This window comes from Esox lucius, chromosome 22 (assembly GCF_011004845.1).
Source record: "Esox lucius isolate fEsoLuc1 chromosome 22, fEsoLuc1.pri, whole genome shotgun sequence".
Lineage (NCBI taxonomy): Eukaryota > Metazoa > Chordata > Actinopteri > Esociformes > Esocidae > Esox > Esox lucius.
The window spans coordinates 9,292,789-9,353,736 of record NC_047590.1 but is presented as its reverse complement, the minus strand read 5'-3'; the positions used below and the strand labels follow the sequence as shown (position 1 = coordinate 9,353,736).

General features: G+C 47.0%; 1 protein-coding gene across 4 annotated transcripts; it reads right to left on the bottom strand.

The window, feature by feature from the left end:
• Nucleotides 1-670: 670 nt before the first annotated feature.
• Nucleotides 671-28,008, bottom strand: LOC105022549 (activin receptor type-2A). Of its 4 annotated transcripts, none has more exons than XM_020042295.3 (12): nt 26,881-28,008; nt 13,690-13,897; nt 12,685-12,806; nt 11,530-11,684; nt 8,880-8,903; nt 4,913-5,062; nt 4,449-4,592; nt 3,731-3,876; nt 3,389-3,503; nt 3,115-3,253; nt 2,645-2,775; nt 671-1,639 (listed from the first exon to the last, which is right to left on the bottom strand). In XM_020042295.3, exons 1-12 carry the CDS (start codon nt 26,933-26,935, stop codon nt 1,445-1,447), a joined length of 1,584 nt encoding a protein of 527 aa, XP_019897854.1. In that variant the 5' UTR covers nt 26,936-28,008; the 3' UTR covers nt 671-1,444. The 4 variants fall into 4 exon arrangements, with proteins under 4 accessions (XP_019897854.1, XP_019897856.1, XP_010889377.1 ...); XM_020042297.3 differs by having other exon boundaries at nt 12,697-12,806; XM_010891075.4 differs by lacking the exon at nt 8,880-8,903.
• Nucleotides 28,009-60,948: the final 32,940 nt, after the last annotated feature.

Genomic DNA, 60,948 nt, shown 5'->3' with positions numbered 1-60,948 from the left:
GGTTTAAAAAAAAATTACTCCGGGTTATTGAAATTCATAGCTCCTAACATTTAGGATTTAAAAGATTTCAATAAAAAAAAAAAAAAGCAAAGAGAAAATAATGCACAGAAAAAAGGAGAAGTAAAAAGGCAGAAACACGTGAGTGTATATATATATATATATATATATATATATATATATATGGCCATACTTCTCTTGGCGGACTAGTTTTAAAAATGCTAGTTATGATTCTTTTTCTCACCTGCCACAGCTGTACAGTACACAGTTCAATAATACCAGTGATGTCATGTGAACATTTGAGAGATTGTTGTAGTCATAGAAATACAAAAAATTAAACTTGAACCAATACTGACTCTACGGTTGTAGTGTGGTTATAAAATATAGCATGTTATTCACATAGAACCAGAAGAAATAGAACAGGCTTAGAACCGTTAACCCTGGCAATTTTACTTCCTCTTCGGCTCCTGTGTGCACCAGACACAGCCGCCAGTTCGCCCAGTTTGCCATTAATTGACTTCATTGTGGACGCCTGTTCTATGTTTTCTACTTCTATGGTTATTCGTCAGATGAGGCTGGAACTGAGGTATACCTTGTTGACTTGAGGGAGGTCTATGGTTTTGCTTTCAAAGTAGTAATGCTTGGAAATGGCCGCCCCCCACCCCCCCCACCCCCCCCCACCCCCTTAAATAAACCTTGATCATCATTGTTTTCTATCCATTGATATTATGTACAGCAGCAGCACACATGACATTCAGAAGCTGTTTCTTATTGGCATTACAATAGTCATTATCATATAAACACAGAAGGAAACAGCAAATGCATTCTTGAAACAAATTGCCCTTTTTTATGCTGACGTTACGGAGCAGAGCTTTGAGAAGTTTCCTCTTCCAGTCCTTCCTCTTCGTTTTCTTAGAAAATACAACTGAAGTCTGTTGAGAGGTCCTAGTGTTTTCCGTGTGTGTGTTTGTGTGTGTGTATAATATATATATGGTGTTTTTTATATATATAAAAGAAAATACCTGACAAATGACCATATCCTTTCCCTCAGCTCACAGCATTTGTTATAACCTAGTGTTGTCCTTTTGAAGGATCTTGTTTTCCCCAGCTTAAAGAGGCTGTTTGCTCAACAGTTAAAACATGGTATTGTCCTTTTGAAGGATCCAGCTTAAAAATGTCAAGCTCGCTAAGCGAGTCCATCTGTAGGTGTTAGTTCAGGCCTACAGCATGTAGCTATGAAGTGGGCACTGCAGTGAGCAGTCTAGTGCCCTGTACTAAAACACTAGCCCACTGGTCTGAGGGGTCAGAGGTTAACCCAGGATGAGCCAGAGTTCATGAACCTGACGGGCCAGTCTGACTAGTTAATGGACCCCTGACATCTGACGAGGACCAATCAAAATCTCTTCACGGTCGCCACCTGACGTGTCAGCTGACTCTCTCCGTCCAGTCAGAGGCTGGACTCCTTGGGCGGGAAGTCCACGTTGGTCACCATAGTGACGACGGTGACGATCTCCTCCGGGGCGACGACGTTGGTCTGGCGTTGCATCTGGATGACGCGCTCCTCCACGCAGCCGGCCGAGAGGCGCGCCTCCGCCTCGTGATCCCAGCACTCCTCGATGGTCTCACACAGCATGAATAGGCCCTGGGAAACACAAAGGGGACCTCCTTTAAGGGCGTTGTGTTCCTACTGAGGTAACAGATCCGCACCCTAAGCCGTGCGTGTGCCACTAATGCAACATGCACATCTCTTGCGAGCTGTCGCTGAGCCTTCCCTAGCGTGCACACTGGCCGCTCGGGCGGGGTGTATCGTCCCGAATTTATGCCAGCGACAACCGGTTAACCAGTATAGGAGAAACATCCGTCTCTGCAAACAATAAGTATTTAGTATTTGCGTGACTCCACTTAAAAGAAATAAACGTGTTACGACGATGCCAAATCAATGATTTGTCGATGTTTAAATAGGACTTTCCCTCATTTCAGGTTATGCATGTATCACCCACTCGTGATCCCGACGATCTCTGAAACCTTCCATGCATCCATTTTTAGAATGATTTCTCTGTATGAAGCCAGAGACGCATCCAGAATAATGGGGAAACCGGACACCGCAAGTTGCTCGTCAATTATTTTAGCTAGCAAGTGAGTTTTTAGCTTGCGGGTAGAAAAGAGGAGGGACTTGAAGACGCAGAGAACCGCTGCCCTGCCATTGGTAGTCGCCCAACTCCGTCACTGCCCGCTCGCTGGAAATTAGCATAAAGTTGAACATTTCTCAACTGTCGCTGGGAGATTTTGTCTCAGAAAACAGCTCCACCCACAGTCGCCATGATTCGCTGGCTCTGGTTGGAAATGAATGGGAGCGTGCCTCTTTGTAGCTCCAGCGAGTGGACAGTGTACACGCAGGGTAAGGCTGATACTGCTGGACCACGCTTTTCAAAACAGAACAGACATCACAACGCTTGTCCAAATCGCCTCAGAACCGTCGCCATTCACAGAAACATCCCATCCAATCCGCGGCCGACCCAAGCCACAGTGTCAGTGGAATGCAGCCCATCAAGCCCGTCTTAACGGCTGGGCGGTTAGACGAGCAGGCGCCCCGGCCTACAACCCAGAAGACCAAGCTACGTCAGAGGGCAACGCCCTCCTCCCTTACCGCGTGTTTCTGCCAGCACTCCCGGAGGCAGGGCCGGAGCTTCTTATGCACCACCACCTCCTGCATGTCCTCAAGAGACGGGTGCTGGCCTACCTCCTCCTCGAACGGCAGAGCGTATTCATCCACTGGCCCTGCAACATCACACACACACACACACACACGCACACAGTGTGAGATACAGACCACAAACAAACACACCAGCAAGACCTAATTTCACACGTGCACTCCGTGACATTAAGGGGATTCAATATTTTTTTTAACACCCGTATCAACACGCGGACATGTGGTCAGGCTTTCAGGATCACATTCAGCTGTGTAAGTGTTTCCGGCCATTTCCATTAGTCAGCAGGGTGCCTCGTCTCAGAGTCATTGATCCTCACTGAGACACAAGGTCAACATGCCCAACACACACACACACAGAGTGGGGACATGGCCCGTACAGACAGACACAGAGGAGCTTCTTTTCTGACCGTCCGCGGCGGTGCATCGAGCGGCCAGCTCCCAGAGCACCAGGCCCAGGGCGTACATGTCTATCCTCAGGAAGGAGTCCCGCTGGAAGTTGATGGCCCCCTCCAGCACCTCAGGGGCCATGTAGCGCCTGGTGCCCACCTGGGGGGGGACGGGGGGACGGGGGGGGGGGGGGGGGGGGATGTGTGAGGCAGACGGTCAGCGGTGTGTGCTGGGTGCTGAATGTCTCCACGGCTTCGGCGCTGTGGTTACCGCGGTGCTAATGTGTGGTTCTACCTGTCCGTGGATATCTCCGGCCGACTTCCCCGCTTCAAACTTCAGGGCCAGACCGAAGTCCGCTATGCAAGCGGTCAGGTCGCTTTTCAGAAGCACATTCTTACTCTTCATGTCCCTGTTCCAGCCCAGGGGGAGAGAGACGGAGACAGAACGAGAGAAACACACAGAGTGGTAAACAGCGGGACGGACAGAAACAATCATTCAGGGAGTGGCCCCGACCCTACTGATGTCACAAACGCCCCCCCCAGCAGCCGTCAGCGCCCCCCCGTCCCCGTCCCCCCCGTCAACGCGTTTGGTTTTTCCTCCACGTGTAGTCTGCTTGTGGAGGGATCCCCCACCCACCTGTGAGCGATGGCAGGCTTGTGTCCGTCCTTCAGGCCTGGGATGTCCTCGTGGAGATAGGCGAGTCCCCGGGCCAAGGACTGGGAGATGTGGCACAGCTCGTTCCACGACACCACGTTGGCCTTCAGGTAATCAGTCAGAGAGCCCTGTGAGAGGAACACGCTTAGAGGCACTCCGCAATGTCGGGACCACTGGTTGTACAACTGGCGCTGTTGAGCCCAAACGGGTCCCTGTCATGTATCAGCCGCTGTGCCCCACTCGCTTTCAAACCTGGAAATCCATGGCTAACCGAGGTATGCCAGTTAATCCACTTCTACATTATGCCCACAGCAACGACATATTACAAATCTGTCTCAAAACGCAAGGTTTAAAACATATATTTTGCCCGTGGCGAAAGTCCCAGCCAGCACCTCTAAGGGCTGTTACCTCTGCATCCTCTTAGCCCATGAGCTTAAGAGGCTGTTAGCCCCTGGCTGTGTCCAGTGTGAATGCAGCATTAGTGTCTGTTTCTGTATTCAGCCTGCAAGATGCTAATCTGGAAACATATATAGGTCAGTCTTCCATCACTGATCCTACTACGGGTGTAGGTGTAAAAAGAGTGTGTTAGTAACACAGGCCGACCACTTGGGGGCAGACAACCTGCAGTTATTGGAAACTTGCTATGGAGTCCGACCGTGTGTGTGTGTGTGTGTGTGTGTGTGTGTGTGTGTACACGTACGTGGTCATGGTAGGCTGTGATGAGCCAGAGGTCTATATCCATGTTGTTACCCCTCTTCTCTATACCGATGAAGTGAAGCAGGTTCTCGTGTTTCATCCCACTTAGACTGTAGATCTCGTACTCATTCTGCCACGACAGCTTGTCCTGCGAGGGACACACAACATGAGCTTGGTCAGCTGGCAGAGCGCAACCCTTGCAAAGCAAACACAGCGGGTTTGATTCCTGGGTCTACCCACGCGCAGCGTGTATCACAGGTAAGCGTCTGCTAATGGAATGTCGCCATTGATGAAAACATTCATTTAGATATTTCTCGGCTGTGTGATGTACAATTACAAATGAAATGAATGATTGTAATAAATGAACCCATAACACGGAGCAGAGGTCATTCACAAACATTTGAAACACAACAAACGTTATAACCACAAACTTAACTGTGTGATCGCTCCATCGACATCAGCACCTACCTGAATGGGAAAGACTTTGACAGCTACGTATTCGTTGAGCAGCTGAGCCTTCCAGACACAACCAAAGCGCCCCCTAGCTTTGACCTCGATCAGCTGCAGCGGTTTCTGTCCCATGACTGGAGAGGGAGGCGTGTGTGGCCCAAGCGGGTCCTACAGGACAGACAGACGGTTGCTAATGGGATCAATACAAACACTCTACATCAGTCCAGTGCCACGAGCCCTACAAAACTCAGGTTGGGCTCAATTCCATTTCAATTCAGTTAATTGATTCGGGTACATTAAAATGCCAATTCTGTTTTTCGTGATCGCTTTTTAGGTGAGCGTTCGCACAGAAAGAACAGGTTTGCCTCCTCGCGGTATCCAGTGCCTAAATAGGGGATATTGATTTATTTATATTTGCTCAACAATTTATCTCATTTGCTTCATAACTGTTATAGCAAGAGCTCTGTTGTTTTTAACTTTATTCAAGATGTGCCAACAACTGGGCACCAACCGCAGATGGTTTATTAGTTACATCTAGACCCCAGTGTCCCTCTGACAAGCTTCTCTTTCAGGATACAGAAACGCACTCAGATCACTGGTTGTGCCCAGTGTAACAGGGACCTGAGGAGATTCATCACTTCCTTGTGTCATTGATAGGTTTTGTCTCATAAAGGAAGCCTGTGTTAGCGGAGGGTTATATGGTGCAGAAATGCGAGTGGACGCCCAGGATACAGCGGTGGTCTGCGGCGGTTGAAAACAACGAAGGTGAGGCAGTGCGCCGAAGTGCCGCTGTGTCACCTTCTCTAGGCTGGGGCAGGATACGGCTCAACAACAACACGTCTGTGTGCGTGCGCGCGCGCACGTTTGAGCGTTCCAAATATAAAGTGGGTCAAGTCAGCCGGTCTTCTGGATTAAACTAATCACTTCCACGTGTTACTGTCAAGAAAGGGAAGAGGGAGCGAGGGAAAACAAAGAGACGGAGGGAAGGAGGTTAAGAAAAAGCCAGCAATGAGGAAGATGAGTGTATAGAGATGAAGATCTCTATAAAGAAAAAACAAGGTGGCTCGTTGAACGTCCTCAAGGACAGAACGGCCAGTAAAGGAAAGGTGGATGAGTGGGGGGGGGGGGGCTTCCGGGAAGGTTGGGACAGGCTGTCTCCATCGACGGCGGTTGCTCTGACATTGGCCATGGTCGAAGTAAACACATCATACACGTTTGCTGGCGCTACCTGCTTACGCTTCACTTCTCCTCCCCAACGTTTCAATAATTAATCAGATGCCTGAACGTGGAATCGTTAAAAGCAGGACTGAAAACCATATTGTGTTTAATGGACAGTCGCCCCTGGGCGCTAATAAAAGACTGAACGCTGGGGTCCTCAACACTTGCCCAGTTTATCATGTCATTTTTTTTTGTTGTTGCAACGAACAAACTACAACGTGTTCCATCCTTGGAGGTGTCTTGGGGGGGAGGGGGTAAAGACAGCCGGGGGCTTTTTAAATGCCACCTCATTCCCAACACTCGAAATGACTGTCCTACGCGCCACTGAAAAGCCTCCTTGGTTAGCCACGTTGCTATAGAGGAGCGAGACACAAGGAGCGATTCCAATGAAGCACTCACGTCTCCAAAAGCCAGAGTCCCGTGGAATCGTAACACACGCTGGATGTCCGGCGGGGTAACTTGAAGAGGGAGGCTTGGGGGAGCTGACAGTAATTCTATAAAATCCAGACCGAGGCTGGCTCTGAATGACATACTAATCCCTATCAAGTGTACTACACGACACCAAAGTTTGGACACTTGGTTTTTCACTTGAACTTTTGACCTGGTACTATATATCATTTATATTTAACAATAATAAAAAAAATTAAAAAACGGACGTATGCCAAAGAACGTGTGGTCATTTCACTGCCCGAACCATAACCGCGAAAAGAGAGGGTGAGGCGTCGGACCTCTTCCCCATCCACTTGGTCAGAGACGGGAGATACAGCTTCTTCGGTAGGTCTGCTCTGATGTGGGCTCTGACCTGCCCAGGGTCACCAGAACCGGGCTCTGATCACAAGAGAAATCGGGGTACATTACACTTTGTCAGCACACCAAGCTGCACCGCAGGAAACTGAAACATATCTGCCAGCTCCCACCATCTAAACCCCCCTACGCGCCCCTCCACCCGCCCCTCCACCCGCCCCTCCACCCGCCCCTCCACCCGCCGAGGCCATCAAACATCAAACATCTCAGCTACTTCAATTACAACAAATGACACTGAAAGCAACACGTGTTGCAAATAGTTAACAATAGTCCTTTGTGTAGAAATGCTGGTATAATGTGGATCAGTGCCACATCAAAGGGCATGTTTCTAGACTTCCTGTATTTAAATTGGTCTAATGCCTCTTTCATCCATGTGCTGGCACAAGACCTGAGCTACGGCCCACACAGCGTATAATCTACAAGCAGAGAGCTTTGGGCCAACGTGCCATTTCAGAGGCAGCCTTTCTATACATTACAACAGACAATGAAAAGTGCAAAAATATTAATCAGATGTTGACATCCATGCTTAGGGATTGTGAACTGTTAAATACATGCACTTTATTTGGTCACTGATCGTTTCCAAAGTGCATCTACAGTGGGGAGAACAAGTATTTGATACACTGCCAATTTTGCAGATTTTCCTACTTACAAAGCATCTAGAGGTCTGTAATTTCATATCATAGGTACACTTCAACTGTGAGAGACAGAATCTAAAACAAAAATCCCCCAAATCACATTGTATTACTTTTAAATTATTAATTTGCATTTTATTGCATGACATAAGTATTTGATCACCTACCAACCAGTAAGAATTCCGGCTCTCACAGACCTGTTAGTTTTTCTTTAAGAAGCCCTCCTGTTCTCCACTCATTACCTGTATTAACTGCACCTGTTTGAACTCGTTACCTGTATAAAAGACACCTATCCACACACTCAATCAAACAGACTCCAACATCTCCACAATGGCCAAGACCAGAGAGCTGTGTAAGGACATCAGGGATAAAATTGTAGACCTGCACAAGGCTGGGATGGGCTACAGGACAATAGGCAAGCAGCTTGGTGAGAGAGCAACAACTGTTGCCGCAATTATTCGAAAATTGAAGAAGTTCAAGATGACGGTCAATCTCCCTCTGTCTGGGGCTCCATGCAAGATCTCACCTTGTGAGGCATCAATGATCATGAGGAAGGTGAGGGATCAGCCCAGAACTACACAGCAGGACCTGGTCAATGACCTGAGAGCTGGGACCACAGTCTCAAAGAAAACCATTAGTAACACACTACGCCGTCATGGATTAAAATACTGCAGCGCCTAGCCTGCCTAGCCAGTCTCCAGACCTGAACCCAATAGAAAATCTTTGGAGGGAGCTGAAAGTCTGTATTGCCCAGTGACAGCCCCGAAACCTGAAGGATCTGGAGAAGGTCTGTATGGAGGAGTGGGCCAAAATCCCTGCTGCAGTGTGTGCAAACCTGGTCAAGAACTACAGGAAACATATGATCTCTGTAATTGCAAACAAAGGTTTCTGTACCAAATACTAAGTTCTGCTTTTCTGATGTATCAAATACTTATGTCATGCAATAAAATGCAAATTACTTAAAAATCATGCAATGTGATTTTCTGGATTTTTGTTTTAGATTCCGTCACTCACAGTCGTAGAGTACCTATGATAAAAATGACAGACTTCTACATGCTTTGTAAGTGGGAAAACCTGCAGAATCGGCAGTGTATCAAATACTTGTTCTCCCCACTGTAGCCCAGTGACAGGAACATGACACCCATGCAAACAGAAATAACTGCATGTAAGATGAGATGATCCACAGAAAGAAGACATTCTCAACAATGGACCCATTCCAAAGAAAGACAGATAAAATGGAGATGCGGTGTGAAATGAACGTGGTCAAGTTTCCCCCCTACCAGGACCCAGTGGAGTAGAAAAGCTTTGAAGTTCAATTAAACTCATCTTACCTCTATCATTATATGAAAGGCGTGCTAGTTAAAGGATAGAAAAAGAAGCAAAAAAGAAATCGTATTCAGTGAGGATGGAAGAGGAGGGTGGATTGGAGGCAGATGAAGAAGCAGTGTCCTGGATGATAGATGCTTCAGGTAAAAGAGGGATCTGCCTGTCTCTCACCCTCTGTCCCTCCCTCTCCCTCCCTCCCTCCCTGTATCCGTCTCTCCCTCCCACCCTCTGTCTGACTCACTCTTCGTGCCTCTCCCCCTGTCAGAGAGTAACAGCAAGGCGCTGGAGGAGCTGGGGTGGAGGGTGGGCATCTCACCTATTTGTTAACGACACGTCATACCCTGACGGCTGGCCTGGATTAAGTGGTCCCTGTTGGAGGGTTTTACATGGGACTATAGCCACCAATAACCATCCAGTACACCTGGTCGTAGTGTTCAGGTTGACTGTCCGTTCTGTGCCGAGTCTTAAATTCTCCCACGTCTGTTTATGTGGTGCCCCAGATCGGTCTCCGGTTGGTTTTTTCCGCTTCGGGGTGAATTTCTTTCTTCCCGACCGTTTATGTTTGGACCTAGGTATAGTTTAAGTCAACGAGGTGTAGTTGTTCGGTTTCGTGTTTTTTGTCAGGGGGAGACGCGGGGGAACTGTATTCTGGGCCATGGGTCTGTGGACGTGGTGGCCATGTGTGAGAGGATGCTGGCAGCTGGACTGAGGGTTTAGTATGTCCACTACAAACAGGTTAGGGACCTTGAGCTGTTCAGGGCCATCTGGGGTATTCAGGGATTGTTGTGTTGTGTTACTGTGGAGGATGATTTGGTGTAAACTGTGCTTGTTTGTTTAAGTATGTGTTGTGTTGTGGGCTCTTAGACCCAATAAAGAGGTTTTAAAACACAGCGATCTCCTCCTCTCTCCTCATCCCGCTCTCCCTGTCACTCCATCTGCACCTCCATCTGTCTCTAGGGCCTATGATGTGAAAAGTGTGGGCATTGCGCCTCTTTCCTATCTTTCGCCGCTCACACTCTCTTCTTTCGTTTCTTTCGATCGGTTTCTGTCCTCTCTTCAGGGTCTGGAGTGTGAAAGTTGTGTTTCTGTGTGTATGTGTGTGTCTGTAGTCAGCAGCTGTACCACCTCCAGCCTCCCTGTCTCATGGTGGTATAAAAAAAACAGAGCCTTGATGACAAACGTGGGCAGTTTGGACTGGTCCCACTGCCTCATGTCAATGTGCCGGGGGCTGTGAGAAACAGAATACACTGGAGGCTAATAGAACAGAATGAGCAACCGTCTCCTTTCCTGCGAATCCTGAAGTGATTTGGTGAAGGTGGGTCACAAACACCAACACTAACGTGACTCTGCTACACTACAACCACTGCAGTCAGGCACAGAGTTAGCGTCTCCCTTGAAAATCAACCACGCGTGCTTCACTGTCGCGTTGTGTCCAATAGCAGTGACCAAGCTCGAAAACCAACGTGGCTCGATTCTTTACGGCTGACGCAACTCATCATGCGAGTTGGTATTAACGGAGACCGGCTTGTCTATGGTTGGATACTGCGAACAGGTAGAATGTCACATGGACAATTACGATTGGAAATGCGCTGTGCTGTGACCCTCTTCTGCCTGTCAAGAGTTTAATCGATGTTTCAAATATTTTTTAAAGGCACTTTAAGAATGCAGCCAACTCCGGCTCTGCCTAATAAACGCAAGGAGATACTGACTGAATGTGTGACGGCGGCTTCTCTTTAAAAGGTTGACGAGGCGGCTGGCCGCTGGTGTTTATCTTTAAAAGTCTGAATTCATCAGGCCATCCTCGGCGTGCGCTCGACGGAGGCACACAGCAGGCTTTAACGTCAGTCTAGCATTTCCTGCATGTCATCACTGTTGACACTACTTAACAGAAGCTCCTGCTGTTCCTTCTCAAGGCTGCGGTGCCACCGGGCCCCTGATCTAGTGGCTCTTAATGAGAACCACACGGGGCAGGTTTAAACGGGCGGCCGCCTGCTGTAACCAATCAGATGGGACAGGGACAACACGGCGGAGCGGGTGAGTCCAGTGTCGGGGGACCAGCTGCTTACAAGATGAGGATATCGGCCGGGTCAGAAACAGCCTGCCTTTTTACAGCATTGAAGCTTAAACAGTAGTTGAGGGGAGGGGATGGACGGGGGCGGTGAGAAAATACTTGCTTTCTCGTCATTTTCTCTGTCAGACCTAAACGGCATCATGGGTGCTCCGCCACATCATCTAAGAGGACGAGGTTCCCCCGCTTGACCCAGCCTGCCTGCTCTACCAAACCCGGGCCAATCAGCAGTGAGCGTTCTGAGGCGGGGCTAGGCTGTCAGCCTTCAGCCAAATAGCAGTGAGTGTTCCGAGGCGGGGCTAGCCATTCGGCCTTCAGGTCGTTGCGCGTGTGTGGCGCTGAGTAGCGCTGCGTGCGCGTCCTTTGTTTTGCGCCGTGTTCTTTTTGAAACTGTGAGTGAGCCACTTCTACGTCAGGAGTGATTAAAACACCGGGCCACAGGGAGTAGATTGTCAGTTTATTCTGAACACTGGAGAGAAACATGACGCATCTGCGCACGCACACGCAAGCACGCACACGCAAGCACGCACACGCAAGCACGCACACGCAAGCACGCACACGCAAGCACGCACAGCATTTCTTCTTACCTGCGTTGGCACCAGGACAGGCGGGTACGCCAACTTGTGATGTCGGTACATCCAGAAGGAGAAGAGCACAATGGCGGCGATACTCATGATGGGCACTAGAGAGTACAGCAAGGTGTTGAACAGCTGAGGCTTCTGGGTGAACGGGTTGGAGGTCGCTGTGATGGGGGAGAGGAAAGGAGGAGGAGAGAAACCATGTAGGTACAGGTTGTACAGAAAACGCATTTCAACTGGCTTCATTTGTTTTCACAAACCGGGTGAGTTCAATCCTGAATGCTGATTGGCTGATAGCAACTAGACCAGGAAAAAGTGTTGTAATGTCACATACCACGTGGGTGACATCACATCAGTGTTAACTGCGCTAATTACGTTGGTAACTGGTTTATGTAGTTATGGGGGGGGGGGGGGGGATCAATGTGTCAAGCCTAAGAATAGCTCTTAGCTGTAGTATATTGCCCGTATACCACACCCATTCGTGGCTAATTCCTTACATAAGCGTAAGTGTTTTGCAGTGCAACCTGCAAGTGTAATGTAGTTATATTGAGGATTCTACCTTTACAACCTCAAAAAACCCATCCTTGTGCTCGGGAACTGTATGTGTATGCTTTCGTTCCTCAAATTGCTTCCCTCACACTTATTTTTATCATGTCAAATTTCATTAGCTCAGAAAAGTAGCAATGCAATACACCAAACATTCCAACGCAGCACAACAAATCTGGGTCGCTTTGACAAAATCCTCGAAGTAGTGAGACTCGTTGTCAAATGCATTTTGTGATGTAACTTGATACAGCCGGCAGCCAAAAATAACTGGCTAAAGAACAAGCGACCCTGAAAAAAAATGACAGCTAAGCCTTACCGTACAGTGTGGTACACTCTTATGTTTGATTGGATCAGACAACGCTATGTAATCACACTTCTCTCTAGCACAGGAAAGGACATGATTGGATAGCACCACTATACCATTGCTGTGATTTACCACACTTCCTGATACGAAGAGTTCCTCCAAATCAAGGCCCCTCGGTCCCCTGGCCCCTCACAGAGACAGAAAGGGGTGGGGGGGCATCTCTGATGAAGTACAAGACCTTGTGTCCGTAGTGGCTGTTCGGGGACTAGGCTGGGTTATGGTTACCGACGTCACAGGAGCTTGTGTGAACTTACAAGAGGACTTACTTTGGACGGCCTGTGGGTCTGGGCTGTACAGGAACTTCTCGTTACACATGTTGCCTTCGCAGCAACAGAAGAAGACATCCGGACTCTCTTTCCTCTCCACGCATTCACTACTACAGGAGAGGAAGAAACAAAGAACATTCACTACTACAGGAGAGGAAGAAACAGAAAGAACATTCACTACTACAGGAGAGGAAGAAACAGAAAGAACATTCACTACTACAGGAGAGGAAGAAACAAAGAACATTCACTACTACAGGAGAGGAAGAAACAAAGAACATTCACTACTACAGGAGAGGAAGAAACAAAGAACATTCACTACTACAGGAGAGGAAGAAACAAAGAACATTCACTACTACAGGAGAGGAAGAAACAAAGAACATTCACTACTACAGGAGAGGAAGAAACAAAGAACATTCACTACTACAGGAGAACATTCACTACTACAGGAGAGGAAAAAACAGGAAGAACACCACCTTTGTAAAAAAGGTAGTGAGCTGTGTGCTGGCACTTCTCTATCGAACCTCACCCACTCACTCACACTTTGACTCTCGGTCTCACCCACACTGTCTGTCTGTCTGTCTGTCCCCCCACCAACACCCTCTCTCTCTTACCCACATCCTTTCTCTCGCTGGCTCTATGAAATGTTAAACAGTGTATACTTGTTTCAGGAGGTTTGGGGACTTGGTGGGGCTGTCTGTGTGGTTGGGGAATAGTTTTTAGACGTATGGTTTTTGTAAGTGTTGCTCAAGTGAGACGGAAGTATAACACCTAAGAGCACCGAGTCATCAGCTCAAACCTACACCTTCAGAAGAAATACACAACAGGTAGCATTTGCTTGCTCATACCATAAGCCCCAAGTGTAATTCTTCACATTAATTTACATAATTCGTCAGAAATGTTATTTAGATATCCAAAGCAACTTCATCCAATACACTTCTTAAGTCGCGAAGAGCCCCGTTATTGAAGCCACTACTCTGGCCTCAGGCAACCCACCTGTCGTAGCAGTTGTAATCGTCCAGCCAACAGCCCTGCTTGACAATCTCCACGGTTCCTGAGAAGTTCTTCCAGGTGGCGAAGCAATGGAGCCGCTTGTCCTTGTCCCCGTAGCACGGCTCGATGCCACTGCGATTGGTTCTCTCCTTCTCCCAGCTGGAGTTGTAATAAACACACTCCTGTGTTTCCGAGCCTCCCAGGATGGCACCTGCACCAAAGACCACGACAGAGGCGTTCACAGCCGGGAACGGAAAACATCTTGGAGGTTCACAAATAATGAATGTGGGGGAACCCCCATTTAGCTCTTTGAAGGACACCGTTGAAATGTACAATGGTTTCAATGCCAAGAACCCTCAAAATATTTTCTTTTAAGAGTCTACAGCATAAATCGTTACAGAGAAGCATTTTTTGTGACGTGACCATAGAACAAAGAATGGGTGTGACACTGTTGTGAGAACATGACACTTCAGCATTCTATGGGGCCATGTTAGCACCACAACAACACTACATGTGTTGCATACCTCAGGTAGCCATTGCATGCAAGGGCTATGCAACCAAGTACTAAACATGACTACTTTGTAGATCATATCAAGCGGTCAAAATAATTCTACTATTACTCTAACATTGTGCTGGGATTTCTTAATGGTTAATCCAAAATTAAGGGACAAATCATTGAAATTCAGGCTGGCAGTCTGCACTTTAACCCCACGGTGGTTGTATAATTTCAAATCCAAAGTGCTGGATGGCTAAGCCGCTACGTCCGACGCACATGTACTGCTGCAACACTGGCTTCAAATCTGTCCCACCGACTGAACTTTCTCTACTTTCCTGTCCAACAAAGCAGAAGAAGAGACTATATTTCTCTTATATTTTTTAAATTCCAAAAGTTGGAGCAACTCTGAATACATGGCCCTGGGCTCAACTCCAGTGTTTATTGGTTTGGTTCACTGAACACCAGTGCTCATAAAATGTAAAGGCTTTTACTGACTGTAGGTTTAATGTACTATTCCTGTTGTAGCCTGTGTCCACAAAGAACCCAGAGCAGGAAAAAACAACAACATGCATTTTCAAACAGAACAGCTAGGCTATATACTGTACAGTACATGAGTGCAGCTGTTTCCATGTAGCCATCGTTCCCATTCTACTCCAGCTGGCTCATGTCATTTTCAGCAGGACACAGCCTCAAACAGTCTGGCTAGAAATCAACAGCGTTACTGGCCAGAGCCAGGAGGTCCTTAAACATCCGTGGAAACAGCATACATGGTGTGATGGGTGGGACGTCTGGCCAGGCCAAGCCTAGGCCCACCTAATTTTGAGTGGGATTTGTTTTTAAAAAACGTTCATTTATTTTTTTTGGAGGAGCTTGGTCATTTGAATAGGGTAGTAATGTGACTGCTGTTCCACTTTAAAAGCATCTAGACCTTCAGACCATAACAAGCACACACACGTTGCATCCAGCCCATGTTTTCCCCAGCACGCTTTGCATTTGCCTCGCTCAAAGAACTGCCCACACAGAGGGCTAAAGTCCTGCAATAATCATTGATGAAGGAGATTTGCCCAGTGACTCATGGGGGGGATTTGCAAATCAGGCAATAAAGCACAAAGGGGTATGGTATATGCCCATTATACCATTGCTAATTTTCTTCCTACGCACAATGGAATGCAGAGTGGAAAAAGTGTGTACATGCCTGGTAAGTAAATTTTTTTAACATATCATGTACATGTAGTCTTCATTTCAACACTTGACAGATTAAAGTTAACCAGATTAAACAAGTGACACTGAAAACCTATACTTTACAATAATTTATTAATAAAAAAATCATCAGAAATGGATTCCAGAGTGTAAACAAAATAAGTACAGTACATCCAACAGCAGATGTTTCCCCTTGCTGAAATAAATGTAGCAGTTTCTTGTAACTGTCTAACAGTCTCTTACATCAATTGGGAGACATTTTTGCCCACTCTTTTTTTACAGTCCATCTCCAACTAGGGCTGCAGGATTAGTTGAATTATGAACGAAAGTTGACCAGGAAAGGAGGCCCCAAACCACTGCCACCATGCTTTTTGGTGGGTATTAGGTTCTTTTTACGATCATTCCTCCAGTGGGAACACTTCAACCTTCCTTTGATGTCGTCCCAAACCAAGGACATCGCTCCAGCTGATTCTGTGGAACCTGACTCCCAGCACTCAGCTTGTCCTGAACCTGGCTCAGCTTCTTCAACTGCCTCTTGTTGGTACAGTCAAATGTCTTGTTTCCACTGGTGCCAAACACTTTTGTTTTACCCCAAAGTCCAGACTATTTTCTGTTTCCATTGACATGTAGGCAAAGTAGCCCAGCTCTCACTTAGTGCCAAGCCCCAGACATTAGAACTTAGGACGGGGTTTGACGCGTTATGTGCTGTGAAAACGCCACATGCTGTGCTATTATTTGCTTAGTCTATAGGCATCTCGTGACGGTTTTCATCCGATCTAACAAGCAGATCCCTGATAAAAGAAAATAAAAGCAACAGTACAGGGAAGTAAAGACTCAAAATGGAAATAGTCGGAATGACCGAAGGTGGTACGATGCCAGTGACTCAATAGAAGTATGGCGCACTGAGACTCCATATAACAAACTGAGAATGGCGTTATTGTTATTTTACTACCAGAATAATTCCACCTTATTTTTCATAACCAGAAAGCCAAATCACACTGATAGATTCATCTTCCCTCCCCATCTGAGCCCCCCAAGTCCTCAGTATTAAATGTGTAGAGCCAACTTTAGCATAAATCACCAGTGTGGCCCTGGTGCCGGGGTAAAGCACCAGTCGAAATGTGGCAAATGTGGAGGTAGCCAGAAAAAAAGCTGGTTGGTTCTCTCACAGAAATAGCAGCATGAGAACAGTTCTGGTTGGTTCTGTAACTAAGGAAGCGGCCTGAGAACAGCTTAGTTTGGTTCTGTCGCTAAGGAAGCAGCCTGAGACCAGCTCAGTTTGGGTCTGTCGCTAAGGAAGTGGCCTGAGAACAGCTCTGTTTGGGTCTGTCGCTAAGGAAGCGGCCTGAGAACAGCTCTGTTTGGGTCTGTCGCTAAGGAAGCGGCCTGAGAACAGCTCTGTTTGGGTCTGTCACTAAGGAAGCGGCCTGAGAACAGCTCTGTTTGGGTCTGTCACTAAGGAAGCGGCCAGAGAACAGCTGTAGGTTGGGCCATTCAGCGGGGCTGTGCTGCTCTGACCCCAGGCTATTGACTGCTGGAAAGCTGCTTGCAGCCCCTGGCAGCCTGCCTCTGGTATCTCACACCCTGGCTTGGCTAAGCAGAACTGGCCCCGACAGTACCACGTCACGGCCTCAGTGCCTGCCAGGCTGGGGTGCTGTGTCCTGGGGGCAGGCCAAACCTTCACCTCTCTCCTCTCTTTACAGGAGTGCAAGGCAACACGGGGAATCAGATGCAGAATTGGCTTTATTTCCAAATACAGGACTAGGCTGTATAATGGAAGCATGGCATTAAGGTTATGAATTGGCCACTGTAGACCTACAGTACAAACTATGTGGTCCTAATAAACAGTTTTTCTGCACGTTATCAGCGAGGCCAAGTCTATATGATCAAATTCAACAGCTGAACCAAAATGGAAACAACAACTAAACCACTCAATCAATTTCAATCAATGTCCTGACTCAATTGTTAGTCACTGTTCCTTCAGACACCAATCAGGATAAGAGCCTGGCCGACACAAAGCCCACAAATACAGTGACTTAAAAACATATTCCCTCCCACGTAACTGCGTTCCAAACGCCACGTCATTATGGACAAATTGCATTCCCCCAGTGCCCCGATTCTAAAGTAGTGTACTAAGTTAAGAACAAGGGGGCTGTTTGGGACATAGACTGGCTTTGTGGTATAGAACAGCTCTTTGTTGGCAGCAGATTACCAGAGGAAAGAAACTGTCAAAACAGTTGAAAAATAATGATTTTTGTTTGCAGAGATAATGAGTGAAACTAGAGTGAGAAACTTCTCACAAACAACTCAGTGTTTCACAATGAATCAATGACTCATTTGTTGCAGTGATTTATTAGATTCAGGCTAAACTCTCCAGATGAAATAAATTATGGGGTGGATGCTTGCAGCGTCGAGCCCTTCCTTTGCGAAATGGCCTACAGTACTAAGTCGACAAACAAGCCTTCAAACCTATCACCTAAAGACTGAAGTTAAAATGCAGAAACAGGGATTCCGCTGCATTCACAAACTTATTACCACAAATACTGAAAATGTACACATCCTCGTAGAAGCACTTTTAAAGTGCTATAAGAGTCCATGTGTAAAAACTTTACAAACAGGACAACCCCATATTAAAACGGTTGATTTATTTATTTTGACGTTGGTGTAGAAAGTCCATTTGAAATGTACTTCCACATAAACATAGTCTGGGGGAAGGTCCATGGGAACCCCCCCAAAACAAGGGCACACCCCCTCTGCAATATTTCCCCTATTACAACAGGGCAGCCCTACAGAATGACAGCAGGCCAGGCACTATTTAAAAACGATGCTACCCACAATCCTCTGTTAAACAGAACCGTTCATCCTTCCCTTTAACAACAGGAAGTCAAAATGGAATTACATGTAAATTCACAAAGCATGTAATAATAATAATTAAAAAAAAAAATTGCTGGGGGAGGCACATAGTTTAAAGCCCCATCACAACAGGAGCTGTTTTTTGCGGTTCACCAAAACACTTTAAAAGCCAGGCCTTCAGACATAACATAAACACCCCTCACCACAGGTTTACAATGTCAACTCACAATCCCTTTTCAGGAAACGCTCCAGTAGTACCGTTAAGACAACCGCCTCACACAACACCAGTGGTGATTTGAACATGCGGATATGGGAAGACACAACCCACGGACAGTGTTCAACAATGGTTAGCCACAACTGGTGCTCGGCCTGTTCTGCCCCCAGCTCAAAGGCGAACCTAACAATCAGCATAACCCTCTTTGAACAGCTAAAAAATTAAAAACCCACAGGGCAGGCACCAGCTAAGGTTAACTGAACATTGATTGGCTAAATGCAATCAAACACAGTGGGTCAAACTGATGAGACCATTCCCTTTCACGTACAGCAGAGTGACTGCTGACCACAGGGACTGGTGGCATGGCTCACGACCCCACTAGCAGCTCTACAAACCCCAACAGAATAACGAGAAAGAAGGATGTGGGAGAGAAGTATTTCAGACTGTGTATAGGACACTGCTTCTGTTTTCATTCAAAGAGAGAAAGAAGAATGAGCATGGAGAGAGAGACTGTTCTGTAGCTTCACCTCCACTGCCAGGCATCATTCTCTGGCTGGGAATGAGTACAGGTCCTACTGTACAGTGTTGTAATAAACTGAGTGGGCAGAGGACAGAACGGGACAAAGCCAAAACGTTTTCCTCTTGGTGGGAGTTTAGCTAATGAAGTGTTCTGCGGAATCCAGTGCATCTTATGGACTGCATGGGGGACCTGCTGTGTGTGTGTGTGTGTGTTTGTATTTTTAAACTATTCATTAAAGACTTGGCACAGTCATTGCGGAGGGTGGAATTGCTCACTTTGCTGATTAAATTATTTCAATAATTAATTTATGGACTGTCTTAAGTACCGATTAAAAGGATTACTTGGGATGTGTTTGTAAAGAGACAATGGATTATAATGTTGCAAGAATATCAAAACCAGAACCGAGCAAATATCCTAATGAATGGTTATTATTGATGATTCACTAGTTGGTCTTGTGGGAGACACAGAACGAAAAGAACACAAACCTCAGTCCACACAGAATTGCCTCAAGCTGGGTGCTTGTTCTGCTTACCTCAAAAAAACCCAAATCAATCCCACGATCGAGGGAATCCATTGGCGAAATTGCCGGTCATTAAATTTATTCATTCAGTTGCTCGTGGTGTTCAGAATTACCTCAGCATCCACGATTGCCTGGCGTAAACACTGACCAGGGACTTCAGAAGAGAGTACGGGCGGCTGTCTTCACCCAACCTCACCTCTGTGATTCGGCTGCTCCCTCCAAAGTAATTGACTGAGGAAGCAATAACTCAGGTGGAATTGAGGGAGCGGTTAAGTGGAGAGCCACTGAGAGCAATGCCTGGATTGTGTAAGGGACTGGCGTGATAGCGGGGGGGGGACTGCAACACTGCACGGGTATTGGCGTTAGAGATGTGCTCCTCTTGGAAATAATGTATTAGCTATAACAGGTACAGGCTGGACAACGTGTCTGCAGCAACACCAGTGCTTCTCAGGAGCTGCAGTAGAGATCAGCCCTGAACCATCCTCACGCGTTCGTGCTTCAGCTGACCTAGCCTTAGGCAATGCTGCTTGTGTATAGAAATGTCAAGAAGTTAAACAGTGAGGCATTTATCTCCAAAAACACATGAGCTGGCCGATGGCAAGGGCGTAGAGGTCAGAAAAGGTAATCACTCACGAGAGCACAAGCTTGGTGAGAAGAGAAGTCGGACATGGGTTGAGCGTTTCTTATTTGACAAGTTCAGATTCTACCTACCTCCTTCACATTTTTGGACTGTTTTTGACCTTTCTGTTGCTGCCAGTGAGCATTCAGTTAATACATTAATGACAATTATTTCAATTAAATAAATATTTTTGGACAATTATACAGTCACATTGATAGCAAAAATTATGAATGAGTTGCCGTGATCAATAGGAGTCATAAGGAGCTACATTATTTTCTTGCCTTCTGAAAACACATGTGAATTGACCATGGGATTCAATTTCAAATGGCAATCTGAAAAGTTGAATTTGGAAGTAGAAGATGAGAGTTCATTAATTTACTTAAGCTGTTTAAAATCACATTTTGTTAATAACTCAGAAACATGCACTGTTTTTTTGAAGGGGGGGGGGTGCTAAGTTCACCATATCAATGTAACTTATGTGACAATGAATTGAATGGGAAAAATCCATTATTGAGTATTTGTTAAATGTGAAACTAATAACACCAAATTGGAAATCCTATTCCAATAAATGATTCAAGGAACAATGATCGATGCTTGTAGAGATCTTTTCATTTTTTTCTACCACACGCTATTACAGCATTCATATTTCATCAACACAGCCGATCGAGTACAATCACTGTAATACCTTTCAGATTGTATTACTGTAACCAGTGATTCATACTTCTAGATCTAAAAACCACATTCACACAGCATTCCATAAGCCTATTCTTTTCTGGACTCTCGAATACTGAGGGCAACCCGTTGGTTGGTTAAATCAGAACTAAGGTAAAAATCTTTAAACTCAGCTTTCGGAAGGTCTGCGTTCAGAGAATGCAGACCTGCGAAAGGTAGCGCCACCTCTGTTCGATGGACCATGTGAACGAATGGCATATTTGCATACCGCCCTACTGTAGCACCGCTTGGCTTTGGGGCACCGGTCTAACAAGCTCTTGCTCTGCCTACAAGAAAAATCACAGGCCTGTCTTGTGAAGTTAGATTTAAGTATTTCTGCACCGAAAACGGTCCTGAAGCTGTGGATTCAATGAGGGTTACCAAACTAATCGGGCAGACTTTTCATTGTGTGTGTCTGCGGGCGCTGGCATTTCTTCTGCGAGCCGGTCTTGGAGGAGTTGCGCGGTCACACTGGTGCACAGCTTAGAGAGGGAACATTGCTCTCAAGTCTCATTGCACTTAATGGACTCCTTCAACCTAATAACTGCATTGCACTTTAACAACCAGCTTGAGTACAAAGAAGCAGAGTTATCCACTGTAATAAAAAATGAAATTCTCAATCACAGTCCTTGCAGTCTCTCCCCACACCCAACGTGAAAGAGCCAGAGCTTGGCCAAAAACACCACACACACACACACACACACACACACACACACACACACACACACACACACACACACACACACACACACACACACACACACACACACACACACACACACACACACACACACACACACACACACACACACACACACACACACACACACACACACACACACACACACACACACACACACACACACACACACACACACACACACACACACACTCCTAGGGGGCACCACCACCACCCATCTCCCTCTCTCCCCCACTCTCTCTGCTGTGGCTGTATGGGAGCAGAGGGCCTCTCACCACCAGTGCAACGGCTGGTGACCACGGGGTCCTGCTGACCCTCAGCCGGTCGCGTTGAGTGGAACGGAGACTCGCTACAGAGTGGAACCGGCAGACATGCAAGCCCACTCGCGCACACACACACAGCTCCCAGGGATTAGGTTACGGTTACGCAACGTACAGTAGAGGAGGACTGTTCCTCCGCGCCGGCTGTTTGCTCGGGGTAATCACTTTACCGTGACAGCGTGAGGGATGCTCACCTCCAGGAAACCGGCCACTTAACGGCCAAACGTCCGGCTGCGTCTCGTGTGACTGTTAAAACCGCCCCGCGCCAGAGGCGGTGCCGTGGTAGGCTAAAGACTTGTATATCCGTGCGGGCCGTACTGAATAAATCACAATTCAAACAAAGCACACTGAGCTACAGCGCAGGTCGGTTCTACTAGGCTAGCTACAAGTGCAGGCGTACTGGGTTGTTCGTATTAAGGCCCGCCACCTACAAGCTGTAGTGTTTGGCACTAGTACCGGAATCCGCCTTCGTTGCCAGGTACACCATTAGAAGCCTAGACGGACATTAAGAGCCGTGTTTAGCGTGGGTCAGACTGAGCAGTGGCCAGGGGGTGGCGGGTGGGTTAACCGCAAGCCAGGCCCCGTCACAAAGGCCGCAGTCTTCCCATGCAAGCGTTAAAAACCACCAAACTCAGCAACAGAATCCAATCCCCTTAATCCTCGCTGGAATGTCCGACAGCCCAACGGCCCCCCGTTCAATTATACTGCTGATGACCAGTCACTTTGCTTGCAGTCAGGGCTCCAGCATTCGAGGCTCCAATCGAACAGGTCTACTGCTGGCTGGTTTCAGGATCCCGTTGAGGATCTTATGGGCTACAGCAAACTCCATGCACAGTGCACGTTATTACAGTTTACTCTACAGGAAGGAAAGAGCGTGTTAATCTTGGTCATTATCTGCAGCAGTGTAGAGGGGCTGAAGGGTTGAGGTCACACACCCGAGCTCGCTAAATTGTCTGGAAAAATCTTGGGAGGAAAATTGCGCTAAGCATAATTGAAGACGGGAAGGTTGGGGCAGAAAGCATAACTCTGTGCTGATCCACAGAGGGTTAACGCAGCTTGACCTCGAAGGAGGAAATGACTGCTCACCACCACCACCAGCGTTGGGTCTATCTGGGGGAGAGGATCATGATTTCGGGCCTACTTGATGCAAAGAGAGCTTTACTTTTCTACACCGCGGTAACTCTGTATCCTTTCATCCTCAACGCTTAAGCCCTACAGGAAAACACAACCCTTTTCACACAGGTCTTTAAATAGACCGTGAGTCACAATTATTAGCATCCTAATTGGTCCCTCTCTAACCCTTTAGTGTGATTAGCCTAATAGAGCTAAATCCAGCCGTCTGATCAAGCCGAATACATCTACAGAAAACCAATCTCCCCAGACTTTCCTCTGTGCTTTAGGAAGAGAGTCAACGAGAAAAAAACAAAACAACGACAGCCAGGCATGACAAATCTACCCAGGAGTCAAAAGAGCAAGGTCAGAGAATCTTGAGACTTAAAATGTGAACATGACAAATGTACAGAAACCGGTAGTAATCAGGGATCAAAGGCTGGGGTAGACAGTCTGTCTAGACTGCCTCAGTCCCGTGAAGCACAAGGCAACATCTGCACCGCGCATTAATAGTCCTCAGGAATACAAGGCCTTTTTACCCTCCCTGGGCCCCGGAGTCCTGGCAGCAGAGAGAATTTGCATTGGCCAGAAAGTGAAAGCAGACGGTAGCGTCCCTAACTGCGCGTCCTGGTCTTACCGTCACACCCTCCCGCGATGCACGGTAGCCGTACACAGCCTAAGTGGCAGGACGTCCATCCATTGACTAGGTATATCGATATCAACAGGGGACTGGGAAAAGGCTGCAGTGCAGACGCAGCTGGGAGAGCCTTCCAGGGGAAGGGCGTTTATATTCTGGCGATCCAACGGACACTTCCACGTTTTAATCTACCTTAAAAAGTTCAGGCGGCACTGTGGCTAGCAGTCACTCGGCTGGGGTACGACGACAACTAAGAACGCCTGAACAAAAAACGACTCACTGGATATGTTTCTTACTAGATTGGTCCCATTTGAAGGTGGCTTACTCCAAATGTATTCAGCGTGGCGACCCTAAACAGGGAAGTGCACGTCGAAACAAACTTGCGCCGCTACAGTCCAGTAGGAAAGCAAACCTGTCATGACAAAACACACCTGAGATTTTGGTCCGTGTTTGCATTATTCAGTAAGGACTCATTGAAGAAACTGGGCCACAGCGCCAGACAACTCCAGGGGAACTGTCAGCGACCAAAATACTGCATCAGACAGAATAGAGTTTGACCTAAACAACAAACAGAACAAGCAACTTGTTGGGCCTTCAGTGCAGCCCCCCCCCCCCCAACACCTTCTTAAAAGTCGCTAGCTAACGTATAGGAAATTCTCTCCCACTGGGACATCCATCCACCCGGGAAAAAGTGGAGCCTCTGAGTGGAAAAGGACGGAGGGTGGTGTTTGTCTACATCTGTCTGGTGGTTGACAGAATCAACATAAGCCCCTAGAGGAAGCGGGGCTGCAGCGCTTCTACAGCAACTGACACGTGAGGAATGCCTGCACTCTGCTCCGGGCCCTTCAGGGTTCCCTGGAAACTGGTGACAGACTGGGACCCTAGTACGCACGGGTTCAAATAGTGTTTGTACCTTCTCAAACTTCAAGCATGCACTTCAGCCTCCCTCAACCACATGAACAAGCATGGCTTTTGTACTTCTAGGCCTGTTCCAATGGCCCTTGTGCATATGGCTGGGTCCAATTCAGCATAGCTCACATTGGTAATTCTCTTTGAACCCAGGTCCAGACTAGAGACCAGGGCAACAGGTAACCCGACCAGCATCCAATGGGTGGAAAGGAATGTGCGATGAGCATGTGGCGAGTCGAGCAACAGCATTTGAGCTGTTTATTATCCCACACCAACCCTTAGCCACTTCAGGCCGCTGAAGCAGAGTTTGGTTTCGGTTTATTAGAAAACAAATCCACAATCCAGCTGAGCTGGTCTGTATTTCTGTACATGACATGTCAGGGATGTGATTACAAATACAGCGCCTGTATTACAGCACGTGACATGTCCGGGATGTGATTACAAATACAGTGTATGTATTACTGTACATAACGTGTCCAGGATGAAGTGGCTTGGCTTTGGTGAGGCCAACATAAGTAATTACAAACGTTTGAGCTAAGGATTTGAGCGGCTGGGCTACAGCGACTTTACCGTCAGCATATGGCTGTATAGACTAACCTCCTTAGCCCTTTTTTTTTAAGAGGATCAAACTAAATGGACCTCAGTCCCAAATCAGTCCCGGAGGAGTGCTGGCAGCTACACACTCATCTGAACTAGTTATTGAGCCTCTCAACATGGGTTCTTCAGGGGCTAGGAGGTACCCCTGACCTTATATCCTACTTAACCACAGAAGGCAATCAAACTGACTGAACACAGAATGAAAGCAGGTAGCCCAGGATACCGATAGAATACCATAACCCATGTAATTCAAGGACAATACACAATGAAAATGTCAGAGGTGTAATATGGACAGCATGAATCTTAGCTAATACTATTACTCTTACTTGTGTCATCAAACCTTGAAAGGATAACCTTGACCGACCAACTGTTAGGGCAACAGCAGATTTTACAGGCTGACAGCATGCAGGATTATCTAGGCAGCTTGCTCCCCAATGTGAGGACTCTGCATTTAATTCCAGATAGTCACCTTGCTTCAGCCAAGTCAGCAATTTGTAGTCTTCATGGAGACAAATGCACATGAGCTCCACCACCACCAGACAGAAACACAGCAAAAGCAACGGGCAACTTTTCAATCTGTCAAACATCAGTGCTGTTTGGTTGAGACACATGGGTGTGACATATCATTAACTACAGTCACCTAAGATCAAGACTAAAACAAAGAGACAAATATTCAACGCTTACTGTGTAACCAACCACCGACTTCCTTTGTATTCACCGAGTGAACTGGTGTAGCCGGAAGTCCACCACCACCACCACCACACACTGAAGCTGAATTCCATCGTATGTTGTTGAGTTCAGTGATAAACCAGTGGCAACACACTTGAAAGAAAAAAGGAAAGGATCTGTCCACAGGGACTTCCCATAGATTATTTGAACTTCTTGACAGTGGCTACTCACTTGGTAAATATGGTATGTGCAGATTACTTCCTATACAGTTTCCTGATCATGAAATTGGCTGGTTGACAATGCAGCCAGTGTGTTGTAATTTACGACTAATTACATTCAGATTAAAGCACCACAGACAATTATATATATCTTTTTTTTTTTTTTTACAGAGAATGGGTTTAAAACTGGGATCTACGAAAAGAAACCATAATCTTCCACTAACTTACACACAATTCTCATTATACATATAGAACACTATGGCCACGCTCAGATAGCACATAAAGGGTAGAACAGCAGTAAAGCTGCTTTAAAGGTCAACATTTTGATTCCTCTAAAATGTGTAGAAAAGCTATATTTCCACTGGCGGTCACTGCAAAGCACCTCTCATGAACTTAGGTGACAGCTCGCAAATATATTTGTAGAGTCTAGTTGATATGAACCCACAGCATGGTTGTGGGTTCGATTCCCACGGAGGCCAAAATGAAAAAATTTATGCACTCATTACTGAACGTTGGTGTTGATAAGATACAAGTAAAACTAATCCAGACTCAGGTTATTCACGTACAACTACACGTTTATAAAAACACTGGACTGAAAAAGACAGTCACTTTAATTCAAGTAATAAAGCGTAACCGTTGTTGCACAGCCCATTTACCAGGGCGACAAGAAATACTATAATACAGTAGGCTGGATTAATGTACATTTTACGGTATGTGTCATATCAGTACAGCTATTAAAGGCCACAACAACATAAAGTTGTCTCTGTTTAACCGGAGTAGAATACAGTTTATTAAGGGAGGTGTATGTCACAAGAGACATACTACAGACGCTTATATACAGTTTTTAAAACAACCATACATAGCTACAACGACAGTTATTTAAACAGCTGAGCTCACCCACCTGAGGAAAATGAGATGAGAAAAACAGCAAACGCCAACTTGGTAGCGGCTCCCATTTTCAATCCAATTGAAATCCTTTTATTTCCGGGGAAATAAACAACAGGCAGTATCAAAGGTTTGTTCCCCCACTGTGTTGTGAAGGTCTGGGCGAAAAGAATGACAGAAGCAGCTAGCCAGCAAGTTTGCAAGCTATTGTCAACATAGTGTGGTATTGACAGTGACTTTGTAGTTGGCAGGTGTTCGATTAACCCCTCTCCAAAATGTCCACTTGTCAGCCAAGTATCTTGCTACTACAGGTTTAAAGACCCTGAAAAATGATGTCCAAAACGTGGAAGAGGTGATATATAGCTACTTTTAAAAGCTACAAAATGGTTACAATCATGACTGAGTGACTTGTTGCAGCTTGGACTAACGTTAGCGAGCAATTAATCTATAACTGGCAGCACTGTTGGACAGCTTGCAAGCTGACAAGGTAACTAGTTATTCACAAGCTGGCAATCTACTATCGATGAATATAAATCGTTCTTTACATTCAAGCTAGAAGCTAGACTAAACCAGAAAAAAATGGCAAATGCAGTCAAATTACCTAGCTACAAGATTAAGAAATTGACTCTTGCAATCTTCATACATACAGTACTGTAGCCAACTAGGCTACTACTGTAGCTAACTGTTAGCGAACTAATTGGTTAGCTTGTTAAAAATGCCGTTAGCTAGCTAGGTAGCTACTGATAATGATCTAGCTAGCTAGATAAGAAAGAGTTCCACATCTCAAAGAGGATTCAATACACCACATGTTGTGGTCAATACTAATACATCTCATCTCTTGGTCCTCACAGCTTTGAGTCTTCATATTCCAAAACGTATGCTAGCAAACAGCTAGCTAATCCGAGTCTGAATAGAAAACATACAATATTTCCTCTTCCCAATTGATCGAAATGTGAGTCTGTAAAAATGGTATGCATCAATGAAGATCACATCCAAAACGTCGTAGGCAAACGCACATGAGATCAGCAGTTCATAATTTTTTTCAACCGGCTGCTGTCAAGTCATGAGTGTATTCAAGAACGGCAGCACAGCGTTTCGTCAAGCGTGCGTTATCCTCGACGTTTTCCTCTTCTGTGACCACAGTTTCAAGATGGCGTTTGGTGAGTATTGTTTTTGTTTTTTTCTTTACTCCAACACCAGACCCCGCCCCTCCGCTTACTCGAATTCCCTCTCGACAAATCGAATGAGAGCGCGAGTAACCTGAAGTCGTCTGGCATCCAATCAGTGAGGAAAAAAATAAATGCATACTTGGGGTACATCTCAATACAGTACGCTTTTATGTCATCTCTTTCAAATGCACTTATCTGGAAACATTTGAATGGTTAAAATAGTCAAATAAATTGTCTAACACGACTTTGTTTTTGCCAACCTTATTTTGTTTCACATCTGTCTATGATGAGAGACAATGCCACTTACCCCTGTGGAGTAGATAGGAATATTGTTGATAATTATAGCAAGTTCACCCAACGCTGGAGCTTTTTAACATTTCATTATGGTGAACTGGTGGATAATTATTTGAGAGGAAAGCAATCTTCAGAGACACATTTCCTGTGCTTGCATACAGAGTTGTATGACAATCACAGCCTCTCAAGCCTTTTTATTGTGTTGTTCACAGATACAGTGTTTGGAGAGGATCGCCTTAATCTCCCCTGCCTCATTGTGATGCCTGAGTTGATTTGCAGAGACATGGGTCTCCACAGCCACGAGTGTCTCAGGGCAATGGGTTTGCCTCCTGCCTGTTGGTAGCCGAAGAATTCCTCTGACTGCACAAGGTGATCTTTCAGGCTAAATTGGTTTTGATGGATGAGGCTATGATTAATGCACTCAGGCAACAGTGCCTCTCTCTTTCTACACCCTCCATCCGCCACCCACCACTCGACAACTCTCTCCCTCAACGCACAAAGGCATCTGCTGTGTCCTCCTATTCTACTTTTATGCTACTGTAACACAGAGTCAGTGTCTGGGATAGTTGGCATTCTTTGATGTCAAAAGTGATTTGTCACACTGTAGTGTTTTTCCAAGCTGCACTGATGTGGTCATACCTACACAAATACAACACCTCACTGTGGGTTAGGAACTTTGTTGCCAGGCGAAATACTGTAGCGTTGTGTTGAACGATCACCACAGCAGTCCTTAGAAAAACAGTAGTCACTTTCAAATGAATTGGTAGGATTATTAATGATCCTTGCTTTGGTGTTTGTTCCTCTGGATTGAAAAGGTCTGGCCCAACAGGCCCTATTGAACTTTTATACCCCCTAGTCTATGGAAGCCACAAGTCTGCCCACAATGCAGTGCTGAGCCCATTGCTCATTTACTTCACCTGTGGAGTGCTACCTGAGGAGTTGCAGGGCTGGGGATATTGTTTTCGTCAGTCATATGGAATACAGGCGGCTCAGGGCGCAGTGTTTGCATCCTGGCCGAGGGTTTTACGTACCGGGGTTCAGCATAGGGCGGCGCAAATTGCCACAGGGTGCCCCGGGAGGATGGGTGGATAGTCTGACAGGTTTGCCTTGTCTCGTCGCGCTCTGGCAACTCCTTGTATCAAGGTATGATCCCTACAAACCAAATTGTGGATGTGTAGCTGGGGGAATGCGTTACCTCAGCGCAAGTGTACCAGCTAAAAGCTTCTGGGTTGAGCGAGCCCTGTAAATCGGAAGCGACTTGGCAAGACATGCTTGGAGGAAGCACATGTCAGTCTTTTACCATCCTGAACCCGCTTTTGGACTTTGGACTGCAACGAGGTAAGGTCATAATCAAGAATTTGACATCATGAACATTGAGAACGAGAAATACAGGAAGCACGTTTTGCATCTGGAGTGGAACGCACAGCTTCTTTGTTACGTTGTAGAGCAATGGTTCAGGTCTCATCAGCCGGTTGAGGAGCCATGCCCCATGGCTTGCAGTGGAGGATACCAGGCAGTGAGATGGAGGACTGCAGGATGTCGACCCCGCTGCACCAGCTACAGTGATGGCTACCACCGTGATTCTTGGGTGTAAATATTCTGCCGGGTGGCTGCGCCTCAGATCGTACAGGGACACGCCAGGTCTTCAGTTCCCTCCAGTTCCCATGTGAATCCTGGATACTACAGAGACCGAACCTGCACTGATGTAATTCCTGACTCTCTCTCCACTGGGGACACACTCCCCTACTAAGACCACCTATACGCCCTAGTCTGGGAGCCGGCCCAGTACCCAGTTGACCCATCAGTGGTCAACTCTCCAGGGCCCATGGCAGCCGTCTGACCTAGAGCAGTCCCATCCTTTCCACTGTAATGTCTGACAACCGTCCGGGCCTGACCTGGTCCAGAGGTCAAGCTGCAGCCTTGTCTGAGTCTTTTCTGGGGAAACTGTGACATCCCTGCCCAACGGGTCTTTCTTCTTTGCGTAAACTATGAATGTGTTCGGAGACTGAAGAGGGAGGACAGAGTTGACTGTTGGGTAATACCTTTTTTTCCTTTTTCTTTGAGAATGTGTGATTGTTCACAGCCCAATACGACTTTGACAAGCTGTCTGCTTGCCTATGCTCAGTACATAGAGCTTATATAAGCCATAGATGTGTAATAAAAGTAAGCAGTTTCTGTAAGACAGATTTCATGTCCTGGCTTGTTAAATTCTTTCATCGAAACCATTTTGAGGTATCATCAGCTTCAGTAGTGTGGGACATAGATATTGTTCATCTGTATTCAATAAAGATACTATATAAGTATACGGAAATATGATATTGAAGTTAACTTGGAATACACACAATCAAAAACTCAAACCCTACCTTGTAATGCATAGGCCTATTGACAACCTGGCTACATTTAAAAGTCAATGACAGATAGTGACATGCAGTCAAATCTGATCAGAAGGAGATCGTATACAGCTGGATCCATTGGTACATCTGGTCTACTCTATGAGCCCTGGTCAGAAGTAGAATAGATAAAAATGCAGGGCTTTCCAAGCCTCTGCTCTTTGACTAGTTGAGTGAACTGTTGCAGTTTAGGATTAAAAACATGAGGTGGCGGCAGCAGAAGACGCCTCTGGGTCCTGAGAAGACATAGTTACACCTGATCTACGTTAGGGAGGCCAGTTGAACATAATGCCAAATCCTCTAAAATGATGTCGGAGGCAGCTTATTGTGGATAAATTAATTATTTGTCAACATCCTTGGTGGACACTTCTGCAGTCATGCCAGTTTAATGCTGCCCTTCAGGCATTAAGTTCAGTCTGTAAACTACACATTTTGTAGTAGCCTTTTATTGCCCCCAGCACAAGGTGCACCTGTGTGGTGATCATGCTGTTTAATCAGCTTCCTGATTTGACACACCTGTCAGGTAGATGCATTAATCTCACTTACTTGGATATTAACAAGTTCGTGCACAACATTTTAGAGAAATATGGGAACGATTTACCTTCCTCTTGATCTCATCAGGAAACATCAGATGCTAAATCTCCTGTAAAGCCATTACAAATGCGGGGCATTACAAATGGTGTATGATTGCTAGTTAGGTTTTAGTGCTTGATAGACTGCATGCTAACTTTAAATATGCGCTTGAGGGCAGTAAGTACTGTAATTACAGTGTAAGTTCGGAGTAGACATGTTCCTCACTATGGTTGCAACCTTGAATTAACTTTCCTCACAGTTTAGTTAGGAAATGTTGCTAGTTTATTTCTAGAGGTGTTTTATTGACATCAGATCTATAGCCTACATACCATACGGGAGCACTAGTTCATGGAAGTGATTTCTTTGTCTGCTCGACAACTCACACCTACATGTCTTCCACCCACCACCAAACCATCCAAATGAGTTACGGCATTTCTGGTGCTCTCTTTCCCCTATTTGTCAAAGCGGGCAGAATCTGTCACTCCACAACACCCGCGCGTCGTAACGCTTGGCATGAGTGATGGTGTTGGTGACAGCTTTGTTCGTCCTCGCCACGGGAAGGGAGGGAGTGCACCCGAAACCCAAAGCCTGTGTGGATGCTGTCCCAATTTCTGTTTTTATCTGCCTCTCCTCTTGTCCTGACATGAACTCAGGTACCGTAATATCTATCTTTTCCCCTCTCTCCCTCTCTATCCATCTCTGTCTCTCTCTTTTCTCATAATCTCTCTCTCCCCTTTCCCGGTATCATGCCCTCTCTCCATCTTTATCTTCCTCGGTGCAGTAAGGTTTTTGAAAATGCCTGCATTGGTGTTTTTTTTATCTTAAAATGCCCAGCATTAGTTCCTGTTTCAGTCTAGATAGACATAACAGGCATTGACAAAAACAGGAATTATTTCTCCATCCGTGTGGGTTATAAATTACCTGGCTTTTCTCTTTTTAACGTGCAAAGAATTTGATTAAGAACTTTCCGATGTTCATAGGAAATTCGCAAGCATTGTTCTGTATGGCTTTCAAACTGTGAATCCAAGGAAGCCTGGGAGGCAGAGAAAGGCTTGGGCTAATCATTTAGTAATATGTGACTATCTTGCTTTTGGAATCTGTGCACTCATACGCCAGAACAATGCAACATTTCTCATCAATAATCAGTATTTCTGTACACAAACTGGAAATTATTAGCAAACTATCAATTTTGCCCCTTTCAATTGAAATTATGCTTAGAAATTGACCAGATAGCATACAGGCTCAAGGTGTTCTTCTCGTCTTCATATCTTTGTGTTTGCTGTACCATCACCATTCATGGCATAAACCATGTTTTACAGTAAGGCCATCCATCGGGTTGATGAAGGTCTGCCCACCCAAAGGCCTATTCACTTGCAAATAGTGACCTTTTTATTCAACCCACACATCATGTTCTTTGGAACACAGAAACGTCTTTCCTTTCATATTTCAGGGAGCTATTGAAGCACACTTCTATAGATGAAAGCGATCAATTATTTAACTTTGCATAAGGCAAGCAAAGGTTACATCTCACCACCTGGCTTTCAGGAATTAATAACTTTACATAGAACAGGAATCCAGAAGTTCACTATTCAGTTTAAGAAACCTTGGTTGTTGGAAAAATGTAAAGTTACAGACTTCTAAACTGCGACAAGATTATATTTTACATATACTCCATGCAGACCGTGACACTATTGAAAACTATTGAAAACTGTTAAATAGGGGAGAGTTTGATCAGACTACCAGTTAATCAATCAGTGAATGAATAATTTCATTGTGTGGTCAGAGGACAACCGTACAGCAGATATGGTATACAAGTAAGATTAAAAAGTGATCTCTTTTTGTTGTCTATGGGGAATAACACCGCTGCATTCATACTGCTTGTGCAAACCGCAGAGCCATGATAAATCATTTGACTGGCAACAGGGTCATAAAAATGTCATACACCACTTATGCATGTTGCTGACTTTGGTTTACAGTAGCTGTCCCTCCTCTCCAGCTGGTTTTGGTGTCAGGCTGAAATACTTCCCCGCTAAGGTAGCCTGTCGACAGCCCCCTCAGCGTGTTGAGAGGACACTTATTGGGGCGGCACCCCAAATTAGGATTCAACCACATGCTGAGTTTTGAGATATCTCCTGCAAATGTGACCTTTGTTACCACATTAGCGTATTCAACGGCATGTGATGGCTGTTCATATATAGGCCTACCCTGAAAAAAGGCCTTCAAGTTACAACCCAAGCGGTACCCTATTCTATTTGTATTGCGCTACTTTTGACAAGGGCCAATAGGGTTTTAGTGCACTACTTTTGACCAGGGCTGATAGGGTTTTAGTGCACTACTTTTGACCAGGTCCAACAGAGTGTAATTTTGGGATTCATCGCTCATGTCATTTTCTCGCTCATTGTCAGCAAGGAGAAGATAGCAGGGTGAACTGACTGTTGACAGCTCTATACTTAGTGCTGCACAATCCAAAATCAACCTTTGTTCTCAAAAATGTAATGACCCTAACCCTAATTGGAGAAGGAGGCATTAGCTGTTGTTTTTATATGCAAATAGGTTTTGGCCTCAAGGGATAAACGGTTCACAGAAAGGCAGAGAGTCGACAGGGAGACAAACAGCTGACAGGAAGACAAACAGTCGACAGGAAGACAGACAGCTGACAGGGAGACAGACAGCTGACAGGAAGACAGACAGTCAACAGGGAGACAGACAGCTGACAGGGAGACAGACAGCTGACAGGAAGACAGACAGTCGACAGGAAGACAGACAGTCAACAGGGAGACAGACAGCTGACAGGGAGACAGACAGCTGACAGGAAGACAGACAGCTGACAGGGAGACAGTCGACAGGAAGACAGACAGTCGACAGGAGGACAGACAGTTGACAGGAAGACAGACAGTCGACAGGGAGACAGACAGTCGACAGGGAGACAGACAGTCGACAGGAAGACAGACAGCTGACAGGGAGACAGACAGCTGACAGGAAGACAGACAGCTGACAGGAAGACAGACAGGAAGACAGACAGTTGACAGGGAGACAGACAATTGACAGGGAGACAGACAGCTGACAGGGAGACAGACAGCTGACAGGAAGACAGACAGGAAGACAGACAGTCGACAGGGAGACAGACAATTGACAGGGAGACAGACAGCTGACAGAGAGACAGACAGTCGACAGGGAGACAGACACAATGTATACGCAGCATACAGACAAGCAAACAAGTCCCCTGGTTCAAACAACGGCCCTATCCTTTCATGTGCTAGCCACTATGTTACATTGGTCCCATTGAGTTCAACTAGAATACTGCCATGATCAGCATTTGCATATTTCCAGACTAAAGAGGAATTACCCCGGTGTTCTCTGCCCCTCGCTGTCTAGTCAGACGAGGCATTGAAAGGGTTGTTGTCAAGCTAATCCACAGCGTGGAAGGCGGGGTGGGGTGGGGGGTGGGGTGGGGCCGGGGGGTGGGGGGTGCAATCGCTGCAGGGTAAACATGAAGTATTACACCCTGTTAGAATAAAGGGGTGGGTGCTGTAGACAGAGACAGAGGGGGGAAAGAGAGAGAGAGTGTGAGAGTGAGAGCAAGCGCCATGGCCTTCAGAGGCCCAGCCTTAACTGGAATATCTGTCAAGAGGCAGGGGGAGAAAGAAAAATGAGTAAACAGGGAAGGTCTATTCAAGTGCCCTGTGCTGCTGTTAGCCATGCTGCGAAAGCTGGCTTTACTATATTTAACTTCTGGATGAGATCAAGGGGAATTACTTCAGGGCAGCCGAGTAGTACTGTATTTGTCTGAAAAGTAGAAGAACGAAGACAAAGAAGGAAATGAAGAAGATTACTTTATCGCTCATTGTCACAGGACCGTCAAATTTAGTCTTCTTTATTCCCAGTCCTCAGAGGCACAAGGAGCCACAGATACAGTCTGTCAGTCAGACCTCCAGTCCCCCATGGTGGGGTGGCCCGGCTCAGAGCTAAGCCTAGCCAGTTGAGCCTCATTTGGGAAGCACTACGACTCATTCAGGAAACTGTCTCCTGGACAGCCTGAGATTCTGCCTTAGATAAAGTGGCGCCAGCCCTCCAGCGTCAGTGATCTCTGTTTCTCTCTCACTCTCTCTATCTCCCCCATCTCAGGACATGGCACATTTCGCTCAACCCTCTCCTTAGTATAGCTGGCTGCATGACAAAAATGTCAAGTATGTCCACAAAACAGGACTAACAAGTTAACGAGTAAACAGTGTGGGTTGAGTTGGCCCAGTGGCAGGTATCAGAGAAGGGGAAAGGGAGTGTGTGAGCTCCAATGAGTCGGGTGTGTGAGTCTATGTTTCAGCCAGCTCCATTGAGTCGGGTGTGTGAGTCTATGTTTCAGCCAGCTCCATTGAGTCGGGTGTGTGAGTCTATGTTTCAGCCAGCTCCATTGAGTCGGGTGTGTGAGTGTATGTTTCAGCCAGCTCCAATGAGTCGGGTGTGTGAGTGTATGTTTCAGCCAGCTCCATTGAGTCGGGTGTGTGAGTCTATGTTTCAGCCAGCTCCATTGAGTCGGGTGTGTGAGTGTATGTTTCAGCCAGCTCCATTGAGTCGGGTGTGTGAGTCTATGTTTCAGCCAGCTCCAATGAGTCGGGTGTGTGAGTGTATGTTTCAGCCAGCTCCATTGAGTCGGGTGTGTGAGTCTATGTTTCAGCCAGCTCCATTGAGTCGGGTGTGTGAGTGTATGTTTCAGCCAGCTCCATTGAGTCGGGTGTGTGAGTGTATGTTTCAGCCAGCTCCATTGAGTCGGGTGTGTGAGTGTATGTTTCAGCCAGCTCCATTGAGTCGGGTGTGTGAGTGTATGTTTCAGCCAGCTCCATTGAGTCGGGTGTGTGAGTGTATGTTTCAGCCAGCTCCATTGAGTCGGGTGTGTGAGTCTATGTTTCAGCCAGCTCCATTGAGTCGGGTGTGTGAGTGTATGTTTCAGCCAGCTCCATTGAGTCGGGTGTGTGAGTGTATGTTTCAGCCAGCTCCATTGAGTCGGGTGTGTGAGTGTATGTTTCAGCCAGCTCCATTGAGTCGGGTGTGTGAGTGTATGTTTCAGCCAGCTCCATTGAGTCGGGTGTGTGAGTGTATGTTTCAGCCAGCTCCATTGAGTCGGGTGTGTGAGTGTATGTTTCAGCCAGCTCCAATGAGTCGGGTGTGTGAGTGTATGTTTCAGCCAGCTCCATTGAGTCGGGTGTGTGAGTGTATGTTTCAGCCAGCTCCATTGAGTCGGGTGTGTGAGTCTATGTTTCAGCCAGCTCCATTGAGTCGGGTGTGTGAGTGTATGTTTCAGCCAGCTCCATTGAGTCGGGTGTGTGAGTGTATGTTTCAGCCAGCTCCATTGAGTCGGGTGTGTGAGTGTATGTTTCAGCCAGCTCCAATGAGTCGGGTGTGTGAGTGTATGTTTCAGCCAGCTCCATTGAGTCGAGTAGCAATTATAGTATATTACCGTGGAAAAGGTATAAATATTTTTAATAGCGTGGGAAAATCATGTTGGAGTAAAAGGGAAGTCATGTTTTCTATCCACTAGAACATCCTGGAAATGTATTTATACATAATTTTTGTGGGAGGTGGGATTCAACTTGTAAGTATAAGTAGCACGTGTGCTCCCTGAGAGAATTAGCTAGAGTACAATGAGGTCAGGAAATCCCTGACAACCAAGCCTCCCCAAGCAATTTGTATCTCCCATGGGGCTTCCCAGCCACTTGTCAGCTATTGAACCTAATGTCCTTAATACCTTCTGGGCAGGAAATCATGGCTGTCCTGACTGTCTGTGGACTAAATATCCTGAAGCGCATCGTCATTGTAAGAGTTGGGGTGTTAACCCCATTGTCCTAGCTAAACGGTCCAATCTAGACCTCATACTGTCCACCTAATCATCCACAGCTTCCACTTGACAAATTTCATCCCCTCTCCTTCCCGCTGTAACTTAAGCATCTGCTAAATGACTAAAATGCAAATGTAAATTGAAGGTCTAGTGGAGGCTCAGAACAGGGGCGATCTGGCTCCAGCCATCTGTTCGTCTGAGAAGTGCAGAGAAACAGTTTCCTGTCTTCTTCAGACGCCTCTCTGGTGTGGAGGCGGAGGTGTCACTGAGCTCCGGCATGTGAGACTAGCAGCCTCAACATAGCGGTGGGCTTTATTTCTGGAGTACGTTTCTATTAGGAGGTTTGTCATCTTGTTATTATCCATATGTTCTCTTTCAATTTCTCTGGGAACTTTCAGCAAACTGGTTCTACAATTTGTCTCCGGGGGGCTTCTCCGGGCCTCGCGTCAGCTAGTGGCGGTCCACACTTGGTGCTGTGAAAGAGAACCTTGGAGTGCTCCGCCACCTAGGAGACCCAGTAATGATCTAATCAGAGTAAACTCACATCTGTCGCGACGGACTGGCAGGAGAAGTCAGGTGTTGTCTCAACAGACCTGTTAGATTGGACAGCACGGAAAAAAGCGCCTTCCTCGAGTTTAGTCCTGAACACTGAAAACATATAGCAACATACTTTTCTATGCTCAGTCGCTCTCATTTCCCCTCTAACACGCCCTCCACACCTTGATCCATTTCTCTTCCCCATATCTCTCTCGTTTCCTCTGTCTGCCACTGTCTCTGAACACCTGTCTATCTCATTCCCATCTCACTCTTCCTCTGTCTCTTTTTTTTCTCTCACGCCTCACTCTTTTTTATCTTTCAGTCTCTCTCTCTCCTGGCAGGCCGAACTGATGTAATCAAATCAGTTGTATAATATAACAGTGTTACAGCAAGGGAAGTCAATGGCTGTCTGCATGCGTTCAAGAACACTGTGTCCTCAATAAGAGAGATATGACCCACTTTTCACATGAGGTGAATTTATGCTTCTGTTTCTACTCTAGTTCCATGCCTCTGTACATGGTAATATATGCCAGTTGAAGCAAACACTTTCATTCAAAGCCACTAACAGTACTGCGTGTGCATACATTTTTAGTATGTGTATGTGATTCCTGTGGGAATTGAACCCACAACCCTGGTGCTGCTAGCACCACATAAAATATTCATTCACTGGTGGATTATATTCTGATGCATTGTTGCTATACTTTGCAGTGAAGCTGTTATGTGTGTCAGGCAGGCATTCTAATTCTAAATGGAAGGTGTTCTAATTCTACCAGGGAGTGATCTAATTCATATATCTTACTGTAGATTTGTCTTAATGCCCTGGCACCTTTGCTGTACAGTAATTGTCGATGGTGGTTTGGAGCCGTGCTGCTGTCTCTCAATTGGCTGGAATGAGAGGCGCCAGCCAGCCCTAGGGTTTTAAAGAGACCACAAATCTTCCACTGCCTTTGAAATCAGACACCCCCTACTGCTACGGAGTGCGGACCACCAAGAATTGTAATGTGGGGCGTCTAAAAGTCCGGCAGTTTAGCACATTGAGTCTTGTAAAGTGAGAGAAAGGAAAATATATATAGAGAGAAACACGGGGGGTTGAGAGACAGAGGCAGAGAGGGAGCGCTAAAGAGAAAGTGAGTGGGAGAGAGTTTATACGTGCAAAGTGATAAAAAGAAAAATCTGGAGAATGAAAAGTGGCTGAAAGATTTTTGAGAAAGGTGAACTCATTGGATGCTCATGTCTTTTGAAGGTGTGCCATGAATGTGCCCTCTTCTGTATCAACGTCGGGGTTAACCAGCTGGCAAAGAGCTGCAGAATGGGGCACTACTTAGGCACACCGGCCTCCAGTCAGGCCTCATCAGAGGGAGGACAAAAGTGACCCTGAAGAGCTGCCCTCGGGCAAAGGAGAAATAGCAGAAGACCGGAGTAGAGTGCTGAGGCCTGCACGAATACCTCTGCAACCACCGTCGGATGCCTTCACAACACGAAGCCGTCGCAACGCCACAAACGACCGTTTAAAAAATACAATACCCCCCCCCCCCCCCAATATCCTGATGTGTTTTCGTTGAACAGCTTCCTCTGGTGCCTTGAACCACCAACCCTGCATCTGCTCTAAGTGTCTCCCCTCGTTACAATGGAGATTAAGCACCAGAGTGAACTCGTCCGGGCAAGCGGGCTGGGCTCCTTTAACGAGTCCTGAAAGAGTCTCCCCCTTCTCATGACCTGGTCATAAACGGCCCGGTCAGGTTTCTCCAGAGGGGCACGTCATGTGACTGGCGACAGAGCCGTTGATTGTATTACATATGAGCTGACTGGGACCGATGGAGGTCTGCTGTGAAAAAGGAGGACAAGAGGGAGATCCCCGCTCCTGGGACTCAGTAACAAAGTCTGTCGGGTGGTAAATATGGTTTAATGTCTGAGAGTTTTTGCGTGCGCGCGTGTGCGTGGGTCTCATATGTAGATAAAATTGTCTGACGTTGCGCACAAGCACATCTAAGGAATCATCTTTAGGAAGATAAAAACCCTGCAGAGATGCCCGGCTTTCCATTGCACAACAGTTGAAGACCCGGGCCGCTAGCTTCCTCAGGTCTAATCAGTTTGGTCTGGTGTTACTCAGTTGGCATGGCATGGTGCTTGCAATGCCATGGTTGTGGGTTTGATTCCCACAGGGGATCAGTGTAAACACGCAGGCACTCACAATTGTAAGTAGCTCGGGATGAGAGTGTCTGCTAAATTACTTAAAGGAAATATAATCAATTACAGCCATCGCGGAAGAGCACAGCCTGATGAAAACCTGACCTTCTACCTGGGGAAATCTTTCATTACTAAGTGATTCATAGGCGTTCAATAGGCCTTCAATTATGTGCAGCAGTACCATTGGGCAGGTATAGACTAGAGATATGCTGAAGGTTCTCCTTTTTTGCCCACCTGAAACTAGATGTCTCATCTAATGTTTTTCCTCATTTGTAACGTTTCATTGCTTTCCCTCACAGAGCCCTGCAAAACCCGGCACTGCTGTAATCAATCCTAATTAAAAAAAAAAGAAAAGTTCACATAGAAAATAGTCTGCAGCAAGATTAATGCTCGCTTTTCTCTGTAGTGATTTTTCTGAGGATAACATTTGAGTGTTTTCCTTTGGGAGTTGCTCCTGGGAGAGTGTGCTGCTTAGCCTAAAAACAGTCCACAGTACAGTAAGTGTTGAGACACATTTAGCTGCAGTATGTTTTTGCACTGGGGCAGCGTATTGCTGATCAAATTGGTTGTGCAAGTGTGTTATGGGTGTTAGTGTGTGTTTGTGTTTCCATTCAGTCAGACCTGTAGGTGATGTACTGAACACTCCAGCTAAGCCAACAAAGGATCCTTCCCTTCAGACATCTAATGTGTTCTGGAAATGGCTAGCCTAGACATCCTGGGGACGGTTTCTCAGACGTGATCAACCTGGATGATAAACAATATGTAGAGATACAAGTCAATGATTCATCCGTTTTGTTTTCCTGTTTGTATGTGTTTAATCCTGTCTAATAGATGAAATCTAGGTCCAAGAAGAGCGGCTGTATATTTTTGTACTAGTGAGCGTTGGCCATTCACTCAATGATCTAAAAGATGTTGTTGTGTAATTTGCCAAAGCACTTACAGGTAGGATACAGACTATTTATGACCATTAGCCATGGTCAAGGGGAGAGCTGATGCTGGGAAAATGTAGACATTTTTGAGAAATGATCTAGAAATGAAAAGAGCAGAGTGCAGAGCACAAAGGATTCTTGAAGTCCCCGTCTCCAACAGGACCTCAGTGAGACACTTTTCCCTGAAGAGGTCAGAACATCCCAGAGTGTCTGCAACCTACCTCTTTCCCGTCTTTCTGCCAGCTCCCAGATTTCCTACTTGCCTCTACTATAATTAAGAAAATGCGGTTGCCAGGAATCATTCCCCAAGCTCTCGAAAATAGGCTCATATGGCGGTGTAAAAACACTTCTGACTATTATCTAATACGTATTAGAAGGATGAAGGCACATTCCTCAATGAGAATCAAACATACGCCATGCACACACAACTGCTGTTTTGCACGGCACATGGGCAGATGTGTGGGCGTGTGTGTGTGTGCGTTAGAAATGATTTAGACAGGATCTGATAAACAAGATCTTCCTTGAACACTGTCTGGACACTTTTCAGGGTAACTCCACACCTCCTGTGTCATTGGCAGCCCATCAAAACATCAATAGTCTCTTAATAATTGTACAAGCAGCGTTTGGCGTGTTGAAATGCAACACTGTTTTCCTTAATCATCCTTAATCATACATCAGGCTTGATGTACTAATGACACTACGGTCTTCCTCTCTCTTTATTTCTCTGCCTTCAGGTCTGTCTCTCCCTTTTCAATTCCAACAGAGAACTGAGAAACAGAGTTTAGATTGCCAGAGGATAATACAAATAAATAATAAAAACCAAAAGCAACTGTCTTTACCTATTTCACTCCCTCTCTCTTCTTCATCCCGCATTCACTTCCTCACTATTTCTCTCTCTGTAGACAAAGAACGGGATGAGACAGAAACGTGATAGCTGCCACGAGGAGACCACATGAAGATATGTACAGTGGGGAGAACAAGTATTTGATACACTGCCAATTTTGCAGGATTTCCTACTTACAAAGCATGTAGAGGTCTGTAATTTTTATCATAGGTACACTTCAACTGTGAGAGACGGAATCTAAAACAAAAATTCAGAAAATCACATTGTATGATTTTTTTGTATTAATTAATTTGCATTTTATTGCATGACATAAGTATTTGATCACATACCAACCAGTAAGAATTCCGGCTCTCACAGACCTGTTTTTCTTTAAGAAGCCCACCTGTTCTCCACTCATTACCTGTATTAACTGCACCTGTTTGAACTTGTTACCTGTATAAAAGACACCTGTCCTGTCACGTCCTGGCTGTGCCCCTAGCCATCTCTGCGCTGGGCTCGGGGCATAGCCAGGACAGGACAGGAGGTGACCTTTAGCCACCTCTACTCCTTTTTTTGGTTTCCCCAATTGGAGGCAGGTGTTAGTCATTGCCTCCAATTGGGGACCCTATTTAAGTTTAGTTTGTAGGCCCCAAGGCGTGGTTTATTTTGGTTTTGTTTATCCTGTGTAAGGAATACCCACGTCACTGGTTGCTGCTTTTTGTTTTGTTGGAGTCCTGCATTCTTTATTTTGTATTAAATGGATTACCTTCCCTACCTCTACTCTGCGCCTGTGTCCTCTTCATCCCACGACCGTGACAGAATAAACCACCACAAAGGGACACGGCAGAAATGGACGGTAGGGGAACTCCTCGGTTGGCCTGACAGCGACACTGAGGAGGAGGAGGAGAACCCCTACCGTCCCCTGCGGCACACCGGGCCAACACAGCGTCCACCCACAAGGAGACGTCGAAAGAGGCGACGGAAGCAAACCTCCGTGTGTCCGCCCCAAGAATTTCTTGGGGGGGTGCCGTGGAGGCAAGCGGAGTGGCAGGACGCGGCCGTGCCACCCGTGCTCACGTGTGGGGTAGTCCAGGTGCCCCAGCCCTGCCCGGTGCCAGCTCCTAGGCGTCGGGCAACAACGCCGGTGGGGCCTATGAGGGCTTTCCCTGATGTAGGGAGGTGCGAGGACTGGTGGGGCTATTGGGACCCGCCGTACCGGTTCTCGCAGCCAGCGCCCCCTGCTGCCCGGGAGCCGCAGCCGGCGCCGCCAGCGCCCCCCGCTGCCCGGGAGCCGCAGCCTGCGCCCCCCGCTGCCCGGGAGCCGCAGCCTGCGCCCCCCGCTGCCCGGAAGCCGCAGCCTGCGCCCCCCGCTGCCCGGAAGCCGCAGCCTGCGCCCCCCGCTGCCCGGAAGTCGCAGCCTGCGCCCCCCGCTGCCCGGAAGCCGCAGCCTGCGCCCCCCGCTGCGCCCCCCGCTGCCCGGAAGCCGCAGGCTGCGCTCCCCGCTCCCTGGGAGCCGCAGCCAGCGCCGCCAGTGCCCCCCGCTGCCTGGGAGCCGCAGCCAGCGCTCCCCGCTGCCTGGGAGCAGCAGCTAGCGCCCCCTGCTGCCCGGGAGCCGCAGCCAGCGCTCCCCGCTGCTTGGGAGCCGCAGCCAGCGTCCCCCGCTGCTTGGGAGCCGCAGCCAGCGCCCCCCCCGCTGCTTGGGAGCCGCAGCCAGCGTTCCCCGCTGCCTGGGAGCCGCAGTCAGCGCCGCCAGCGCCCCCCGCTGCCCAGTGGCCGCAGCCGCCAGGTCCTCCCGCTGCCCTGTTTTCGCCGCCGCCAGGACCCGCCGTGGACTGGCCGCCGCCCGGGCCCGCGGATGACTGGCCGCCGCCGCCCGGGCCCGCGGATGACTGGCCGCCGCCGCCCGGGCCCGCGGATGACTGGCCGCGGCCGCCCGGGTCCGCGGATGACTGGCCGCCGCCGCCCGGGCCCGCGGATGACTGGCCGCCGCCGCCCGAGCCAGCGGATGACTGGTCGCCGCCGCCCGGGGCCGTGGATGACTGGCCGCCGCCGCCCGAGCCAGCGGTTGACTGGCCGCCCGAGGCCGCGGATGACTGGCCGCCGCCGCCCGAGGCCGCGGATGACTGGCCGCCGCCCGAGCCCGCGGTGGACTGGCCGCCTTGTCCCGCAGCGCCTTCACCTGCCCAGGAGCCCCCGCATCGTCCTACGGCACCCTCGCCTGTCCCGGCCTCAGCGGCGCCCTCGCCTGTCCCGGCCTCAGCGGCGCCCTCGCCTGTCCCGGCCTCAGCGGCGCCCTCGCCTGTCCCGGCCTCAGCGGCGCCCTCGCCTGTCCCGGCTCTCCCTGACCCTCCGCCGGCTCTCCCTGACCCTCCGCCGGCTTCCCCGTCTCCGGCTCCTTCGCCGGCTCTCCCACAGGGTTCTGACCCTCCGGCGGCTCCCCCGGCTCCTGCTCCTCCACCGGCTCCTATTCCCCCGCCGGCTCCCCCGTCTCCTGCTCCTCCGCCGGCTCCCCCGGCTCCTACTCCTCCGACCTGCTGCCGGCTCCTATTCCTCCGCCGGCTCCCCTGTCTCCTATTCCTCCGCCGGCTCCCCCGGCTCCTACTCCTCCGCCGGCTCTTCCGCCGGCTCCGGACCCTCCGCCAGCTCCCCCGGCTCCTGCTCCTCCGCCGGCTGCCGACCTGCCGCCGGCTCCTATTCCTCCGCCGGCTCCCCGTCTCCTACTCCTCCGCCGGCTCTTCCGCAGGCTCCTGACCCTCCGCCGGCTCCCCCGTCTCCTATTCCTCCGCCGGCTCCCCCGGCTCCTACTCCTCCGCCGGCTCCTCCACCGGCTCCTATTCCCCCGCCGGCTCCCCCGGCTCCTGCTCCTCCACCGGCTCCTATTCCCCCGCCGGCTCCCCCGTCTCCTGCTCCTCCGCCGGCTCCTACTCCTCCGCCGGCTCTTCCGCCGGCTCCTGACCCTCCGCCGGTTTCCCCATCTCCTGCTCCTCCGCCGGCTCTTCAGCCGGCTCCGGACCCTCCGCCGGCTCCCCCGGCTCCTGCTCCTCCACCGGCTCCTATTCCCCCGCCGGCTCCCTCGTCTCCTGCTCCTCCGCCGGCTCCTACTCCTCCGCCGGCTCTTCCGCCGGCTCCTGACCCTCCGCCGGTTTCCCCATCTCCTGCTCCTCCGCCGGCTCTTCCGCCGGCTCCGGACCCTCCGCCGCCTCCCCCGGCTCCTGCTCCTCCGCCGGCTCCTATTCCCCCGCCGGCTCCCCCGGCTCCTGCTCCTCCGCCGGCTGTCGACCCGCCGCCGGCTCTCCTGCCGGTTCCTGTCCCTCCGCCGGCTCTCCCGTCTCCTGACCCTCTGCCTCCCTGGCCTGTCCCTGCGGCTCCGCCTCCCCGGCCTGTGCCGGCGGCTCCGGGCGCTGAGCCTCCGCCGGTCCGGGTGTGGTCGTCCCGGTCTTGCGGTCGGGAGCCCGCGCCTTTGGGGGGGGGTACTGTCACGTCCTGGCTGTGCCCCTAGCCATCTCTGCGCTGGGCTCGGGGCATAGCCAGGACAGGACAGGAGGTGACCTTTAGCCACCTCTACTCCTTTTTTTGGTTTCCCCAATTGGAGGCAGGTGTTAGTCATTGCCTCCAATTGGGGACCCTATTTAAGTTTAGTTTGTAGGCCCCAAGGCGTGGTTTATTTTGGTTTTGTTTATCCTGTGTAAGGAATACCCACGTCACTGGTTGCTGCTTTTTGTTTTGTTGGAGTCCTGCATTCTTTATTTTGTATTAAATGGATTACCTTCCCTACCTCTACTCTGCGCCTGTGTCCTCTTCATCCCACGACCGTGACATGTCCACACACTCAATCAAACAGACTCCAACCTCTCCACAATGGCCAAGACCAGAGAGCTGTGTAAGGACATCAGGGATACAATTGTAGACCTGCACAAGACTGGGATGGGCTACAGGACAATAGGCAAGCAGCTTGGTGAGAAGGCAACAACTGTTGGCGCAATTATTGGAAAATGGAAGAAGTTCAAGATGACGGTCAATCTCCCTTGGTCTGGGGCTCCATGCAAGATCTCACCTCATGGGGCATCAATGATCATGAGGAAGGTGAGGGATCAGCCCAGAACTACACAGCAGGACCTGGTCAATGACCTGAAGAGAGCTGGGACCACAATCTCAAAGAAAACCATTAGTAACACACTATGCGGTCATGGATTAAAATCCTGCAGCGCACGCAAGGTCCCCCTGCTTAAGCCAGCGCATGTCCAGACCCGTCTGAAGTTTGCCAATGACCATCGGGATGATCCAGATGAGGAATGGGAGAAGGTCATGTGGTCTGATGAGACAAAAATGTTGCTTATTGGTCTAAACTCCACTCGCCGTGTTTGGAGGAAGAAGGATGAGTACAACCCCAAGAACACCATCCCAACTGTGAAGCATGGAGGTGGAAACATCATTCTTTGGGGATGCTTTTCTGCAAAGGGAACAGGACGACTGCACTGTATTGAGGGGAGGATGGACGGGGCCATGTATCGCGAGATCCTTCCCTCAGTAAGAGCATTGAAGATGGGTTGTGTTCAAATCTTTGGAGGGAGCTGAAAGTCCGTATTGCCCAGTGATAGCCCCGAAACCTGAAAGATCTGGAGAAGGTCTGTATGGAGGAGTGGGCCAAAATCCCTGCTGCAGTGTGTGCAAACCTGGTCAAGAACTACAGGAAACGTATGATCTCTGTAATTGCAAACAAAGGTTTCGCTACCAAATATTAAGTTCAGCTTTTCTGATGTATCAAATACTTATGTCATGCAATAAAATGCAAATGAATTACTTAAAAATCATTACTTAAAAGTCATTTTCGGGATTTTTGTTTTAGATTCCATCACTCACTGTTGAAAAGTACCTATGATAAAAATGACAGACTTCTACATGCTTTGTAAGTGGGAAAACCTGCAAAATCGGCAGTGTATCAAATACTTGTTCTCCCTACTGTAACTGTTATCTGCACCTTCTTTCATTAACGGTCCGTTCCGTGTTTGAATACGTCGTAATTAGCATTATTGCCATTGGAGTGAAAACAATGACTTTGTATAAAAGTAGCTGTGCTATAGACCATCATTTCAATGTACAATCACTTTTGCCCTTGGCACAGACATACATTGGAAATTATAAAGTTGTTTCCCAGTGATTGCAGATTTCTTTGAAGTACATCCTACAATTACTTAGAAAATGATTGAAGTAGCAGTCCTCTCCAGACTGTTGCCTGGCCAGACCATGTTTGTTCCCCTTCATTTTTTTGTATTTTCATTTTACCCCCTGTTTTCGCCCCTCCCAATTCAAGATGTCCAATTTGCGATCATGGCCCCCTGTCTTATCGCAGTGGGACTTCACAGTGGGTATGGGACAGTCAAAGATCGAAATGTGCCCCCCCCCCTGAAGCACAACTTCGCCAAGCTGCTCCGCTTCCTATCACCAACACAAGCTCGGTTTTCGCCGGGACACTCCTGCCGAGCAAATTTGCGCTGCCCTCTGCCGGACCCCAAGGCATTGTTGGAATGCTGGTATTGGAACAGCTGGCAGCAACGCCACAGCTTTCCACTGTGAGACTGTGTCATGGTCCCCACGGGGAGCCAGATACAAGTTCTGAAAGCCACATTTTCACCGGGGCAATTACTTTGAAGTTATCCACTGTTCAGTCAGATCCCAATGGCGTACATGACTCCAGCTTCAGCTAGCGTCCTCAACTGATCGTTGGTATGGACGGTGTGTTGGGGTTTTCGGATATTACCCAGGGTTCTCGTCACCAGAGCCTTTAGATTTTCTTTCAGAAGAGTGGTTGTGTCACTGTGACACACCTCTCCCTCCTTCAGACGGATCCCAATTAGCTGCCTGGCCCCTATATATCCACGCTTATTCATTTGTCTCAAACTCTCTGGCTAAACTTGGATTTCCCGGGCTTCCTAAGCCTAGATATGCAAAATCTGTTCCCCAGATTGCACCCTATTTGCCACGTGGTACACTATTTTGACCAGGGTAACGCACTACAATGGGAATAGGTTGCTATCACTGCTCAAAAGAAAGGGGACCTGGAGGGAGCAAGGAACTCTGGGTAATCTCACCATGTGCTACATGGCTGTATCCACATCTTGTAAATGACCCAGGTGGCATTGCAACGTACACGGAGTGATCTCTGTGTGGAGCCATTTCACTGCAATAGCTACCCTGCAACCACAATGCCACTGGCACCAGTTTGTGGAAAGAACTATCCCACACCAGCCCAATGTGAGCTATCTTCACACCAGCCCAACGCGGCTATCCCAAACCAACCCAACGCGGCCTATCCCACACCAGCTCAAAACCTGCCAGAATCCGTCAAGGCCAGGATCGTTTGAAAAACTCCTAAATTATGTAGATGAGTAAAATATAAAGGATACACATTTCCTATCACAATTCAAACCAAGGAGGGCCAGGAACTTTAGAACCAATTATCTCAGAATCATCACCAGGGTCCGACACCTTTGGGCCAACATGGAACAGATGTGCAGGGATGCACTGGGTGCGGTCGACCTAATGGGTTCAACGGTTCCCCGGGTCCACATCGTGCCGGGCTGCACGTGTTTACTTGACGATGACTTGACTTGGTCTGAATATATGCGCCGATATTCATACCGGTTGTCGGCACAGTTTAAATGTTGGTGCAGGAGACCCACGACACTTTACCGGTAGTATTCCATATGAAACAGTAGCTCCAGCAGTACCACACATTTGTGCCGATTCTCAGCTCCGGTGAGCCGGTGCCTTCATGTCATGCGTCCATTGGATTATTGATCCCAGGTGGACCTCGGGCAGTTCATACTGTACAGTGCACTGTCTTTTATACGTTTGTTCAACCAAGCCAAAGCCAGGGTTGTTTGATTTAATATATGCATTTATTTTTGGCATTTGGAGCCCCCTCTGCTGGTACACTAACAATAGCACCACACAGCTGGCCCCCGTGCTTCTCTCACCCTTTGGCTCTGAGACCTGCTGTCTGGTTCCTCTCACCATAGGTCCCCAATGGCCTGCCAGTGGGGACCTTCTATAAAACCTCTTCCACTGTTCCTGCTAGACATTATGTTTCTATGTGTTTGCATTTGCCCTAAATGGACAGCCTGTGCAAAAACTCATGAATGCACGCATGCACAACCCCCGCACACACATACACACACACACACACACACACACTCACTCCCTCTTCCCCACACACACACACACACTGGCAGCATTCCGTTTGATTAATATTCCTGTAAATCTAGGCGACTATGCAGAGTCGGAGAGAGGTAGTGTAGAATACGGTAGAGTTGCGGAGTGTACTGTATGTAGGGTAGTGTAGTGTCTGTATAGTGTAGGGTAATGTGTAGTGTACTGTTTGTTTGTGTAGTGTTTGTGTAGTGTAGAGTTTGCGTAGTGAATGGTGGTGTAGTGATTGTGTATTGCGGTGTACTGTTTATGTAAGGAATGGAAGTGCAGTATTTCTGTAGTGAATGGTAGTTTAGTGTTTGTTTAGTGCATTTCTAGTGTAGTGTAATGTAGTGTTTATGTATTGTAGTGATCATGTAGTGAATGGTTGTGTATTGTTTGTTTGTGTAGGATTTGTGTAGTGAATGGAATTCTAGTTTTTGTGTAGAGTAGTGTTTGTGTAGTTTAGTATAATCTCGTTTTTGCATAGTGTAGTTTTTTATGATGTTATGTATTGTTTGTGTAATGAATGGTTGTGTTGTGTTTGTGTAGTGCAGTTTTTGTGTAGTCTAGTGTTGTGTTTGTGTGGTGTTTTTGTAGTGGAGTGTTTGTGTAATGTTTGTCTAGTGTAGTGTCAGCTATACAGTATGTTTTCTGATTGCATGTGGGTCATAGTGTTTCACTGCAGCCTGTATCAGAACATTGCTCTATTAGTATGCAGCTCCACATTCTCTATGGCCACAGTACTTCTATCAACTCCTCTCAAACGCCACACTATTCCCTATGTAGTGCACTTCATTCAATCAGGGACCATGGAGCTCTGGTCCAAAGTGATATACTTCACAGGGAATAGGGTGTCATTTTAGACTTCTCTTTAAACGGACGATCCTACGTAATAGTTGCTATACAATTCAACAAAACAAATAATAATAAAATATACAGGCCTATAGCATCATTCCACCCACACCTGTGCCTTGGCCTTTGAACAGATTGTCAGTGAATCAAGACTGAATCATTTTCAACTGGCTGATAATATTCCATATGATTAATTTGTGTCGTCCTCATGTACACATAATTGCGTGCTTCAGCAGTGCGCGATTGCTTTTTGAGACGGAGAAAACGTGGCCAGTTAGATAAAAATGTATGGCGTGACAAAGACTCTTTTCACCAAAAGCTCCTTTTCACAAAGCTGTCATTATCTTAAATACCACTGGCATCGTCTTGATTAACTGCAATCAGAAAGGATCATCTGAAGTTATTAGTATTGTTTGAGGATTTAGCTATACCGGATTTTTAACGTTAGAAAATGTGGTTGATTTGAAACTGTGTTGGCATTTGTTACCGTCCACACAACACAGTCATAGTATGTTAGCCATTAGACCTACAGCACATCCAATGTTACTGTTGTGGACAAAATACTTATCCTTATTTTAAAATGCCTCTATTTTGCATTTATTTATTTTTTACTTTGATTGTTAGGTGATGGCTGGTGGATGTGAGATCTATTTGAGGTCTGTCTGGCTGAAGAAAAAAATAATAAACCAAAGAAAGATCAGAAGTGTCAACTCGCACCCTATTTCCCATGTTCCCTGGTCAAAAGGAGTACACTAAAAAGGGTGTAACGTGCGATTTGGGAAGACAAGGCAGGAGCTGGCACTCAGCCCAGTTTCCATGGAGGGATCGGGTTACTGATGAAGAGCTTTTACATTTTGAGAGCAAAATAATCATTCCAGGAGACCGGTGCTTTCAATCAGATCCATTTGCAGCAGTTGTTATGTTGGCATGGCGATAGGGATCAATAAAAACCTGAGTGACTTTGCCAAATAGATCAGAGAGGCCCATTACTGTAGCCGGAGAAGCCTTGAATAGCTTCCTTAGTCTTTTGTGTTCCGATGGGCAAAATAGAGACATTGATCATGAAAACAATCAGAACTGGGCTTGGCCTGCCCTTCTCATTGGCTTGGGGCCAGGATGCACCACTAGCTGCTCTGGCTACCGTGAAGCTCGTCGGAACAGAGGAAACCTCCCTTCAGCGTGGCGGCCCTTGTGGACACTGCTGACATTTCTATGACTGGAACTGCAGGCCGTTGTGTGGGATCAGCTCCAGGGCTGACCATCTACTGGGGATGGGGACATGCCATCTATGTGTCAGATTATTCATTAATCCACTGAAAATACCATCTCCAAAAGCTGCGCATATCACTCGTTTTCAGGGTAGTGGACTTTTATGAGTGCCCATATGAAGATGTTCCACACATGCACACTTTTTGGGTATTATTATTATTACTGGACCTATAAACAAAATAAAAACAGTTTTTCAGATAAAATATCAGTTTAAGTAAGCCTATTATTGCCCTAAGATTCAGACAATATATTCAAATGTTCACATGCCCCTGTTATTTCAATTGATTTTTGTTTCCCAGTGTTGGCAAAAGTGAATTTTGTGAGGGCTGGTTAAAAAACACTGAGCCATTGCAGCTGCTCTTGACTCACAGACTACTTTCAGGCTGAGGAACCACATAACATCAAGTTATAAAAAAGTTAGCTTCCCCTTTAAGGCCGTCTTTGTACACCACACGGCATTGTTACAACGCTGCTGTTTACCTTCTATCGTTATCTAAAACAACAGTTGCATCTGGCATCATGTCCATTTGGGTCTTGGCAATATGTTTGTTTTGCACACGCACGTCAATAAGGTTCTCGGGTTAAGGGAACATGATTTATGAAATTACCTTTTTAATTGCAGAGTCAATCAGACAGTATATTATAATTAGCCTGATTTGACAGCAAATTAAGATACTTCAATTAAGACCGAGATGGAGAGGTGTGTAACAGGAGGCGCGGGGAGTGTACAACAGAAGCCTTATTAATTACCCTGTTTGTTCAATGGATTTGTTGTTGCTACTGTTATTATAAATATTCCCCATCTTCATAGGGCTTACGTCAATGTTATCAAGCTCAGGTTTATGTTGGAGGCAAACGCTCTCCTGCATGAATGAATGCTATCACCTAAATATATGAGGAAGTGCTTGCCAAATGCTGCTGCTGAAACATTTCGGTTTTAACCTCTGTAGCTAGACAAAACATTCAGGGCCAGATTCACAAACACAGATAAGCAGGCCTAGTCCTGGACTGAAAAATCACGCCCGATGTCAATCTCCATTGAGCCTGTTTTTTTAATCTGTGTCCACGAAACCAACGCTGAAACATTCAGCATCTAAAATGCTAACGCATGGTTTTGCGTCTATGCAAGTTATGAGTTGCTCCTCGGCAGTGACGCGTTCAACCATGTTTTAATGATGCCCTCGAAGGGTCCTCAGGCGACTGGCCTGACGATACACAACACAACTTATCATGGTTTAAAGTGTCGACAGACAGTTAGGGCTGGTTTCGCAGACACAGATTAAGCCTAGTCTAGGACTAAAAAAACAAGCTCAATAGAGTTTTCTGTTGAACTAAAATGTTTGGTCCTTGACTGTGCTTAATCCTTAGTGTTCCCAACAGACCTGTGGACTTAACAGGGAGATGGTCCCAAATGGCCCCCTAGTTGCTATCTAGTACATTGCTTCTGACCAGGGTCCACATGTCTCCAGTCAAATGGTGTGCGCTATTAGGAATCCTGCGCCACTTTGGAATGGTATGACAGAATTATTGGTCATTGGCATCATTTTCCTTATATACTGTAGGTCTAAAGTATTCCTCTATATAGGGAATAGAGTGGTCTAAAGTATTGCTCTATATAGGGAATAGAGTGGTCTAAAGTATTGCTCTATATAGGGAATAGAGTGGTCTAAAGTATTGCTCTATATAGGGAATAGAGTGGTCTAAAGTATTGCTCTATATAGGGAATAGAGTGGTCTAAAGTATTGCTCTATATAGGGAATAGAGTGGTCTAAAGTATTGCTCTATATAGGGAATAGAGTGGTCTAAAGTATTGCTCTATATAGGGAATAGAGTGGTCTGAAGTAGTGCTTAATATTGGTAATAGAGAGGCCAAAAGTAGTGGTCTGTATTAAGAATTGGGTGGTCTAAATAGGGAAGAAGGTACAGTTTGGGACTTATTCTTCAGTCTTTAGCAAAGGCAATACAACTGCATTACAATCTCGCTACTGACAATTTCCCACTTCAAAGGCAACAGGTCTGGACTCTTGTCATTTGCTGTTTGAGGGGAAATGTCTTCTGTGAGAGTAAATCTGGATTTACGTGTTTAGGGACTATTTTAAAGTAGGCTGACGATATAGTACTGCAACTGTCCACATTCCATTTCAGGAGAGGTCAGAGGTCAAAAGGTGAAAAGATTCACTGGGTACTCTGCATTTGTTTTGGTGCCCGAGGGGTTGTGGTCCTAACTGCATCCTATCCCCTAAGGGCTCTGGTAAACAGTAATGCACTCATAGGGAATGAGGTGCCGCGCCATTTAGGCCACTGCCCAAAAGTGGCCTTGCAGAAGATTCAGCAGCTCTGACAAGTTCCTTCCAACATTGTCAGAATGTATCCCATCAGGCAACATCAAGACAGATCCGCAGCCTGTCAGGAGGAACAACACTGTGACAGGTGGAAATAAAATTACAATAATATGTTTTGATCTGCCGACGTGAGACCACATACACTGCCCCTTCCATTGAAGCGTAAGTCTTTAGCCTTAAAGGCTCCAACACGCTCGAGAAACGGATAATCAAGCGAACCTATTTATAGTGCATCAAGGCGAACGCAAATTATCTCGCTATATTAGTGGATATGTTGGCTTTGTACAGTTCCACTGTGTGTTGCAGCAGATTGTCACCTATACTTAGCTACAGTGGAATGAGAGACTGTCTCTGTGTCATAATAGGAGGTCAGGGGTCACTGCAGGCCCTGTGTTTGGATGTCCTGGTTCTCTGATGTCCCTCTGTGCCCCTGCATGTTGTTTTTGGAGGCAGAAATAGCCTAAGCATTCCTTTCCTGGGTCAATGTCAGTCTGTGTGTGTGTGTGTAGATTTGTATAGAGTTTGCATCTAGGCAGGACGTGAGGTGGGCGGGTGGAATGGGGGGTCGCGGGACTATTTTTAACAGACAAACACACACACACACACACACACACAACGGCCCTCAACACCCTACACTGCCACTCCAGATTCAGCTCGCCGCGACAAGTCAGGCAGACGCCACCTATCGCCATTACACGCCGCCCTGCTCCAATGGCCACCCGCCAGCTTACATCACCGCACGGCCGCTCTCCGACCCCACGCTGGGCCCTGTCAGTGTCCAGAGAGCACACGCGCACAACAGGGTTGCGACAAACACGCGTACTCTACCCCACAACTCTTCCCCCACTGCCAAGCCTGTCAGCGCCACTGCTGAACACATGGAACGGCCTAGCCTGGCCTGCTGCTACCTTAGGAACTGTGCCTGGTGATGAGATACGTTTGTTTTCTGTAATTAATGTGACGCTCCGGGAGCTCCTGGTGGGCCCGTTGTCCAGGGCCCAGGCTTCAGCTCTATTTCAGGAAGCCTACATGGTACACAATGTACTTTCTTAAAGGGCATGAAATCCTGGGAGTAAGAGGGTGGATGAGGGTGGAGGGGTGGAGTGAATGGGGTAGGTGGGTTGTTGGGTAGAGGGGTATGGGTGGAGGGAACGGGGTAGGGGGGTTGTTGGGTAGAGGGGTAATGGTGGGTTGAATGGGGTAGGGGGGTTGTTGGGTAGGGGGGTAATGGTGGGTTGAATGGGGTAGGGGGGTTGTTGGGTAGAGGGGTATGGATGGAGGGAACGGGTTAGGGGGGTTGTTGGGTAGAGGGGTAATGGTGGGTTGAATGGGGTAGGGGGGTTGTTGGGTAGAGGGGTATGGATGGGGGGGAACAGGGTAGGGGGGTTGTTGGGTAGAGGGGTAATGGTGGGTTGAATGGGGTAGGGGGGTTGTTGGGTTGACGGGTATGGGTGGGGGGGAACAGGGTAGGGGTATACAGTAGACACACTGGGGCTGGATGATCTCATGGCCTCATGTAACCATGTCCGAAAGACTGAAATGGTGGCAGTGATGAGGACAACACCTGGCTGGCTGACACTTAATAACGCTGCACTGACCTCTGTTTAAGAATATCCCAGCCAACGCCTGCTCTCAGAGCCTGGACTGATGCTGGTTCTGAAGGTTTTAAATGTGTCAGAGGCAGCACAGCTGTTGAACTGAATGAAGCCTTCTCTCCAAGACCCCTGCCAGCCGCAGTGATTGTGTTCTAGCCTCTGTGGGTTCCGCGTACAGGAGCCTTGAACTGCCACAGAGGGAACAGCTCTGCCAAAAAAAACACCACACTCTGACAGCCATTGCTCATGTCTTCATAAGACAACACCGCGAACACACGCCGTATCTTAATTTGATAATCGTGAGAAAATGTAATCTTGTCACCTCGTAGTGGTATTATATTCAATTATATCCCCCCCAAAATGATTTCCTTTAATTTTTGACTAACAGGCTAATACACAGTACTGGTCCCTGATGGATTTTGTTTCTGCTTTCAGAAACTGGGTCAAATTAAGTAACTGAATCTGTTTACACCAGCAGGATGGAGTTGAAGGAGCCTGTGTTTATGCCCTGTCACTCTAGTGTATCAAGCACCGTTCAAAGAAGCCTTCAGCCCACAGACGCCCCCCTCTTCACAGTCATGCCTGCTCCTATTTTGGTAGAACGCTGCTATCAAGGTACGCAGAGATGTCGAGGCAAAATAAACCTTGCTCTGATTGACAGCAGGGGGACAGGCGGTTCATCGGGTGCAAACACAAACGTTTCTACATTTCAGTCACTTAGCTGATGCTGTTACCCAGCGTGACTTGCAGCAGTGAGTGCATACATTTCTGATCTAGTCCCCTGTGATAAACGAACCCAAAACCCTCTGGTGCTGCAAGCGCCACACTTGTTACCAACTGAGCCACACGGGTTTCCATGTGCACGCGCACACACACACACACACACGCACACGCACGCACGCACACACACACACACTATCCTTGTTCCCAAATTGTTGTTTTAGCAGGAAGACACCATGGTCACCACCTTTTTCTACTGAGAGGCTTAGTCCTTGAGGTCTGTCACTCCAGGAATCAGATACAACCCGCCGTATGATTGATGAGGTGTGTGTGTGTGTGTGTGTGTGTGTGTGTGTGCTCCCTCGTGCGCGTGCGCGTGTGTGTTTGTCAGTGCAAGGGCCCCCTTCTCATTGCTATTTCAGCTCAACTGTGAAAGATTCAACATGCCTCCTGTTGCTGTATATCATTTCATATGGCCTTATCATCCCTGGGCGCTGCAACACTTGTCGCCCCCGGCAGTACATATTTAACGAGCCTTTTATAACTGTTATTTTATGACTTAGAATGTCACTGTAACCAGAGGCTGATGGAGACCACGCACGTGAGCGTTTTTCTAGCTGTGGAGATTTCTGCAGTTCAGGTGCATCACTTCATATAAGGAGTGAATAAATGAAATCCCTTTCCCCCTTTTGTATAGTCGATTCCTGTCTCCAGTCAGGGCAAGAGCAGTTTATTGGCTGGTGGTGATGTAATGCACCTGCTACATTAAGCACCGGGCTCCTCCCACTCCAGCCAGCCCGGCTGCATGAGCTCATCGTTCACCCTCTGGCTGGGCTCTCTCTCTCTCTCTTTCTGATCGTGCCATTTATTTAATCACGAGACGCAGAGTTTCTTCTGGCCACTCCACCCTGACTGCCATGCCCAGGGCCCCATGCTGTTTTTCAAAACCCAAGTAAGACAGGAGATCCTGGGAAGAGTGAGGGATTAATGAGTGGTGATGACTTCTCTTAACTTCCTTATAAATGTTTTTTAACTGTACTTCAGTGTAAAGTGCAAAAAATTCAAAGCTATCTTTACAATTCTTAATCCAACCACATCTGCTGTACTCTACCTACCGATTCTTCACCAACGGCAAAGCAGAGCATAAATACATTCGGTGCGAATCGTTGGAATGAATGGAATGATCATAGGCCTGTGGTTGATTGTGTCTGGTGCATTTTCTCTTGTTTTACCACCAATGCAAGCAGAGAGATGGAGGTTAATAGATAGGCTTTTGTCGGGCCAAGGGTATTGTACATCTCATTAATGTTGGATCAATACAATGGTTCTTGGAGAAATTTGCCCACCTCAAAGATAATTTTGATCTTTCAAATCTGTGCTTTGTTAAATACTGGCACCTGGTGGCCATTTTCTAATACTGAAATAGAAAAAGGGACCAAGAAAAGCAAAAAACAGAATGGTTGTTTGAATTGGCTTATATCAGGTGTGTTATTACTGACATCTAGTGGTATCTTAGTATAAATGCATCCAGATACACAATACTGTAAAGTGCTGTTGATGCTTCTGAATAGACTTTTATATTAATAATATATCCCCTTGATTCTTGACGTATGTAGCAAATGAGCTTAGCTAAACCCTTTACGAACTGGGTTTAGCTAAGCTCTGGCCAAATGTTTTTGGCCAGAACAAGAATGGATTAAGCAACATTTAGAAAACACAATTAACTTTTTCTCAACCCCCCTTTTTGCCCTTTGCATTTTATTTAGTTTTACCTATGGTCCTTTTTCTATGAGCTGGCCTCATTTATCTATGGCCCTGTCAAAATGGTCTATTTCCCAGTCTCATACAGGTTTCTAGGCATACATGCCATTTTACACCGCTCATCCAACCAGGAAGTCACATTGGTCAACACGCGTTGGGCGACGCCCAGTCATCTTACGACTGCAGTCTGTGTTAACGGGTGGGTCTCGGGCATGGCTGCCTCGTCAGGTCTTGCTCCAGGCACTTCTTGTAGTGGGCCACATCTAAGCTCAATGGTGGATGTTTGTTGCATACTTCTCAAGCTTCTGGGAAGTGGTCAGAACATTCCAGTTGGGTCCGCTGTGTGTTCAGAGTCAGTGTCAGCCGGTGAGACTTGTTTTGGGGGGGGGACTTGTTTTTGGGGTGAAACTTTTTTTGGGGTGAGACTTTATTGGGAGTGGGACTTTTTTGGGGTGAGACTTGTTTTGTGGTGAGACTTGTATTGGGGTGAGACCTGATTTGGGGGAAACACCTTTAGATTTTTGACTGGGACATTGAGTGGGAAGGAAAATTGGATCCGAAAGAAATAGGAAAGTAGTGAATTTGGTTGAAAGATGTTATTATCTTGAGGGTTGAAGGAATATTCTCTACCAGTGGGTATAAAGACCTCCAACTTGTCAATTACATTCTAGTCAGAATGTTAGTAACTTGAATTAAAGGTAAGGGCACAGCGAGAGGAGGATCCATGTCTCTTCTGACAACCAGATCAGCCTTAGAGATACAGGTGTGCTCATTAGTTTGCATTCCCTGGCAGAAATGGTGAGATTTTGGCATTGGTTTTGAAAATATGTCTGATCATGCAAAATTCTTGGACTTTCCAGCGCGACAGTGACCCTAAGCACAAGGCCAAGTTGACCCTCCAGTGATTACAGCAGAAAAAGATGAAGGTTCGGGAGTGACCATTACAGTCTCCTGACCTTAATATCATCGAGCCACTCAGGGGAGATCTCAAACGTGCGGTTCATGCAAGACGACCAAAGACTTTGCATGACCTGAAGGCATTTTGCCAAGACGAATGGGAAACTATACCACCTGCAAGAATTCAGGGCCTCATAGACAACTATTACAAAAGACTGCATGCTGTCATTGATGCTAAAGGGGGCAATACACAGGATAAAGAACTGAGGGTATACAGACTTTTGAACAGGGGTCAGTAAATTTTATTCGTCCTTGCCATTTTTTGTTTCATGATTGTGCCATTCTGTTATGACCTACAGTTGAATTTGAATCCCATAAGAAATAAAAGACGTGTTTTGCCTGCTCACTCATGTTTTCTTTACAAATGGTACATATATTACCAATTCTCCAAGGCTATGCAAACTTTTGAGCACAACTCCATATAAAATAAAGCTTGGACATTTGTGACAAAGGATTGATTATCAATGTTTGGACAATAGATATCACAAGTATTCTGACTATTCCAAAGTGGAGGGATCCATGACGATGTGTCCCAACTGAATGACACAGGACTAGGAAACTGATGGTAGGTGTTGATGATAGGTGTTAATGGTAGGTGTTGATGATAGGTGTTAATGGTAGGTGTTGATGATAGGTGTTGATGGCTTTTTTCTTTCTTTTTTTTACAATGCAGTGACTGAAGCAGACGTTTGTGCAAATGTCCTCGCGAAATTAACAGTTCTCAATGCAGGCAATATTTTGTGGTGATGGACTTCATTCAAGCCTTGGGCATTTAGCCCGGCGATTCTCCTCCCCAGTTGTTGTGCGGTTTCTGGAAGGCAGTTGATAGATGAAGCACCGCCTCAATCACAAAGACTCTGTATTTGCTTCCCCCATCATGGGGACATTCATTTTCAAACCACTGGAGCCTCAGACAAGGTCTTGCCGTCCCTAGTTCCAGGACATCTGGACACAGTGGAAAAGGTGTCATAGCTTTCAATTTAAACAACGGATTGTGAATACCCGAGACAACTGAGCAGCCGTTATTCTAAAGGGGGATATAATGTACATTTGTGAGAGTGTTGAAACACATCCTGAGATGTTTTGAAACATAACATGGCACGTGTCCTATCACCACGAAAACTCGTGCAAAAGCTTGCCAGGGGCTGGGTACACCAATGGAGAAGGTTGTAACACTATTTGGGTGTTTCTAGCTCCGTTAATTGTATAATGTAACGCCTCTTTTGGTGTTGTTTTCTCACACTAATGCTTTTAAACACTGCCGTGGACTATCAAATCACCGAAAAAGAGAATTACATTCTTCTAGAGCCCTTTCATATTAACATTTGATTCATGAATCCAATCATTTGCCAGCTTAACCCATTTTGGCAGGAAATTTGTTGTGCAATCCAGCAGCAGTAATTTAAGGTTCAAACTGCGTACCTGCATTTGCCTGCACCATTGGAATACGGAGAAGGAGGAGACTATTCAAGTCTGGCGGGATAGTTCAGAGCTTCTGCCCTTTTCTGCCCATGTCAACCTGGAATTACAAGAGGAAGCCAGGCAGCTACAAGTACCCGGGTACTTGTGGATCAGAGATTATTATACAGATGATAACCTATTCCCGACATGATTAAAACCAACTTTAATAAGCGATAATATAAGAAAAGCAGACTGTAAGTAAGAGCCTTTAAAAGATAAGAAGATTAGAAGGTCTGAATGATGGAAATGTGGGAATGTCATTATACAAATTTATTAATCACTCCAACATATTTTATAAGACTTTTTTTCATCAGCAGTTTTCATAAAGTGCTTATATAGAGACCAAACCTAAAACCCCAAAGAGCAAGGAATGACAGTAAATGTATGCATGGTGGTTAGAAAAACTCCTTAGTCCTGCATGGTCGAAACCTAGAGAGGAGCAATTTTTTGTAATCTCAAGAAAAACTAATTATTGATTATGAACTAGGCTATGTTGTTACAACTCAATGTGACGGCTTCAAGATAGAAATCTGATCAAACCTGCAGACATCTTTCTTAGGGCTCTGAAGGAGGTCCAGCCAACAGGATTTTTTTCCATCTAAATTAAACTCAAGATACAACTCTCTGTCTAATTCCTTAAATAAGGTTTATGAAAACTGGAGTACAGTATGTCTTCTCCACTGATTCTGAACACCTTTACGCAAGCATGTCAATCACAATTAGACACAATGTTAATATTAAAACAGCCTCAGTGAATGTTGGGTGTCAGACCTTTGTAACAGACCTTTGTTCGTAACATTTGTTAATTTTGGGATGAGTAAATTGTAGTGAGATCAGACATTTCATCGATAGAACAATGTCAGAATGTTGGCCCAGTTCCAACCCAATGCTTCCACTGCCTGACCAACGATGCACTGAGGCTTCAGATTTACACAACACATCCGGTAGTGTTTCTGTCTATGAGATGAGTCTTTGTCCTGACTCCTGTCTGTCTATGAGATGAGTCTTTGTCCTGACTCTTGTCTGTCTATGAGATGAGTCTTTGTCCTGACTCTTGTCTGTCTATGAGATGAGTCTTTGTCCTGACTCTTGTCTGTCTATGAGATGAGTCTTTGTCCTGACTCTTGTCTGTCTATGAGATGAGTCTTTGTCCTGACTCTTGTCTGTCAATGAGATGAGTCTTTGTCCTGACTCCTGTCTGTCT

What these genes read in the sequence shown, in the direction of transcription:
- LOC105022549 (XM_020042295.3), bottom strand. Translation starts at nt 26,935, where the DNA reads ATGGGAGCCGCTACCAAGTTGGCGTTTGCTGTTTTTCTCATCTCATTT. An exon ending in CTGTCCTGGTGCCAACGCAG is followed by an intron (nt 8,904 to 11,529) that starts GTAAGAAGAAAT and finishes TCCTTTAACTAG; the next exon opens with CACGCCTTTCATATAATGAT. An exon ending in AGTGCTGGCAGAAACACGCG is followed by an intron (nt 1,640 to 2,644) that starts GTAAGGGAGGAG and finishes TGTGTTTCCCAG; the next exon opens with GGCCTATTCATGCTGTGTGA.